The 72089-nt window shown below is 45.5% G+C and overlaps 1 protein-coding gene across 1 annotated transcript; it reads right to left on the bottom strand.

Moving 5' to 3' along the window:
- Positions 1-24393: 24393 nt before the first annotated feature.
- eif2ak3 (eukaryotic translation initiation factor 2-alpha kinase 3) lies at positions 24394-66971 on the bottom strand. Its single transcript, XM_007898037.2, is given in 18 exon segments — positions 24394-24893; positions 26801-26863; positions 27744-27845; positions 28309-28473; positions 30741-31494; positions 32682-32831; positions 33893-34015; positions 35077-35189; positions 35579-35802; positions 36549-36671; positions 36947-37069; positions 37871-38033; positions 38836-38930; positions 38933-39069; positions 39985-40121; positions 42251-42445; positions 52329-52458; positions 66662-66971. Coding segments are annotated over 18 exon segments (3195 nt in total). The 5' UTR covers positions 66883-66971; the 3' UTR covers positions 24394-24716.
- Positions 66972-72089: the final 5118 nt, after the last annotated feature.

Here is a 72089-nt window from a genome sequence, read left to right as displayed (position 1 = left end):
GAAAGTGTTAGGTGCAGGTTGGCAGGAGCCAAGGCTTGGGAACCCCAGAGTGTGCGTTGAGGTAAGTGCTGGAGTCTAACCAGCTAACACCACATAGATTGCCTTTGATATTGCTGTCCGTCAAGCTTTCCCGCTGCTTGTCCAGTCATGACCACCCTACCTGTTAGGGCTTTGGCTTATAGGTCAGCAAGAGCAAAGTGGGATGATTCCCTGTCCCCGTGGACTGGTCTGCCCTTCCGGGTCCTGCCGATGAGCCAGGCTGGGCTGGGCTGTCATCAGCAGTGCCCTGGAATACTGCGGCCCTCCTGGCTCAGGAACTGGACACAGAGGGCTGGTTCGAATCTGACATTTGTAGCACAAGTTTGTAGCCCATAGTCAACCAAAAATACAAGCCAAAAAGTAACCCAATATTATGTGTTGCCTACTCTGGGTAGCAGAGTGGACAATTTAGGTTAGTCCTTTTAAAACTGTAAGAAAAGGCCTTTAATGGAAGAAAAAAAATCCGTTTTGTAGGTTTAAATTAAAGATGACAAATATTAGGCTCCTGCTCAAAGCTGTTTTTCACGCCCAGTGTAACACTAGCCCGCCCAATTGGGCGTGAAAGCCGCCCAACCTGCTAACAGTGGTCGTGGTGAACCAGGTTACAGCTCATCTCAAAGCCTCTCTCTTTTCCCCCTCTCTCTCTCTCTGCCCCTGGATGGGGGCAAACAACACACACACACGTACACACCCAGTGAGTGATCCCTGAGGCGAGGCAAACAGCCTATTTTAATCATATTGTCAGGTTTTGTGGATTTCTCTCTGTATCTCTCTCCCCTCCACACACACTTCTCTCTCTGATGGGTCTCCACACAACGTGGACAGGTGGATGGGGACCTGTGTTGGAGCTTGTGGAAGCTTGTCACTGCTTGTAAACCGAGGTAGGTGTGTAAATGGGATATTTTTTCTTTCTTTGCTGATTTCTATTCTATTTTCTCTCCCTCTCCCCACCTTTTCTATGTTTTCCTTTACTTTTTCTGTCCAGTAATCTTTTGCAATCAACACAATAGATATTACTTATTTTGTAATTAGGAAGATGATCCTTATTACTGAAACTATAAATAATAATAATAATAATAATAATAATAATAATAATAATAAAGCTATAAAGCTTTCTTACTGCACTCTTTCTGGTACAGATCTCTTTCCATTTCAATGTCTCTCTTACTGACTCTCTATTTTCTCTGGTACAGATCTCTTTTTATTTATCCTCTCCATAGGTTTTTCTCACTCTCTCTCGCTCACTCTCTTTAGTTATCCATATCTCCACACTGTTGAAACACTTTAACAATCACAACTAAGAAAGAGAGAGAGATGAGATTTATTGTGTGTTTCTTTAATTCATTGATTGATCGATTCCCCGACCTGTACCCTTGTTCCTTGTTTATTTCCCCACAAAATACAATGTCAATATCTGACAAACATGATTGGTGAATTAATAAACAGAATTAAAATGATATTTTACTGAATTTAGCTAATTGGACTGGAGAGCTTAATTCATAAAATATTACATTAATTCTCAGACCTCTCTGAATTTCTTTCTCACCTTTCCCCCATCTCTCTTTCTCTCTCTCTTCATTTTTTTGAGCACACTTAATTTTTGTTGTATTGTGTTTGAGTGTAACTAACTCAGAAGTTAAATACTGTGAGAGTGAAAGTTGTCAGTTCCTGTGAAATTAAGTTGATGGGTTTGGATGGAAAGATAAGCATTTTGGGGGAACATGGATCTAGGTTTGGTGGAGGGGCTCAGAGCCACACACACAGGTTAGTCACAGTGATGGAATGAGTTGATGGCTCAGTTGAAAGGCAACTTATTCCATCACTGTAACTAACATGCCCGTGTTTGGCAGAGGGAGGAAGGGCACACATGAGCACACTCATGTTAGTTACAATGATGGAATAAGTTGATCGCCTTTTTGCCCCCACCCTCTGGAACTCCAACCCGAGCCCCTCTGCCTGGCCTCCTCCCTCGCCTCCTGCAATCATAATAGTAATAATCTTTGCATTTGATATAGCGCCTTATCACATTGAAATGTCTGAAAACGTTTCACAGAATATATTGTAAAGTGAATTGACTGTATATTTTGTGAGTGAAACTCTGCAGCCGATTGTGTACAACAGTGTCCCACAAACAGTCGTGGATCATAATCAAATTATTATTTTTAAAATTATTTTTTGAAGGGATTATTACCACCAGAAAATGATCTGCCAATCGACTAGAAACCGGGTTCCTAGTTACTGCTAGGTAAACAGAGGTATGTGGAGTAAGGAAATTTGCCTAAAGTTTCACCCTCCTGGGAATCAAACCCAGGTCTTCTTGTTTGCGAGGCGAGTGCTCTAATCACCAAGATACAGGACTCCACAAAGCCTGACGCAACACCTTCCTTTTTGACCATGCCCTTGGTCATCCTCCCAGCCCCACCCCATTGCCCTCCACCCCTCTCTGATCCTAACCCTCAGCTCTGGTGTAAACCTGTCACTGTCAAGTACCTTGTTACATCCTTCCAAGTGAAAGGTACTAAATAAATGCAATTTGTTGTGTGTGTGTGTGTGTGGCAAGATGAGCAAGTTAGTTGCAGTGATGAAATGAGTTGATGGCTTTGTTTGTGTAACTTAACAGAAATAAGATGAGTTGATTGTTTTGTAATAATAATAATAATAATAATAATCTTTGCATTTAATATAGTGCCTTATCACATCATTGAGGCATCACAGAATATACTGTAAAGCAAATTGACTGTATATTTTGTAATTGGAATGCTGCAAGGCGATGCTAGACTTCCTCGAATCCGAAGTCAAAGGAATCCGCTCAGCTGCCTCTGCCACTGCATCTGCTTCCCCCTCCCCATCTCCTCCTCCCACCCTGGCCCCTACCCACCCCTCCCTCCACACCTTCCTCTCTCATCACCACCATAATCCGTATACCATCTGCTCCCTCGACCCCATCCCTACCTCACCTCCTTACCTCCCAGCTCCACCTCCTTGCCCCCCTACACACTGACATTGTTAACCTCTCCCTGTACTCTGGTACTGTCCCACTCCTTTAAAAACTGCTGTCATCACCCCTATCCTTAAAAAAAAACCTCCCTGGACCCTTCTCTACTCCCTAATTACAGCCCCATCTCCAACCTCCCCTTCCTCTCCAAGGTCCTGGAACGAGTTATTGCTTCTCAGCTTTGCTCCTTCCTCTCCCGCCACTCCCTTCTCGAACCTCTCCAATCGGATTTTCATGCCGCCCACAGCACAGAAACCGCCCTGGTCAAAGTGACAAATGACATTCTGTCCATCTGCGACCAGGGCTCCCTCTGCCTCCTCGTCCTCCTTGACTTCTTTGCTGCTTTCGTCAACCACTCTATCTTCCTCCACCACCTCTCGTCTCACCTCAACCTCCACGGCGATGTCCTTGACTGGTTCAGATCGTACCTCTCACATTGCCTGCACTTCATCTCCTCTTGTGTGGCGTTCCTCAGGGCTCTGACCTTGGTCCCATCCTCTTCCATATCTATATGCTCCCTCTTGGTGACATCATCCGCAGACATGGGGTCAACTTCCACATGTATGCGAATGACACCCAACTCTATCTCTCTGCCTCCACCCTTGACTCCAGGACCACTGCTGTCCTGACAGAATGTCTGTCAGACATCAAGTCCTGGATGAGAGTGAACTTTCTTCAGTTGAACGTCAACAAGACCGAGGCTCTCCTGATTGGCTCCCGTCAGCGCCTCCACACCTCAGGTGCTGACAGCATCACCATCCATGGATGCACACTCCACCTCACTAAGCCAGTCCAGAACCTTGGCGTCTTGTTTGACCCTCAACTATCCTTTCTACCCCACATCTGCGCCATGACCCGCACTGCCTTTCCCCTCATCCACAACGTCGTCTGGCTCCACCACTGTCTCACCCTCACACACGCTTTCATTACATCGAGGCTCGACTATGCAAACTCCCCGCTTGTCGGCCTCCCCAACTCTTCCCTCCATAGGCTGCAGACCTCTGCGGCTCGTATCCTCTCCCGCAACAGGCTCCCCGACCCTATCACCCCCATCCTCGCCCGACTCCACTGGCTTCCCATCACACAAAGGATACAGTTCAAGGTCCTGGTTCTCACCTTCAAAGCCCTCCATGGTCTTGCTCCCCCCTCTCCGACCTCCTAAACTCTACCATCCTGTTTGCTCCCTCCACTCAGCGGGCTCCGGCCTGCTTCATGTCCTCTGCCTCGCTCGCCCCACTATTGGTGAGCGGGCCTTCTGCCACTCTGCCCCCACCCTCTGGAACTCCATCCCGCAGTCCCTCTGCCTCACCCCCTCCCTTGCCACCTTCAAGACCCTCCTCTTCGACCGTGCTTTCGATCTCCCTGCTTCCCCCCCGCCCTCCACCATCCCCCACCCCAAACCCCAGCTCAGGTCCGTAACTCTCTGTCCAGCGCCTTGGGATGTCCTCCCAACATGAAAGGCGCTATACAAATGTAATTTTTTTGCTGTTGTTGTTGCAGCTAATTGCACAGCAGTGTCTCACAAACAGTCCTGGATTCAGTGACTGAATTATTATTACTTTTTAAAAAAATGATAAGCCTTTGGTGTTTTATTCCTTCCCTCCCTCCCTCCCTCCCTCCTCCAACAACCCAGAAAAGCAACCTGCGATTATGATCAAAATGTGGATGGACAGCAACCTTTCTGACTCCCCCAACTGTTCCCTGGGAAGGAGCCTGGCTGGGAGCAAGGGGCATGGGAGTGAGGGCCAAATAACGACTCAGGGCATATTGGTGGGTGCTTTGCTGACCCTCATCGATCTGGTCACCTTCCTGGGCAACGCTGTGGTCTTTGTCTGCCCGGTTGTAGAGAAGAGACTCCGAACAGTCACCTACATGTTCATAATGTCTCTAGCTGCTGCTGATCTGCTAGTTGCCTGCCTGGTTATGCCCTTCAGGTAAGACAATTGATCTTAATCTTATTTATACATATATGTATATATGTTCACCCACAAAATATACAGTGGAATTCACCTTACAGTATATTCTGTGAAGCGCTTTTTAAGACGTCTCGAAGATGCAATATCAAATGCAAGGATTATTATTATTATATTATTATTATATAAGCATTACGTCACAAATCTCCGTCTTGCCCCTGTTTGCCCATCTTCCAATCACACCTCTTCAACTGTGCCTTCAGTCATCTCTTCTCTCTTTCCATCTTGGCATCAAGCCACACAGCTGTTAATCACTCCGAGATGCTACCGCTCAAAGAGTGCTATATAAATCTGAGTTGTATGTATTTATCACCCTTGTTTTTTTATTAAACAAAACACTGGCATGGAGCATGTGTGTCAGAAGCGGGTAAGCTATTGACTGAATCGGGCTGATAAAGAACATTACAGCACAGAAACAGGCCGTTCAGCCCAGCTAGTCCGTACAAGTGCTTTTTCCCCACCCTTCCAATCCCCTCCATTCATTTCTCCATTATATATATTGACAAAATGCTGTCATGGTAATACTTAAAGGCTAAAGGCAGACTTTTCTAAAAGGATTATTTCTAATCCCCTTTTAATTTATTCCCCTCCGTCCGCCTTTCATTCATCTCTATCTCTCCATCATTTTCTTCCTGTTATTTCCAGTTCAGGTTTTAGGTGTCAGCCTGAACCAGTGGTAGTGCGTTCTTCTTTGAGTCAGAAGGTTGTGGATTCAAGCCCCCACATCAGGGCCTTTGAGCTCACAGTCTGGCCTGATGCTGGAATGCAGTGTTAGGGGAGCACTGCGTGTTTGAATGAGATGTTAAAATGAAGACCCATTTGCCTGTTCAGGTGGATGTTAAAGATCCCACGGCACTATTCAAAAAGAGAAGTTTCTCTTTCCCGATATCCTGGTGAACAATCTCCCCCAATAAAATTGGTCACTCACTTTACAGGTATTTGTGAGACATTACTGTGAGCAAAACTGGCTGCTGCGTTCTACCCACAAAAGATACAGTCAATCCACTTGGTGTTGCATTCTGTAAAGTGCTTTGATACGACTCGATGGCATTATAAAGCGTTATATCAAATGATTAAATATAACTGCACCTCTGTGAAGTACTATGAGATGCTCTCCTTACATGGAAGGCCTCGTATAGGAGGTGCTTGTCATTGTTACTGTTATTGTGATTGGGGTTGTCATTGCTGTTATCATTGTTGCTCTTGTTGTGGTAGTTATTATTATTGTTGTTTTTATTGTTATTTCATTATTTTTGTTGTCGTTATTATTATTGTTATTATGGTTATTGTTATTCTAGTTGCTGTTGTATTGTTGTTATTATGGTTATTGTTATTCTAGTTGTTGCTATTGTTGTTATTTTATTTGTAGCTGTCGCTGTTATTGTTGATGGTTGATCTGTGCCCTGTAAGACCTTGCTCTCTGTCTCTCAGCATTATATATGAAGTGACGGGAGTCTGGCTGTTTGGCCGGCAATTCTGCAAGGTGTGGATCTCCTTTGATGTCATGTTCTGCACGGCCTCCATCGTCACCCTGTGCTTCATCAGTCTGGATCGTTACTGCTCGGTCGTCACCCCTCACTACTACTCAAAGAGGATGTCCCGCAGGAGGTAGGTGAGCAGGAGACCCCAGGCTGGTCTATGATCAACGTGGTCCCATTTGGGTTTGTGGTCAGCCGGGTGTCAGACTCAAGCGGGAATCCATTGCCAGTGTAAACTAACCAAACCATAACAGCGACTTGAATTTATGTGGAGTGGTTAGAGCACTTGCAAGCGAGAAGACCCAGGTTCGATCCCTGGACAACGCGAAAACTTAGGCTAGATTCCTTATTCCTTGCGCCTCTGTTTATCTAGCAGTAAGTAGGATCTCTGTTGTTCTATTGGTCGATCGCTTTCCGAAGAAAATAATCCCTTAAAAAAATATAAGAAACATCTAGGACTGTTTGTGAGACATTGCTGCGTTCTTTTGGTTGCCCCATTTCGCCCACAAAATATAGTCAATTCACTTTAGGGTAAATTTTGTGAAATGCTTTGAGACGTCTCAAAGACATGATAAGGCGCTATATCAAATACAAGAGTTATTATTTATATAGCACCCTTCACACAAAGCAGTGTCTCGGAGCGCTTAACAGTGACGGAGCCTGACAATGAGCTAGGGGGAGGAAGGAGGTGACTAAGAGTTCCAGCTCAGTGAGGAAAATTACCTGTAGCTGGAATTAACAAAGAATGTAACAGGGATTTCTGCAAAGCGTATTGTGTATTTGTAGGCAACAACAATAAAATTACATTTGTAAAGCACCTTTCACGTCAGGAGGACGTCCCAAGGCACTGGACAATCAGTGTGTCGGATCGGAGTTGGGGTCCGGGATTGGGGAGGGTGGAGGGCAGGTGGGAAGGAGGCTGACAAAGCCACGATCGTAGAGGAGGGTCCTAAGAGGGGTCTTGAAGGAGACAAGGGAGGCAATGAGGTGGAGGGACTGCGGGATAGAGTTCCAGAGGGTGGGGGCAGAGTGGCTGAAGGTCCACCCACCAATGGTGGGGAAGGCAAGGCGGGTGGGCGGACAGTTGGGGATGGGATCTGAGGGGAGTGGGGGAGGTAATGATGAAGCTTGTTGGACAGTACTATCGATTGCATTTTTAGACTTGAAGCAGGCCGGAGCCCACTGAGTGGAGGGAGCGAGCAGGATGGTAGGGGGTTAGGAGGTCACAGTGGTAGGGGGGAGCAAGACCATGGAGGGCTTTGAAGGTGAGGAACAGGATCTTGAACTGTATCCTCTGTGTGATGGGAAGCCAGTGGAGTCGGGCGACGATGGGGGTGATAGGGTCGCGGAGCCTGGTGTAGGAGAGGACACGGGCTGCAGGGTTCTGGGTAATCTACAGCTTATGGAGGGAGATAAATGCGGCAGCCAATATCCTGACAACAATTTGACCAATTTTCTTTTAATCTGGAGGATTGTTGGCCAGGACACCATGAGACACACGTGAGAGATCATTGACATCCACCCGAACAGGCAGATCTCGGTTTAACATCTCAAGAGCGGCACCTCTGACAATGCAGTGCTTCCCCCAGCACTGTGTCAGCCTAGACAGTAAGTTCAAAGTCCCTTTATAGACGCTGTATCAAATGTAAGGATTCCTTATAAGATTTTAAAAAAATACTTTCTGCTATTTTCATGTATTAGTAACCAGACCCTATGGATTGATTCTCAGGAGATTGGTGAGCATGTTACATCAGCTATCAACACACTGTATCTAGTGCCTGCTGTTTTCATTGACCAGCCCTCACCAGAGAGAGATTTGAGCTCACAGTTCAGGCTGACGTTCCAGTGTAGGTTTGCATTGTCGCAGATACATTCCTTTGGATGAGATGTAAAACAGCATTCGCCTACAAAACACATAGTCACTGCACTGTACAGTAAATAATAATAATAATCCTTGCATTTGATGTAGCGGCTTGTATGTCTCAAAGCGCTTTACAGGATATACTGTAAAGTGAATTGACTGTATATTTGTGGGCGAAACGTAGCAGCCAATTGCGCACAACAGTGTCCCACAAACAGTCGTGGATTGAAAATGACCAATTTATTATTGTTGTTTTTTGGAGGGATTATTATTAATAATAATAATAATAATCCTTGCATTTGATATAGCGCTTTTCACGTCGGGAGGACGTCCCAAAGCGCTTCACAGAACACACTGTAAAGTGAATTGACTGTATATTTGTGGGCGAACGCGGCAGCCAATTGCGCACAGCAATGTCCCACAAACAGTCGTAGATTGAAAATGACCAATTTATTATTGTTTTGTTTTTTGAAGGGATTATTATTAGGCTCTGTGTGGAGTAAGGAAACTTGCCCAAGGTTTCGCCCTCTGCCTGGAATTGAACTCAGGTCTCTCGCTTGCAAAGCGAGTGCTCTAACCACTGAGCTACAGGACTCCACGAGTTCTTCAATTCTTATTGTTATTTATTAATTTATTTTGAAGGGATTATTACCCCTGGAAAGTAATCTGCAAATCAAATAATAACTGGGATCCTATTTACTGCTAGGTAAACAGAGGCGTGTCGAGTAAAGAAACCTGCCTAACGTTTCGCGCTGCCTGGGATTCAAACCCGGGTCCACTCGCTTATGAGGCGAGTGCTCTAATCAATACCCTACAGGACTCTGAAGTCTTGTGAAGCACATTGAGACTCATCTTGATGTGAAAGGCACTGTATCAAATGCAAGGATTATTATTTTTTTCGTATAAAATCAATATCTGCCCATTCAGGTGAACATTAAAGATCTCATAACCATTTCTCCTTCTATCCTCTACGTAAATTGATCATTAAATTCTTTAACAAAAACAGAAGTTGCTGGGAACACTCAGCAGGTTAGGCAGCATCTGAGCGTTCCCAGCGACTTCAGTTTTTGTTTCAGATTTCCAGCATCTGCAGTATTTTGCGTTTTTTTGATTCATTTCTTTGTTTGTCAGAAATTACTGTGTGCAAATTGGTTGCTGTGTTTACCTATCAATTACACTTTAAGATGTCATGTACTTTAAGATGTAATGTTAAAGGTGTTCTATAAAATGCATAAAATATATACAGAACACATTACAATTTACTCTCTGTAATCCTCAATACATGTCCTATTATAATAATATAATCCTTGCATTTGATATAGCGCCTCATCATGTCATCAAGACATCTCAAGGCGCTTCACAGGATATATTGTAAAGTGGATTGACTGTATATTTTGTGGGCAAAATGCGGCAGCCAATTACACACAGCAGTGTCCCACAAACTATTGTGGATTGAGTGACCAATTTGGTTTTGAAGGGATTGTTACCCCCTGGAAAGTGATCCACCAATCGATTAACAACTGGGTTCCTACATACTGCTAGGTAAACAGAGGCATGTGGAGTAAGGAAATCTGCCTAAAGTTTGGCCTTGCTTGAGAACTTGCCCAACGTTTCGCCCTGTGCGGGAATCAAACCTGGTGACTCTCACTTTGCGAGAGTCTCACTACTCTACGGATCTATGGATCTAAAAGAGAAATTAGGAGGAGCTACTTCATTCAACAGAGACCAGTGAGGTTGTGGAACTCGCTGCCTGAAACAGTGGGCGAATTCAGAGTGTGTAGAAGTATTCAAGAGGAAGCTGGACCTTCACATGAGGGAGGGGGGAATAGAAGGGTGCGGGAGGGAGTAAGGCGTGGGCGAAGACTTCTGTGGAGTATAAACACCAACACGGACTGGTTGAGTCAAGTGGCTTGTTTTTTTTGCGGTACATTCTATACAAATTTTTTGAATATATCTTGGCCAACAATCCCCCAGATAAAATGAGTCATTCATTTCATGGGTATTTAAAGGACATTGCTGTGTGCAAATTGGATAAAGTATTCACATGCTTGCTACACTTGCTGTGAAGCATTTCGAATCATCCTCCCACAAGGAAGGAACCAGATCTTCAGAACAAAACAGTGGTCATTTTCTTCAAAGAGAGCATTTCTGAAGTGAATGACAAACTGTAGGGATGTAATGAGCAATTTTATCTGGGGGATTGTCAACCAGGGCAATTGATATAGCCCAAATGACATTGGGAGAACATCTCAAAGCATTTCACATGATATACTGGAAAGTGTAGTGACTATATATTCTGTAGGCGAACGAGGCAGCCAATTTGCTCCCAGAAAATGCTGACAAACAGCCCTGAAGTGAATGATCAGTTTTATTCGGGGGACTATTTGAAAAGAGAAGTTTCTCTCCCAGTGATGGCCAAGACACCAGGAGAATCTCCCTTCTCTCATCAAATAGTGCCATGGGATCTTTAACAGGCAGACGGGACCTCGGTTTAACGTTTCATATATAGGACGGGATCTACAACAATGTAGCGCACTTGGCTATCATTATTCTTTCTCTTTTTCATTTCTTTCCCTCTCTCTTTCTTTATTCTCTCACCCACTCTCTCTTTTCTTTCTCTCTTGCTATCTCCCTCATTTATCTGATTCACTCACTCTCTCACTCTTTTCTCTCGCTCAATCCATTCTTTCTCTTCTCTCCCTCTCTCTGACTCTTTCTTTTCTCTGTGACTGTCATCCACTCACTGTCTCACTCTTCTCTCTGTTCTTCCACACTTTACTGTCTCTCACTGTCTTTTTCTCTCTCTCTCTCTTTCTCTCCCTCTCCCACACTCTGTCACTTTCTTTCTCTCCCTCTATCTCACTCTCCATCCCTTGCTCTCTCTCTCTCTCTCTCTCAGATGCATCGGGATGACATTGACTATCTGGGTCTACTCCTCTCTCATCTCCTTCCTGCCGGTCATGAAGGGCTGGAATGAAATCCAGGGGCTGGAGCCAGACGCACGGAATGATTGCGTCTTTGTGACCAACCGCACGTTTGCCATCGTGGCCTCAGCGCTGGCCTTCTACCTGCCCTTCCTCATCATGTGCGGCACCTACTTCATCATCTACCGGGTCTCACGGCTCAAAGCTACCCGCGTGGTCTCCCAGGCCCTGGAGATCCACTACCATCCCAACAGGTGAGCATTTCTATGAAATAAAATAACAATAATAATTTTGGTCACTCAATCAACGACTGCTTGTGGGACACTGCTGTGCGCAATTGGCTGCCGAGTTTCACCCATAAAATATGCAGACAATTCACTTCGCAGTATATTCTGTGAAGCGCTTTGAGACGTTCTTAATGGCGACTGTCAAGCTTGAGGGGCGCTACATAAATGCAAATTGTTGTTATTGAGATGTCTCAACAACGTGAAAAAGCGCTACACACGGAATCCTGTAGCTCAGTGGTTAGTGCACTCACCTCGCAAGCGAGAGGACCCGGGTTTGATTCCCGGGCAGGGGAAACCTTAGGCAAGTTTCCTTACTCCACACGCCTCTGTTTAACTTCCAGTAAGTAGAAACCCGGTTGTTAGTCGATTAGCTGATCACTTTCCAGGGGTAATAATCCCTTAATAACAGGTGACCATTTCTATGAAATAAAATAACAAAATAAATGGGGTCATTCAATCTACAACTGTTCGTAGGACACTGCTGTGCGCAATTAGCTGCCGTGTTTCACCCACAAAATATAAAAGTCAGTTCACTCTACATATATTCTTTGAAGCGCTTTTGAGACGTCTCAACAACAACTTGCAGCGTAGTGTCCCAGAGCGCTTGACAGTGGCAGAGCATGACGTCGAGCCGGAGAAAGCTGACCATAGGCATGGTTGAAGAGGAAGGTCTTCAGGTGCAATCTGAAGATAATAGTAATAATAATCCTTGTATTTGATAAAGCAACTTATACGTCATTGAGATGTCTCAATTTATTATTTTGAGGAGAGGAATTTGTGAGGGATTACAGGGAAAGTGATCCGCCAATCGACTAACAACCGGGTTCCTATTTACTGCTAGGTGAACAAGTGTGTGGAGTAAGGAAACTTGCCTAAAGTTTTGCCCCGCCCAGGAATCGAACCCGGGTCCTCTCCTTGCGAGACGAGCGCGCTAACCACTAAACTACAGGACTCTGAGCAGAGAATATTAATATTAGATCAATACGCTCTCCATCGTGAATGATGTAAGAATGATAAGATGGAGAAGGAGAGGGCAAGGTGGAAGGTTAGAGGAAGAGAGTCAAAGAGTTGCACGGGGTAGTGGTTGAAAGCGCGGCCAATGACGTGATAAGTTGCTGTATCAAATGCGAGGATTATTGTTATTAACAGCAAACGACAAAAGAACCTACAGCTGGAGAACAAAGCCACGAGGACAATGACCATCATTATCTCCGCCTTCGTCCTGTGCTGGCTGCCTTACTTTGTCCTGAATGTCTGGCTGGCGGCCCCCGGCGGCCCCGAAGGAGCCGGCCCTGGGCTCCAGCTCCTCTTCAAGGTCATCACCTGGCTGGGCTACTGCAACTCCACCCTCAACCCGCTCCTCTACGCCTTCCTCAACCGGGATTTTCAGCGAGCCCTGGGCAAGGTAACCTACGATAAGCTGTTTATTTTGTAGTGAACAGTAGAACCAGAGGACGCAGCCTGTTATTGAAGGGAGTAAATTCAGAACAAATCTGCGGAAACACTATTTGAGCGAGCGAGTAGTAAATGTAAAGGCTACTTAGGGAGACGATGGAGGTAGCAAGTGTGGATTCGTTCAAGAATAAATGAGAGAGAATGCTGTTAGGAAATAATATTTCAGGATACAGTCTATAGTTTGGACATGACATGCCAGGGTGGTGGAAGGTGAACTGGATGGACCTTGGTCTTCTTTGTCCAATTCTCCTGTTGTTATGTTTAAGATGCTGTGCTGTCGGCGGTGTCGGGGCCGGGTGGACATCGGGGAGGACATGGTTTCCATCGTCACCTTCTCCCGCACGGCACAGGACCCACAGGGCAGGGCCAAGGCTGCCCTGGGCGTTGAGACTGACAACAAACAGTGACCTGTGCAGCTTCTCTACCACTGTGTGTGTTGGGACATCTTCCCAACATGAAGGACGCTATATAAGTGTAATCTTTTGTTTGTGTGCGTGTGTGGTGTGGGGGTGGGGGGAAGAATGGGATACGTACACGGCCTCCGACTCGCCCACAGGAGGTCCGCCAGAGGCCACCACTGGTCTGCACATACATGGGCATACACATGCGTGTGAGCATATTCACGTGTACACGGCACGCTCACATGTTCAGGGTGTCCACAAAATCCTGTTACCCCCATGTTTTTTTCTACAGTGCACTGATCAACAACTGAAACATGGAAGAATGATGATATTGTACTTAGAAGCACTTCATTGTATTCAGTACAGAGGTTTAATTATATTTAGACATCCCGAGGAGCGGTGTGAGTGAGCTGCGACGCTTCTCACACCTTGATGTATGTGAAAACACTTTTGTACTAAGTGGCCTCTGCTTTTCTCCTAACTCCGTCGGTATTTCAAAGGTAACTCAACCAAGTCAGAGTTACACACAAACAGGTATTTCCCGTTAACCCCAATGCCCAGTAACTGGAATGTCTAATCAGAGTCTGCAACGTCGCTTTGTGGGACACAGCTGTGCGCTATTGGCCCTCGAGTTTCGCCCACAAAATATACAGTCAATTCACTATACAATATATTCTGTGAAGCATTTTGAGACGTCTCAATGACCTGATAAGGTGCTATATCAAAATGCAAGGATTATTATTATTATTGTCCTTCTAACTCCGAGACACTAGTTGCTGTTGTTGCTGACATTTATTTTGTTTGAAGGATAATTGGCTTTCCATGTGCCTTATTGCATCATTCAAAATGTCACAAAGTGCTTCACATCATTTTTTTTTGTAAAATGTAGTGACTGTGTATTTTGAAGGCAAACGTGGGAGCCAGTTTGAGCACAGCAACATCCCTGAAGCAGCCGTGAACTGACCAATTTTTTAATCTGCCTTTTTTTTGGTCAGCCAGTTGTCTGACACATGCAGAAACCAATCACCATATAAAAGTATTGCTCCTGTGGGATGCGGTTGTTTCTCAAATAGGACATCTGTCCCTCAGCAGCCAAAAGGTTGACTCACCCTGGTCCAGGCAGACTAGTGCAATGTTAGAGAGAGAGGATGCATTATACTGTCTGTTAGATGAGATGTTAAACCAAAGTCCCGTCTGCTTGCTTAGGCAAACGATAAAGCTCCCGTGATATATAGGAGTCCTGTAGCTCAGTAATTAGAGCACTTGCAAGCGAGGGACCTGGCTTGATTCCTGGCAGAGAGACACCTTACTCCACAAGCCTGATAATAATCCCTCAAGAAACAAAACACGTAATAAAATAATAATGAATTGGTCACTTCAATCCACGACTGTTTGTGGGACACTGCGCAATTGGCTGCCGTGTTTCACCCACAAATATACAGTCAATTCACTTTACAGTACATTGTGTGAAGCGCTTTGAGACGTCTAGAAGACGTGAAAAGCACTATATCGAATGCAAGGATTATTATTAGATTGGAAAAGAAGGTTCTCTCTCTTGGTGTCCTGGCCAACAACATCCCCCCCGACATAGAACTGATCCTTCATTTAATTGAAGGCTCTTTGTAGGACATTGCTGCATGTAAATTGCATTCATGTATAAACTCACAGTCACTAGACTTTCCAGAAGCAAACAGACATTCTTAATGATATAGGTATTATATAAATTGTACAATGTGCACAAATTGGCTGAACATTTGCCTGCAAGTTCACAGTCACTGCAGTAAACGTTGTGAAGCACTATGAGATGTTTCAACTACGTGGAAAGGGGCCGTGTCAAATTCAAGGATTATGATTGTTATGAAATCAATGGTTATTAATGGTCCTAAAAGGCCACAGTGTGTGAAGGATCAGTGCTATATTGAGGTGGTCTCTGTAATCTTAATAACCAGCTCAGTTTATTATAATAAGCTTCTCTGTGTGAAACAGTCACTGTGTGTTGATTTCACAGCTAAATGGATTACGTCATCTGATTTTTTTAAAATTTCACAGCAACATGTTCAGCTTCAGCACATTGTCCAAATCATTCCTACTCGCTGTCCACATCAGGACTTTGAACTCGTAGTCAAGGCTGATGCTCCAGTGCAGCGCAGAAGGAGCGGTGGATTTCCAGAGGTAAGGTCCCGTTAAACCAAGGTCCCGTCTACCTGTTCCCAGGATCCTGGCTAACAATCCCCAAAATAAAATTGGCCTCTCGCCGATTTTGTGGCTGTTTGCGCAACATTGCTGGGTGCAACTGGCTGCCATGTTTCGTCCACAAAATAATCAAGTCACTTTACAGTAAATCCTGTGAAGCACTTTGAGACGTCTCGACAATGAGATAAGGTGCTACATCAAATGCAAGGATAAGTACCATCAATCTAATTATAATTTTAATGCTAATTTTAATTGTTCCTCAATCACCGGGCATTCAATTATCCTAACTGCATGAAAAAAATTAATGTTTGCTAAATATCTTAAACTGATGCCTTCCAGCTGCTGATCATCAGTGGCTGTGCCTGCAGCCTTTAGACTCCTTACCTCTGGAATTCTCCACCTCTTCCTCCTTTATCTACCTTAAAATCCCACCTCAAAACCTATCTCTTCAACTACACTTATGGTCAGCTTCCCTAAACCTTCTTAGTTCAGGTTCCAAACCCATCACTGTGAAACAACAACAAATTACATTGTACAGCGCCTTTCACGTCAGGAGGATGCCCCAAGGCGTTGAACGAGCAGGATTTGGGCACGAGCTAGGGTTGGAATCAGGAAGGGTGGAGAGCAGGGAGGGAAGGGGTAGGAGGGTGACCAAAGGCGCGGTCAAAGTGGAGGGTCTTGAGACGGGCTTGAAGGAGGCAAAGGAGGAGAAATTTACCCACAAGGGAGATTGTGAGGTGAAGGGACTGTGGAATTGAGTTCTAAAGGGTGGAGGCAGAGAGACTGAAGATCCGACTGCCCATGGTGGGCAGGCAGGACAGGGGACAACCGGCTTGCTATTTACTGCTAGGTAAACAGAGGCGTGTGGAGTACAGAAGCTTGACTAAGGTTTCGTCCCACCCGGGATCAGAACCCGTGTCCTCTCGCTTGCGAAGTGAGTGCTCTAACCATTACACTTGCAGGACATTAAAGGACTCCGCCACAGTAAATTGTTGTTGGTTAATGCACTATTTACCAGCACTCAGGGTGTTGTAACAGCATTGTTGATGCTGCGGGCAAAGAAGCCGATCAATGTGCACGGATGAGTCATCCTGACTGCAGTAATTCCAGGGGACTGAGCAATTTATTTACAGCTTGTAAAATTGACCTTCAGGTAACTCCAGTTACAACTATTGTCCCATTAGACTGAAAATCAGCCTCACTGTTACCTCTGTGGGCTGTCAACTACAAGCTAAAGCATAGTGTGAAGGTATTCTTTCCAGTGTTTCCCATGGTCCATACCCCTCTTCAATCTTCTGTATTCTTTACTTATTGTAGTTGTCAGGCTGACACTAATCAATCTCTGAGTTAGAAGGTTGTGGTTTGAAGTCCAACAGTCAGGACTTTGAGCAAAAAGACCAGGCTGACACTCCAGTGTTGGGGGAGTTCTGCATCGTTGAGATGTTAGAATCAAGCCAGCCGTCTGTGACGGTCTCTAGTCCAGTTTCTGAGCCAGGCTGGTCCGCAGTATTCCAGGGCACTGCTGATGACAGCCCAGGCTGGATCATTGGCAGGTCCTGGAAGGGCAGACCAGTCACTGAGGGCAGACAGTCATCCCACTCAGCTCCCGTTAACCCTGCAAGCCAAAGCCCTAACGGATACGATAGTCCTAGCTGGACAAGCAGCAGGAAGAGACCTAACCTTTTCTCATTGAACTACTTTGTTCTTTTGAGTTTTTGACAGTCAACTGTTAAAACCTTTGCTTTGTGAAATGAATAAGGGCATCTTTTGGCAGCAAAACGCTCACATAAGGAACAATTTGTTCTGAGCAATCAGTCTCAGGTCATCTCTTCACGGCAAGAGCTGTTGGCGACTTTTGCTGAAGGATGTGTCACAGACCCTTTTGTATTGGAGTCTTTTTCGGAAATTAAAATGTGGAGAAGCTTTCTTCCACCTCTGCCACATTGCCCGCCTCCAACCATACATTACCCCAAATGCAGCATAAACCCTCGTGCTTGCGTTTGTCACCTCCTGCGTGGATTACTCCAACACACTCCTCACCGGTCTCCCCAGCTCCACCATTCACAAGAACCAGCTCATTCAAAACTCTGCTGCCCATATACTGACCCGGACCAAACTCCGTACCCACGTCTTACCAGTTCTGGCCTGGCTCCACTGGCTCCCTATCACCGAACGGATAACTTCAAAATTCTCACTCAAATCCATTCACTCTCTGGCACCTCCCTACCTCTCCAACCTCCTCACTCCCCAATCCACCAACTGGCGCCTCCACTCGACTGGCACTGGACTCCTGCTCGTCCCTCGCACCCTCCACCCCACCATCAGAGGTTGTGCTTTCAGCCACTATGCCCCAAATTCTGGAACACTCTCCCTCAATCCCTCCGCCTTGTCCCTCTCTCCCCTCTTTCAAGGACTGCCTGAAAACTTTCTTCTTCGACCGTGCTTACAGCCACCTCCGCCCAGCTTGGAGTCTGTCTCCATCACTGTTAAGCGCTCTGAGACACTATTCTAAGTGGAGGATGCAAGTTGTTCTTGTAGACTGAAATATCAAAGTGTTCTTGCACAAACCTGCAAAAGCTTTGTTCACTTCAATCACTGCTGCAGTTCCAATAATAATCCTCACATATGATACACCTTTCATGTCAGGACATCTCAAAGCACTTCACAGGTTATACTGTAACTCAGTGACTAAGTATTTTCTAGATGACATGGCAGCCAATTGAGCCAGGCTGACACAAAATTAGTTTGGATGAAGAGGGCTCCTTTGATCCTTTTAGAATATCCACTCAATTGTCCTCCAAGCTAGTTATTAAACAGATCCTAGCATATTCTGTCCTCTAACACCTTTTACCCCAACAGTGACAGTTTCTGTTAATCCGTTCTACATATTGATTCCCCTCCTCTGTGTGAAAAGGAACTCAGGGAGAGAAGAACCATGGTGGTAGGTGGAGAACAGGAGGATGGGGAGGGGAATGGCAGAAAGAGGGGAACAACAGGAGAGGGAAATCACAACAACATCTTGTATTTATATTGCTGTCAAGTGCAGTAACTGTGGATTTTGTAGGCAAATGCAGCAGCCTGAACAGTTTCGCCCCCACAAAATACAGTCAATCCACTTTACAATATATTCTGTGAAGCTCCTTGAGACGTCTCAACGATTTGATAAGGCATTATATTAAATGCAAGGATTATTAATATTTTTATTATTAGCAATGTCTTACAATTAGCCATGAAGTGAATGACCAATTTTGTCTGGCAGATTGTCGGGCAAGACACCGAGAGAAACGTCCTTCTCTTTTCCCAATGGAGTCGTGAGACCTTTAATGTCAACCTAAACAGAGAAGACGGGCCCTTGGTTTACTTCTAACTCATAGAACGGCATCTCCAACATGAGGCTTGAACCCACCCAACTCGTGACTCAGAGCAGTTTTAACATCTTGTCCAAAAGATCATCAGACAATTACAGCACTCCTCCAGCCACTCCACACTCCCTCTACCCCCCCCCCCCCACACCCCAGTGCTGCACTGGAGTGGCAAGCCTAACAGCCTATAGTCTCAATAAAGAAATAATAATCCTTGCATTTGATATTGCTCCGCATCACATTGTTGAGAAGTCTCAAAGCGCTTCACAGAATATATTTTAAAGTGAATTGACTATATTTTATGGGCGAAACGCAGCAGCCAATCGCACACAGCAGTGTCTCACAAACAGTTGTGGATTGAGTAATCAAATTCTTTTTTTGGAAGGATTATTACCCCCGGAAAGCGATCCGCCAATCTAATAACAACCGGGTTCCTACTTACTGCTAGGTAAACAGAGGTGTGTGGAGTAAGGAAACTTAACTAAGGTTTTGCCCCTCTATCTCCTCCTTTATCCAGCAAAAGATCAGATGAAAATTACTCATCAGAACACATTCACTTTGCATTATTTTTTAATTGGCCAAACACTGCCCCTAAACAACCTTAAAAAAAGGACTGCAAGTAGCACTGGATAATTGGGAGCAGCTTCCAGGGCATTCCTTAGCAATTGATGTATCCATTGAATTATATTTATTTTCTTGTCAGTTTCGCTCTGGGACATGCTGTTCTTCTGAAAGCACGGGGACTGCAGGTCAGCTCGGGTTGTAAATAGACCTTGGATCCTTCCTAGTCTCTATGGCTCAGGACTTGCTCACTACACTGAGCTGCCTCGAAGGTGCAGTGTGTCAGCCTGGCTCATTGGTAGCATTTTCACCTATTGAATCAGAAGGTTGTGGGTTCATACCCGAGATCAGGACTTTGTACCCACATTACAGGTTGACACTACAGTGTAGTGCTTGGAAGTGCTGCATTGTGAGAGATATCGTCCTTCGGATGCAATGTTAAACTAAGGTCCTGTCTGTTCCTGTTCAAGTGGACCCTAAAAGATCCATGGCATTATACAAGAGAAGGGAGTTTCCATATTCTATAGCCATTCCCTATCCAAGCTGCAAATACACATCCCCTAAATATTGCAATAAGCAGCAAACCATTAGCTGTATATACACACGCCCTCAGAATGCCCAGGATTGTATTCCAGACGTCCCATAGCGTAGTGGTTAGTGGGCTCACCTCGCAAGCAAGAGGACACGGGTTCGATTCTCCAGGTGGCGCAAAACCTTAGTCAAGTTTCCTTATTCCAAACACCTGTTTACTTAGCAGTAAGTAGGAACCGGTTACTAGTCAATTGGCAGATCGCTTTCTGGGGGTAATAATTCCCCCCAAAAAAATTTGGGCACTCAATCCATGACTGTTTGTAGGACACTGCTGTGTGCAATTGGCTGCCACATTTGGCCACAAAATAGTCAATGTATATTCTATGAATCGCTTTGAGACAGCTCAACAGCGCAATAAGATGCTATATCAAATGCAAGGATTTGCAAGTACACATACATATACCCACACACAAACAGATTGCGACTGCCAATGTTACTCCCAGGAGCTTGTAAACTCACCTTCACTGATTCTCATTAACACATGGGAACTGGCTCCAATGACAGCCAGATTTAATGAAACCTTTGAACACAGCGATTCCTGCAAGTCAGTGTATTTTGGTTTAAATACACCTTCCCTCCCCACAGATGTGAGCAGCAGTAAATTAGACAATAGTATCCATAAGACGTTAGTGCCAATTCATGACCACAGGTGAACGAGGTGGAATAATGAATGAATTGATGCTCTGGCACTTGTCCCCCATATCTAACACACAGACATTTGTGGAATGAGTGAGAATCAAGGCTTCCCTTCCCCTCTGGAGATGCTGATACCTCTTGCTTGCAAGACAAGCACACTAACCACTACGCAACAAGACTCAACACCATAACCTACAAACATAGTCACTACACTTACAGGAAAACGCTGAAACACTTGGTACTCATATCAAAGGAAAGGATTATATTTGTAGTTTGCCAGAACAATTCAAATTGTTTTCTATTCCAGGTACTATATTGTCATTGAAATCACACGATTAGAATTCAATACTTTATTGAATCACTTAGACTTGTATGAAGTCACAATGTTACAATGCACCAATTATTTGTATGGAGTGCATTCCCAATACCACCAACCCTAGCAGATTGATAATAAAGAAACAAGAATACAGTATGACAAAGTTATCAAAGAATCTTTGCTGTCGGATTTTACGCAGAACCTGTTAGAATAAAATCAAATTGAATGAACTACATGAACCTGAATGAGCATAATTATTCAACATGCTAAATCTTGGGATTTAATTTAAGAAAGCTTTTTTCCAATGTAAACAGCAAAAACTTAATGTCCAGTGGCAGAGTTAAGAAGCAAGTATTAAAGTGATTTGCAATGAATGTCTTTTTTTATAGAGACTGTCTTATTGTGTCTGATGGTACTTATTTCCAACCGTTGATCACTCGTAGGGCAAGTGAGTTTCCAAACATGATTTTTAAGGCTGCTTTACACAGAGGCAGTGATCTGGCTCTTAAGACACACAAATAAAACATCTTAAAGTGACTCAGCCAAGCAGGGAAGAATGAGTACCAAGTAGTCCTTAGCACAGTCTCTCCCTGCTCTAGTCCCTTTTAAAAGGTGCTCAGCTCCTACCTTGCGGAAGATAGTTAAACTTAGCAAGTACACATCGACAACGTAGGTACTTTTGCAATTAAGCCAAGAGGGGAATAGCGCATCATGGCACTAATTCCACTTACTTTTTTTTAATATAAACATTGTCAAGCAACAAATGGCTTCTGTACAACATATATATACTACATTTCATTGGGATGGATCCATTCAGAATATTTTTTCTTTCATTTGTAAAGACTGGCATCGGAGAGCTATTTGAGTCATTGGATGAGGAGGTTGCTAATTTCAATCATCCAAGCAGATGATTGAAACTTTCAAACTGGAAATCCAATGGTCTCACCACCCCGCATTAACCCATTTATTCACATCACCTCCAAACAGTGACAATGCACTATCATAGCTTTCAGAGTTAGATGGGCATAAACAGCAGTGTCCCATAAACAGTCGTGGATTGAGTGGCCAATTTTTTTTTTAAAAAGAGATGATAACCCCCAGAAAGCGATCTGCCAATCGACTAACAACTGGGTTCCTACTTAATGCTCGGTAAACAGAAAAGTGTGGAGTAAGGAAACTTGCCCAAGGTTGCGCCTGCCTAGGATTTGAACCCGGGTCCTCTTGCTTGCAAGGCGAGCGTGCTAACCACTCCATTATTGGGCTCCACTTGAACGAAGGATACACCTGCCCATAGGACAGGAAGCTCAGTTTGAAGGTTCCTCTCAGCTGTTGCACCATGTCCTTCAGATGAGACATTAAAAACAAGGACCTGTCTGCCTGTTCAGGTGGATGTTAAAGATTCCATGACACTATTCAAAAGAAGGTCACTCACTCTATGGCTGTTTGTGGGACTTTGCTGAGTGCAAAATTGGTTACTGCGTTCACCCACAAAATACAGTCACTCCACTTCATAGTAAATCCTGTGAAGCGCTTTGGGACATACTACCGAGGTGAAAGTGGCTTATCAAATGGAAGGATTATTACTTAGAGTCCTTTAGCTTAGTGGTTAGAGAACTTGCCTTGCAAACAAGATGACCAGGATTCAATTCCCGGGCAGGGCAAAATGTTGGGAAAGTTTCCTTACTCCACACGTCTGTTTATCTAGCAGTAAGAAAGAACCCGATTGTTAGTCGATTGGTAGATCACTTTTCCGGGGTAATAATCCCTTAAAAAAAATTTGATCAATCAATCCACGACTGTTTGTTGGCCACTGCTGTGCGCAATTGGCTGCTGCATTTCACCCACAAAATATACAGTCAATTTATTTTACAGTTAATCTGCGAAGCACTTTGAGACGTCTCAAAGGCGTTATGAGCACTATATCAAATGCAAGGATTATAATTATCATCATCATTATGTCCGCTCGTTTTTATCCAGCAGTCAATTATGGACATGCAAAGAGAATAACAGCCTAAAGGGAGACATTGGTACTAACATGAATCTGGCTAATCTCAGCCCTCAAACCTAATAATAATAATTCTTGCATTTGATATAGCGGCTCATCACATCTTTGAGACGTCTCAAACCGCTTCACAGAATACAGTGTAAAGTGCTCTAACCCATAACCTACAGGACTCCACATATTTTGGAATTTTGACTGAATTTTAAAGGGTGAGCAACCAAACACAACCAAGTGGCTGTTTTAAATGTTGAATTCCAGTTGCAAGTAGGCCACATACTGCAAAACACTGGAAACAGGAATACTTAGTATTTGATGCACACCAGGTTTGACATCGAGGGGGCACAAAACTCCCCAACGATAATCAAAAGTTACAAGAGGACAAGGAAATAAAGTATATAGAGATGTTAAAAATTCAGCTTATTATGAATTTGAATCATTAAGTAGCATTCTTGCCTCAAGGCATTCTCAAATCAAGTAGGTAGATAACACAGTAAAATCCTGACAACTCAACCCAGGCTTAACTTGTCACAACCATTTAAGTCATCATGCTGTCAATATTCCAGCCACACTTATTGATGTATTTCTACATATGCCTAACTTGCCACTCCGGATAACTCATCACTGAGCCCCTTTCCTTTGGCATGATGAGTTATCAGGAGTTTACTGTATTTATTGCAACTTTGTGCGACTTATCGGTTTGTTGACAAATTGACAACGGAGCCACTAGAAGTTGCATGTCCAACTAACTCCCTTTTCCTCCAGTCTCTCCCCCGACTCAATCGAAAATGGTCGTGCCCAAAGCCGATTGCCGTTGGATTTGTTGGGCTGTGGGTCAGATCATAATCTGAAGAGAGTGACCATAAGGCAAGACTACTGTAATGTGAGGAAGAGAAGCAGACAATGTAAAAATTGGGATTTGCATGAAAGAGAAATGCTCTTCCCAACAGTGACATTGGTTCATAAGGGCACCCAGCATTCATAAATATGCAACCACACAAAATCAAACCATTGATACTTCCTATTTATAGAAAGTGCCTGTATTTCAATAGTGATAAGAAAATTCACTGTGAAACCTGGCACGCATTAAGGTCAGATGAATTACAGTATTAACAATATGTGCTCCTCTGACCCCTCACACTCTGGGATCCCCAAGCCTTGGCTCTTGCCAATCTGCGTTTAATACTTTACAGGAATTAGGTAAGCAGGATATGTCACTCCAGGGAGAGAGTGAGCATTCCAACAATCTATCTCTGGAATTTCCACATGTAGGTAGGATGCATGGAATTCTCAGTTTGCTTTGGATACTCTTAAGCCTGGTGATGGGTTTCCGTGCATGTCAAGACGCCCTGCTGACCAAAAAAAATGGCAATGGACACTGAACAAAAATGGAGATGATTTGGGAAGCTGAAAGCTGATTCCCAAATGTCAGTTTCTACAAAAATGTTCAGTTTGCAATTGGCAATTGATTACAAAATGCAAGTATTTCAGCAATGAAAATGTAATAGTGCGTCACTTGACCTTTTAACATCCGAGATGAGTCCGACACCGCTTTGTAAACATTTCCACAAACACTGTACAATGTCAGGCAAAAAGGAAGACTTCCAAAAATCAGGCAAGGTGAGGTTTTTTTAAAAATCTGCCATTAGCTAACTGACATTCGCAGCATTTTGACTCCGGAGGAGCTCAATGTTCGTGTCCTCTGCCTCAACACCGTCTTCTCGGGGAGATCGAGATTCTCAAAGATGGAACTCTCCACGATGTCCACAGCTTCAGGCCGTAGAGAAGGCTCGTGAGAGAGCATCTGCTGCACCATTTCACACTGCAGGAGATGGAAATAATTATCAACTTGTATATACAACGCCCTTCATAACATATAGGAGCAGGAGTAGGCCATTAGGTCCTTCGAGCCTGCCCCGCCATTCAATCATGGCCGATCTTCTGATCTACCTCCAGCTAATAACCTAACTTTACCTTATCCCCATATCCCTTAATCCCTTTTGCAATAAGTAATCTATCTATCTCAGTCTTGAATATGTTCAAGAACTGAGCGTCAACAGCCCTTTGGGGTAGTGCGTTCCATACATTCACCACCCTTTGAGTGAAGAAGTTCTTCCTCAACTCAGTGCGAAAGGGCTGCCTCTGATTTTAAGGTTGTGACCCCTGGTTTTAGTTTCTCCAACCAGGGGAAACAATCTCCCACTATCTACTCTATCATACCCTTTGATGATCTTATAGGTTTCTATAAGATCCCCTCTAATTCTTCTATGTTCTCGAGAATATAGGCCCAAATTGGTCAGCCTCTCCTCGTAACTCATCACCTGCATCCCTGGCACTAACCTAGTAAATCTACGCTGCACCCCTCCAAGGCAAGTACATCCTTTCTTAAATAAGGAGACCAAAACTGCACACAGTATTCCAGGTGTGGTCTCACCAGGGCCCTATACAGTTGCAGCAAGACTTCCCTACTCTTATACTCTAATCCTTTCATAATGAATGCTAACATACCGTTCGCCTTCCTAATTGCTGCTGCACCCGCAGACTAACTTTCTGTGATTGGTGTACAAGGACACCCAAGTCCCTCTGGACGCCAACACATTCCAATCTCTCCCCTTCTAAAAAATAACTTGCTCTACTGTTTTTGCTATCTAAGGTGGGTGACTTCGCACTTCCCTACATTATACTTCATCTGCCACCTACCTGCCCAATCACCTAACCTATCTATCTCTCGCTGCATTTTTTTAATGTCATCCTCTGTGTTGACACTTCCTCCTAGTTTTGTGTCATCCGCGAATTTAGATATATTAACTTCGATGTGCTCAATTGGATCGTTGATGTAGATGGTAAATAGCTGAGGCCCAAGGACTGATCCTTGTGGCACTCCACTAGTCACATCCTGCCAATCCGAAAAGAACCCGTTTATCCCTACTCTTTGTTTCCTACCCATACCACGCAGTGTCTTGGAGTGCTTAACAGTAAGGAAGCTTGACGCCGAGCCAGGGAGAGCGGGAGGTGACTATTGGCACAGTCAAAGAGGAAGGTTAGGGATGAAGACTAACAATGAATTGGGAATGTGGAGGGATTGAGGCAGAGAGTACAACAGACTTGGGTTGTAGTGGCTGAAAGCATAACCCCCGATGGCAGAAGGTGTGAAGGATGTGCTGGAGTCAACTGAGGAAAGGGGATAAGTAGAGGAATGAGGTATAAGCAGGTTGGAAAGGTAGGAAGGGAAGTGTCAAGGCATGAAGTGATTTGTACGAGTGTGAGGACAGTGTTGCGGGGCTGGGGGGTGGAGAAGAGAAAGTGGGAGGAGAGAGGAATATTTCACCTCCCACCGATCACCACTTAGGAATTTCAACATCTGCTCTACAGCATAGATTGTTCCCAAGTGTGGTAGCCGGGTGGGAAGAAGACAGACTCAGCTGTGACGCCCTCTATAGTTGAGTACCTGCCACATGTACTGCCTGGGCTCACAGTGGCAAACAATGGCCAGTTGAATGGGATACTGGAGGGCAACCAGAGCTTGTGGAACAGAACCCCAGATAAGAGAAGACCAGAACAGGAACAAACTGGACTAAAATATTTTTTTAAAGAGCAAGAGAAAACAGATGAGCACACATTTCATCACATGTACCATCTCCTTCATTCACCCAATGTAGCTTATTCTCTAAGCAACTTAGCATAACGCAATGAGGAGGAAATCACAAATTTGAGCATAAAACACCTCACCTCTTGAAGATACTGATCAAAAAATGAAATGGGGAATTTCTGTTCTCGCACTTCCATTAACGTCTGTGAAGAGAGTAATCACATAAATATTACATGCAGTTCCCCTGTCATAATACCCTTCGGTAGAATGGAAGTTCCCTTACAATGATATGGACCCCCAACATTTACTAACCACAAAATCCAAAATGCTTGCAAAAGTTGGCCTGGCTCACTACAAAATGCTGGCCAGCTTCCTGGGCACTACAGAATGGCCAAATTCTGGGTTTTCAGGTCCCCACCTGTGCACACTCAGTAAAGTCAGCAAGGACTGTCCCCGAAGTAAGCCTTTTTGGCTTAAAATGGCCGACTTCTAGGTCATCATTATCACTTCCTGTGCAAGCATGGTGACTCATTGACCCAATAGGGGCCATTTCTTCAGCACAGCAGAGTTTCTGCTTGAATGTGGAAATGCTGACCAGCAATCATGTCCAGTTAGAACGTTGGTTGGGATTTTACAGACACACAACTACCAAGTTATAATGGAGCTCTACAGTACCTCACGTTAATGGGAGGCCCCAAATGTACAGCAAGTCACTGAACCATGGGATCAAAGTTTAATCATCGTTTAGACAGGAGAAAAGAACCACGGAAATGTCAGGCCGGCTACCTCCTGAGGACCATGCAGATGATCTGCTGCTAAATACACATGTGGATAGTGGGCGAGTGGTGCACTGGGACATAGGAGTGACTCCTCACCTCCCTTACCCTCAAACAGCCCGCACATCTCGATTTATACATTAGAACAGTCCATTGGGTGACGGACTGGAGGGTTTTCAGGACCAGATGGGAGAATGTTGACCATACAGTACATCAGGAATACAAGTAGGTAATTTAGCTTCAGCTAACCAAGAGCTAAGACTGATCATATTTGTGATGTGTACTGCGCACCACTTTCAATCCTTACCTGCACTCTTTCCATTTGCGTGCTGAAGGGATTCAGCAGTTCAAATAGGATCAGTCCCAAAGAAAAGATGTCCACTTTGTGAGAATATGCATTTCCTGAGATCTGCAAGGCACAAACACAGTAGCACAGCTTTATAAAGGTCTGAATAATAATAATCCTTGCATTTGATATAGCGCCTTATCATGTCATTGAGAGGTCTCAAAACATTTCATGGAATATATTGTAAAGTGGATTGACTGTATTTTGTGGGTGAAATGCAGCAGCCAATTGCGCAAAGCAGTGTCTCGAAACAGTTGTGGATTGAGTGACCAATTTTTTTTTGAGGAATTCTTATCCGCCAATCGACTAACAACCGGGTTACTACTTACTGCTAGGTAAACGGAGGCGTGTGGAGTAAGGAAACCTGCCTAAGGTTTTACTCAGCCCAGGAATCGAACCTGGGTTCTTTCGCTTCCGAGGCGAGCGCACTGACAACTATGCCACGGGACTCCACTCGAGGAGTGTTTGTCTACAAACACTATGTAGCCTGAACAGACTTGAAGAGATTTTTGGAAACGTCATTCACCTGCTCTGGGCTCATGTACAGCTTGGTGCCCACTTGCCCTGTGTGCCGAGCATATACCGGCATTGGGGTAAGTACGCATCCCTCCTCCTCTTGGTCCATGGCAGTCACCAGTCCAAAATCACCAACTTTCACCACATTTTCCAACGTGAAGAAAATATTCGAAGGCTTTTAAGAAATTAAAATACAAGAGCGACATTTCAAAACATAAAATGCATTCAAAAAACAACAATCCTTACACAGCCTATAGTTACAAATAGGAGAGTTAGCAAATATACTTTAGTAAATGTTCAGTCAGCAAAGTTAAATTGTAATAAGCAAGGGGAGCGGGGAGAAGTATAGGACAGGTACATATAATAATACTTGCATTTGATATAGCGCTTTTCACATCTTTTAGACATCTCAAAGCGCTTCTCAGAATATACTGTAAAGTGATTTGACTGCGTATTTGTGTGCAAAACACGGCAGCCAAATACGCACAGCAGTATCCCACAAACAGTCGTGGATTGAGTGACCAAATTATTATTGGGTTTTTGGGGGAATATTATCAACAGAAAAGTAATCCGCCAATCGACTAACAATCGCGTTCTTACTTACTGCTCGGTAAACAGAGGCGTGTGGAGTAAGGAAACTTGCCCAACATTTCACCCTGTCAGAAAGAGAACCCAGGCCTCTCGCTTGCGAGGCAAGTGTTCTAACCAGTAAACTACAGGACTCCACACATCCTGCCTCTCTGGAAGCATTAGGCCACCAATAATAATAATAATAATCCTTGCATTTGATATAGCGCTTTTCACGTCTTCTAGACGTCCCAAAGCGCTTCAAAGAATATACTGTAAAGTGAATTGACTGTATATTTGTGGGCGAACGCGGCAGCCAATTGCGCACAGCAATGTCCCATTACAATGTCCCTTTACAATGCCATTGTATGCTACGCACTCCCAAGAATTTCACATTTGGTCACCTCCCTCCTATCCTGTGATCTCCCACCTGGCTTGGGCTCTACAGTACAACAAGAAGAAGTTACATTTGTATAGTGCCTTTTACGTTGGGAGGACATCCCAAGACACTGGACAGTCAGGAATTAGGACCCAAGATGGGGGTTGGGATCAGGAGGAGGGCAGGGAGGGCAAAGCGCAGAGAGTAGGGAGGGTGACCAAAAGGATGATTGGAGGGCAAGGAGGGGGGAGGGCAGGGAGGGTGACCAAAAGTGCAATCGAAGAGGAGGGTCTTAAGACAGGCATTGAAGAAGGCAAAGGTGGGTCCCAGCAGTGCAGATAATTAACCATCTGCTCGAGTACGTTTTTGGAAAAACAGAGATAACCAAGGAAAAGAAAAACTGGCATTTTCATAGCATTTGGCTGTTATTATTCTGTTTTAATAATAGTAATCCTTGCATTTGATATAGCGCCTTATCAGATCGTTGAGACATCTCAAAGCGCTTCACACAGTAAACTGCAGTGACTATATATTTTGTGGGTGAAACACGGCAGCAGTGTTCCACAAATAGTCGTGGATTGAGCAACCAATTTTTTTTTGGGGGGGGGGTGGGGGGAAGGGAGGGAGGATTATTACCCCCGGAAAGCGATCCACCAATTGATTAACAACCGGGTTCCTACTTACTGCTAGGTAAAGAGAGGCATGTGGAGTAAGGAAAATTGCCTAAGGTTGCCTAAGGTTTCGCCACAGCCAGGAATCTAACCCTCTTGCTTGCAAGGCGAGTGCTCTAACCAGTACTTTACAGGACTCCAAAGTTCCTGACAGAGTTTGTGATCTGAGGCTGAGTTTTAAGGTAGGTTTGTTGGAAGCGTTCTAGCTGCTAGATTGTCAGTGCTGTTTAACATTCAAAGTCATTCTCCCAAAGCAATACAGGTGAGATCCTCGCCCCAACTTGTCTGTCCATCTGAAATCTCAGTCAGGTACCATTGTTGGGGTACACAACTACTTTCAGACCTCATAACTGGGGACCTCACTCACATACCAGAATATAGTCACATACCAGGTATGTACTCATTATTGGGGTTCACAGACACACGTTTCATTAAATAATAACTTAACTGAAGTTGGGGAAAAATAACAGTAGCAACTTCCAGTCTCAAGTTATTAGGTCACAACAAATGGAAACAAATATGAAATAATTTGTTCATTTGTGAAAGTCAGACAGCGCAATAACACTGTACATGAAACATGAAAAGCAATTGGGGGAGATTATAAATATAAAGACTGGAAACACTCTGGGCATGTTGAAGCCCAGCAGAATAAGCTATTTTTAAAAAAAAACACAAAAGTTGGAAAATATTCTGTTAAAGGATGTAAGAGTGCAGTGACTGTATATTTTGTAAGCCTACGTGGCAGCCAATTTACATGCAGCACTGTGCCACGGACAGCCATGAAGTGAACGAACAATCTACATCTGGTTAAATCAACTCACATACCTTAAGGTCTCTGTGCATTAAACCTTTAGCATGCAGAAAATGTACCGCGTCAGCCATCTGTAAAAATATCCTCAGGCATTCAGTTCGGTCCCTGGCTTCCATCGTACACTGTGTGCTCATCCAATCCTTTAGCGTCTCTTTCCTGCAGAGCTGCATCTGTATATACAAGTAAACCTTGGGCGAGTTCAGTTTGTTCTTGTCCTCCAGTCCTTTACACAAGTCCAAATACAGGGAGGTAGGTCTGGGAGGAGATTGGGACAGAGTGTGGCCAGAGGACAGCCTGTTATCACTGGTGGTCCCGGTGTCAGAGGAGGAAGCCAATTGCCCACTGTCGCCTGCACCGTGGCTGGATGAGTTCGGGTTGAGATTGTGCTCTGAAGAACGGTCACAGCCAGAGTCTTCAAACACTATATCGAAGGACGAGGTCCTGTCCTCGTTCCTTAAGTTACTGCCAACCGACACACACAGCTCAAAGGAATGTGCCACGTCAGACCGGTCCTCGCTTCCACATTCAGATAGAAGACTGTCCTGGCCACACTGCAACTGCTCCATAGACTGACTCAGGTCCTTTGAAAACCGTAGACCCCCGCACGGCTCTCCCGAAGGTAACCGCTGACCGGCAGCAACAACAGGGGGAGTGAGCACATTCACTGAAGGTGTGAAGTGCCCAAAACAGTTTGTTAGCATTACAGGTTTGGGCCGGTTAGCAGAGGCAGCTTCCAGTGCATCTGGGGAACTGGCTGGCCATTCCGTGCTGGGGAAACAAAAGTAGAACACAACAAATAAAAGGCAAGCATTTCAGTGAAAACAATATTCACTATTAATAGTCTGCAGTGAAATGAACCATATTATTGGGGATGGGGAGCGAGCAGGAGAGTGGGATTGTACTAGATGGCTCAAGGACAATATGCAAGCAATTTGATGTCCATTTGAACAAACAGGCTGAATGTCGGTTCTGAAGAATGGAATCTGTCTGACCATACTATAATCCTTGCATTTAATATAGTCCCTTATCACAACAACAACAACAACAAGATTCCATTTATAGAGCGCCTTTCACGTCAGGAGGACTTCCCAAGGCGCTGTACAGTTGGGTCGGGACCCGAGCAAGGGGGAAATGGTCAGGGTGAGAGGAGGGAAGGGAGGGAGCGAGGAAGGGGTAGAGAGTCGAGAGATGTCTCAAGGTGCGTCACAGAATAAAGTGAATTGACTATATATTTTGCGGGCGAAACGCAGCAGCCAATTGCACACAGCAGTATCCCACAAACCATCCTGGATTGAAAACCGTACACCTGCTCAGAGCAACTTGGAATAGGGAATAAATGCTATCAGCCGGCAAAAGAGGAATGAATGTGGACTGCAGACATGATGGGCTGAATGGTCCCTTTCTGTGCTGTAACATTCCATGATTCTATTAGATATTAACAAGACAAGTTTATTACATTCTTCATTCCTACACAGCAGTGGATAGGAGTCAAAAATATTATTTCCCTTGCTCTCCATGCTTCTCAAAGCAACGCGGGACATGGCAATAAGCACCAACACTGACACGTCACCACCTAGCTACCTTCCACAGTTAAGAGCTAGTTACACATGAATATGGCGAAGATTTGAAGGGAGGTGTTTTATTGTAAACAGTTAGTTTCAAGTGAAAAGCAAAGAAAAAAGGTAACCTGACAGCTCTTTTTGGGTGGTGGTGGGTGTGGATTCCGGAAGGATACAAAATAATTACACCCTCAAAGCAACAAAATAGTCATCCCATGTATCCTAACTGCCCTCCAATGGATGTTATTAATATCACAGAAGCTCTACTTGATGGGCAAAGATTGCACTTCACCCTCATTCCTTCAGATGAGGTTGTTTACAAGTAGAAGGTGAGCTGAGACCAAAGATCAAGCAACTATTAGCTTCTCAAAGAAAAATAGCTGAAGACTGCTTTACCTTTCATCCTTCAGCAGCTTTTTATCCATCTCCTCCTGCCATCCTTCAGGCGGTGCCTCTATCCAAGCATTGAAATAGCGGACAATTCCAGGATGTTCCAGTTTGGCCAGAGCCTTAACCTCCCGCATCACCTTCTCACGGGCTTGCTCACTGCAATTTAACGCAAATTGTAGAGATACAGGAGACTGAACCATTGCAATATTCCCTTTTGTTGCTACCAGTAAAAATAAAGACACCGCTTTACTTCACGGGTTAAGATGCAACAGATTTTAGAACCTCTGAGCAGGAGACGAAAGTGATGGCAGAAAGACGTTACTTTGAAGTGCTTACAAACGACCTAAACTTTATTCTGGCTGTGGAGGAACTTCTAGAATATGTTGTGCTAACTCAGTCAGTCACATATACAAGTGTGGGCTAAACAGGTCCACAAGATACCTCTGCTGAACTCACCCTGTAGCATCCATGTTAGATAAGTTGGTTGATAAGCAGATAATGTAAGATGGTAGCTTGCGATAGGCTCAGTGAACATCGCAGCAAGCTGGGTCGAATTAACAGGGCCGTTTACGTCTTGATAAAGGAATATATTTAACCTCATCACCAAACTGTTAGAAAGTTTTCACATGCACGCAAGTTATAAGGACATGGAATGCTCTACCCAAATAAATGGTTGAAGCAGAATATAACAATCCTAATTATCACAAGGAGCCAGTTCTGAAATGTCGCAAATTTCATCCCTTAGTGTGTGTCAAATCAGGAGAAAGAAGCATCGTCAACACACAGTGCAATAAAACTAGTAAATTCGCAAATGTGAACAAACACTGGAAGGGATTTCATCGTGTCCTCTCATTTGATTTTCAATAACCATGGTATTGGAACACCTCAAAGCATTCTCCAAGATTTACTGTAAACTGTAGTGATGGATGTTTTAGGCTAATGCAACAGCCAATTGACACACAGCAGCAATGTGCCTGTATTGCAGCCTCCCTGGCTACTTTCAACGTACCACAACCCTTAAGAGATAACAAGCCAAGAAGCAAAACCAAACGTGTCTGTCAAGGTCTGCGACTTAACTGGGAATTGAAAACCTCCCACGGTACTCTTGCTCGATGCAAAGCAGCCACAACCACACTAATTATTCTAGCCAAGAGATGAGCACATTTGAAACAATTACAGCCGCTCTCTTTGTGCGAGTTAGTCAGTTAGTTGCTCACCGATTTGGGAGACGAATCCTCTTGATGGCATAATTACAGTCATCGACTTTGTTTCTTGCTTCAAAGACGACACCAAACCCTCCGCGACCGAGACACTGCACCAATTCAAAGTCTGTGAGGCATCTGAAGGACACAAGATATATTATGTATGACTGGGGCTATGCCTGTTGGAAACTAAGTATATGCTGCAAAAAGCAATGTAAATTGAGTTTCTATATTTCTTGATGCCTGCGAGCTTTAATGGTTGTCAAATGGAACTGCCCTGAAAAGGTTAATGTTTTAGAAGTCACAAGTAGAAAACTCTACAACTGATTTTAATGTTTAATGGTAGCAGTGAATCAGAATTTTTTTGAAAAGATTTCTGCATAGCAACCGTATAATATACTGACTATCTTAGTGGAGTCCTGTAGCTCAGTGGTTAGAGCACTCCCTTTGCAAGTGAGAGACCTGAGTTCAATTCCAGGCAGAGGGCGAAACCTTGGGCAGGTTTCCTTACTCCACACACCTAATAATAATCCCTCCAAAACCAAAAACAATAATAAATTGGTAATTTTCAATCTACGATTGTTTGTGGGACATTGCTGTGCGCAATTAGCTGCCGCGTTCGCCCATAAATATACAGTCAATTCACTTTACAGTATATTCTGTGAAGCGCTTTGGGACGTCCTCCCGACGTGAAAAGCGCTATATCAAATTCAAGGATTATTATTATTATTATCTTTACCTAGAAACACAGGCAGCATAGAAACCTAGACTCTGTTAGACATAATGAATGCATCTTATCAAGTAAAATTCCTTACGTTTGATATAGCGCCAATTACATCAACACATTTCAAAGTTCCGCATAAGTAATTGCTGTCAAGATAGTGACTGCTCCTGAAGGTTCACCCTCACCACCCCTCAGAACTAAAAGCAGCTCTACATTGTGGACTAGCTTGTGGAAACCAGCCTGGAAACCTAGAGGCACTTTCCACAAATTGATTCAAACAGGATCAATAATGAGCAACTTGAGAAGCACCTTGGGGTATCCTTCTGATGTAAATCACGCTATATAAATGTAGTTTGTTGTTGTTGAAAACAGCACCAGCTCCAGTCAATCGAGCCACATTCCACCTGCAGGAAGAATTTCCTGCATAACATGCAATATGGCATCACTAACAGAACTCAGTTTGCTTCCTCTTTACCTGGACACATAACCAGTTGACTTGGAGTCGATTCCCTGAATTTCCTTTAGCTCTTCAGTAGCTGTATCACTCTTGGAGTCAGTCTGACACTGCGTCTCTGACTCTTTCCTTTGCTGCAGAGGGAAGATAACATACTTAAGACAGTGCAAATAGTTTCAACCCTAATCTGCAAGCAATCTTTGGCACAATAAATGTAACTGCAGTGCAGGGCTTTATAAAAGTGGTAAGATATCAAAAGATTTTTAAAGTGGATTTACCAACATCGCCTCGATGTTCGGCAATAGTCAGATCACATTACACTCGGGTTTAGCAACACAAGGGTCCATTTATGATGCAAAGAAAATTACTCCACATTGTGCAAATGAAGCCCTAATCTGAAACCGGTTCAAACACTGGAATTCCACCTCTGAATTAAAAGGTGTGTGGGTTTATCATGGAGTGTCCTAAACGGTGAATTAAACAAACATTTTTAAATGGCTTAAAAATAAGATTAAAAACGTACCCGGACACATTCCCTTCCTGAAGTTGAGGCGTGAACAAGTTTGCGAACTATAAAGGTCGTTGCGACAACACAAAAAATAATGGTGCAGACAATTTCTCTCCACCAGTGCAGCAAAAGAGTGGGGTCCTTTTTGGTGGTGTTCTTTGAATCCGAACGGCGCAAGACTCTGCGAATGTCACACTGTTGTTTCTCCTTCCCATAGTAAGGCAAATAAAAGCCATTGTCTGAAAACAGGCACACACACAGGCATTAGTCAGGCCTACAGCAATGCCCCACAAACAGCCAGGAAGCGAATGACCAATTTAACCTAGAGGATTGTTGGCCAATTCAGAGAGAAAATTCTCTAACCTAACCCAAAACTTAGCAGAGGACACTACTGCGACAATATCTTCAATATCATAACAATAAAAATCCACTAATGTTCTTTTCTAAAGAGTCTATAGACTCTGCTTCAACTACTGTTTGTGGCAACTAATAATAATCCTTGCATTTGATATAGTCCTTTATCATGTCACTAAGATATCTCAAAGTGCTTCACAGAATATATTGTAAAGTGGATTGACTGTGTATTTTGTGGGTGAAACGCAGCAGCCAATTGTGCATAGCAATGTCCTACAAACAGTCGTGGACCAATTTGTTTTTTTGAGGGATTATTACCCCCAGAAAGTAACCTACCAATCGACTAACAATGGGTCCCTAGTTACTGTAGCTAAACAGTGGGGTGTGAAGTAAGGAAACTTGCCTAAGATTCACCCTGCCTGAAATTGAACCTGGATCTTCTCACTTGTGAGGTGAGCACACTAACCACTAAGACACAGAACTCCAGATTCTACATTCTCACAACCCGTCTAACGTTAAACTGTTTTAGAACAGATATTTTGGCAGGTTATCTTCCCTAGATCATGAAGCACTGGCTACAGGACATAGCTCGGCAGGAAGAGGTGATGGGGATATAGTGCGATGTGCTTACCATATGGATACTGCAGAATTGACAAGCCCCTACTGCTATACTCCTCATGAGAGAGTCTATCGTTGATCAGGCATTTATCGTGCTCATCAGAACTAACCAGTGCTGGAGTCCTGGATGGAGAATCTTGAAAGAAACAAATATTATAACGTTTTCCTTGTGAGTTTTAAGACAATTCAGCACTGTTTTCATGGCACTTTGAGCAGTGTGGTCCAACACTGTCACCTAGTGGAGGTTGTGGTACTTGCTTTCAGTTACATATCCTTCCACCGCATTGATACTAATAATTAATAACAACAACTTGCATTGATATAGCACCCCTCACACAGTTTATTTACTGACAAATAAAAGGTACGTTTTAAAAAGAAATGTTGGCAAACATTTCAATCTATTTAACTTACGGATGAGAGGATTCCATTTCAGTTTAGGCAAGTGGATAATGACGTGCTCTGCCCTCGTTTTGTCAAATGTTGGTAACTTTAAGGGGGTCGATGACTGCACATAGAGTTGTCCTTTATACATTCCTGGAATATTACAGAAGAGGAATTTCAAGTCAATTAATTCGACTATCAAAAGCAACCAGAACTTACTCTCAAATCTCAAAAATTCATCAACCGAGGAGAACCTAGAACCATAGAAATTTAAGGACTATTTAGCTGACTCTGTGCTGGCTCTTTTAAAGAATGTTTGAACTACTAGCAATGGATATTATAAAAAAATTGAGGCTCAAAAAAGGGTTACAATTGGCTTTCGTCAAGCAAGGTCACCTTGTTCTATTTCACTATATTGTATTTTATACATTATCTAAACCGTTTTCCTATATCCCAGAGAACAAAAACACAGATCCCAGGCCCTGAATCTACATCAACAGCAACTTGCTTCTCGCAGGATACCGTCTCCGCAGTGTCAGGGTTGGACACCGAGCAAGGGAAAAGGGGTTGAAGAGGTAAATTTTCAGGTGGGATTTCAAGACAGATAGACAGGGGTCAAACAGAGGGATTGAACAGGTTTATGGGGGGGTGGGGTGGTAGAGAAAGAAAGGGAAATGATCGGGAACACAGAGAAAGAAACAGTAATGTCCCCCACTTGCCAAAAAATTCTAATAGCATTAAAAGCGTAGAAGTACAACACAATTCAGAGCCTTTGAGGTAATGCAGAGCAGTTGGGGTACATGCAGCATGCCTGTGTTAGCTGAGTGAAGGTGGGGGCAGAAGAGTGGAGTACAAGTTGTACATCCTGGATTTCCCTCTATGCACCAAACTGTTTACAAGATGAAGCCAATTCTCAGCCTCACCGTTAACAGTTTGAATGTGGGTTTCTCTTACCGAGGTACACACTGGACTCCGCGGCGCTCCGTGCTGCCTCCACAAGGTCCTCCTCATCATCTTGTCCACCTTGGCTGTCTGTGCTGTAACTGGCATCAAATAACCTGATCGGACTCACTTCTCCATCCTCAACTAACCAAGCTGATGCAACTGGAGTATAGAACTAGGCAGGTTTATTTGGGTGGTGGGGGGTGTAGAGAAAGAGGAATCCAAGGAAACAAAGAGAAACAAAACAGTAATTCCAGACATTTGTCAAAAAATTCTGACAGCATTAAAAACCTAGACGTGTTCATCTACAACCCAATAAATAATAATGCTTACATTTGATTTAGCACCTTATCACGTTGCTAAAATGTCTTAAAGAGCTTCACAGAATATGCTGTAAAATGAATTGACTATATTTTGTGGAATAAAGAAACTTGCCCTGCCCGGGATTCAAACCCGGGTCCTTTCGCTTGTGAAGCGAGTGCTCAATCAAATACTCTACAGAACTCAAAGTAGCAATCAGCATTTTACAAGATAGAAACAGGAAGCCATTAGGTCATTAAGTTCAGCCACATGTTTTCTAAAGGTGGGTGGGAGGGGAGGGGGAGAAGATCAGGGATTTTTCTGAAATCATCTTTTAATCCCATTTTGTCACTTTTGGAACATGCAGCCCTCTCCCTGAATACCCTTATTTGAAGGATATAGATCTGTCTCTGAGCAAAATACCAATATTATAAAAGAAAAAGGGATTGCAGGTTTGTGTGTTATTTTTACACAAATAATATTTTTTTTAATCCAAAGAAATCTATTTATGTAAAAATTATATACATGTACATACATACATATAAATTTGTGTATTAACATATTTTTAATATACAGTCAATTCATTCATTTTATGGTATATTCTGTAAAGTACTTTGAGACATCTCAAAGACATAAAGCGCTATATCAAATGCAAGGATTATTATTATTATTTTTACCTGATGCTCCCACTCCAGTTGCCCTCCATCTTGATTGTTAAAAGCCATCACTTTCCAGTCAGTGACAGAGACTTTTATAACCATGCCGTTAATCACGCATCCTGGGCCTCTTCAGGCATAATCTTCACTTCTTCCTTCTTGCTGCCGGGCTTAGAATCGCTCTCTATGTAGTTAACATTGGACATGACATCACGGACAAACTTGAGCTCGTAGTGCCCCACACTAAAATTCCACCTGAAGGAAATGCAAAGTTATTTCAGTTATTTTTTTTACTTGGCTTTTTTAAAAAAAAGAACAATTTATTCCGTGTGGCATTATTCTGCATTTCACCCACAACATACACAGTCATTTCACTTTATGGTATATTCTGTGAAGCGCTTTGAGATGTCTCAACAATGTGGTAAGGCACTATATCAAACGCAAGGAATAATATTATTATTATTTTACAACACAGGGACTTTTGTACAGCAAAAAAATACAAGCTACGGAATTTACCACCAAGCTGTGTGGGGGGGGGAGGCTGGGGGGAATGGGACCAAACACAATGGCAATGATGGGATGAATGGCCTCCTTCTGTCCTCCGACAATTGCATCAATTACATTCAGTATGTGAGGCCCGTACCGTGCATACCTCACTGTACATACAGGGTGTTCACAAAGTCCTGTTACCCTCCTGTGTTTTTCTTACAATTAATTTTTATTTCCTGCTGCAGATGAAGTCGAGTGTAACAATGTCTGACACTAGTAACTGCCTTCTCACTCCATCACGTTACAGAAGATGTCGCACTGAACATGGCGACGGATTATTATCTGCCATGAAAATGATGGGGCTTAGACACACTGATCCTCTGGACGTCTAAATACAGTTAAACACTTATACTGAATACAATGAATTGCTTCTAAATACAATTATCATCATTCTTCCACGTTTCAGACATTGGTCAGTGCCCTGTAGAAAATAAACATGGGGGTAACAGGACTTTGTGAACACCCTAAACTTTGAAGTAGTGCACTATGCACAGACTTGGTAGAAAACCTGATCAAACCGAGCAGTCCACATCCAATAACTGCAGTTCCCAGCTCCTACAACAGTCAACTTCGCTCTTTAATTTGAAAAAAACCCAGAAACCATAACCCAAAATGCCTTACTTCTCAGCCCCAGATCGTGGTCCCACGGCTCGGACGGTTTTCTGTGTGCGCTGCAAGAGCAGCAGGTCTGAGCTGTGTTCAGCTGCCTCCTCTTTACCCCAACGGCGACACCCCGCAGCAGAGCAAACATACTGTAGCTGCCAGGACACAAGGGTGGATGTCGTTAATGCAAGCTACAGGGAGCAATGCGAGTCAGATGCTGCGTGTGAACTGAATTCACACACGCATTTATAAAACACAATAACATCCAATTTATATACCTTGCTTCATGTCGGAAAACACGGCAAATTGCTCTGCAATGGATGGGTTTAATGTTGAGCAAGGGGGAAAGCAGGGATAGAGGGGTAAGGAAAGTAGGAGGTGACCACAGGTGGAGTTGGAAGAGATAATAATAATAATAATCCTTGCATTTGATATAGTGCTTTTCACGTCGGGAGGACGTCCCAAAGCGCTTCACAGAACACACTGTAAAGTGAATTGACTGTATATTTGTGGGCGAACGCGGCAGTTAATTGCGCACAGCAATGTCCCACAAACAGTCGTAGATTGAAAATGACCAATTTATTATTGTTTTTGGTTTTGGAGGGATTATTATTAGGCTCTGTGTGGAGTAAGGAAACTTGCCCAAGGTTTCGCCCTCTGCCTGGAATTGAACTCAGGTCTCTCACTTCCAAAGCGAGTGCTCTAACCACTGAGCTACAGGACTCCACTCCAGATAGATTTTATGGTGCAATTTTAAGACCAGGGATAGGGGGGGGGGGGGAGGGGAGGGGAGAAACAGGTGGGTATAGGGAGGGATTTTCAGAGGGATGAAGTAGCTGAAGGTTCAACTCCTGTAAGAAGCACTGGCAGAAATGGCCAAAGATCATTATCCAGCACACATTTCAACATAAAGAGCACAGCACCTCAGCTCATGAGGTGTTAAACTGTCTGTCTAGTTCCTCTGGCAAGAGAATTGAAGACCAGAGGCCACAGTTTTAAACTTGAGGCTAAACCTGTTCAAAAGTGAAATAAGGAAGCTTTTTTTCCACACAGTGGGTGGTGTGAGTGTGGAATTCACTCCCCCAGAAGACAGCGGAAGCAGAGTTACATGAAGAATGTAAAAGACAAATAGATATTATGCTCGATAGACAGGGGTATCAACAACAACAAAGAATATGGAGAGAGGACAGAGAGATGCAATTGAGTTGAGGATTAGCCATGATCCTGTTACATTGGTGGACAGGGTTGATGGTCCGAATTGCAAACTCCTGTTTCAATGTAACATTGTCCGTCACAACCACTCCTCTCAAGCTGCTGAGACTCTCATCCAAACTTCATGACACCAAATTCTGCTCAGCGCATTCCCCGGCTCTTCCCTACGTGGGCTGTGTACTGTTTGGAACTCTGCACCCAGTATCCTTTCCTGAGGCTATCCCCAGAGCATTGACTTCAAGATCCTCATTCTCATGTTCAAATCCCTCCACTGTCTCACCCCAACCTACCTCTGCAACTTCCTCCCTTCCCAGCCATCCTTCACCCAACGAACACTGGCCTGCTTCATGTCCCCCGCCCTTACTGAGCAGGCTTTCAGCCATTCTGCTCCTGGAATATTCCAGTCCCTTTGACTGCCTCCATTGATCAAGGCCCATCTTAAAACATCTTTGACCACAGTTTCGGTCATCTTTCGCCTCCCCACCCCTTTTAGCTCCCATCCCCAGCTGGGATGCCCCGCCACCAGTGTCAAATGATCAAAGTGGTCCTCCCGGAGTTAAAGAGGAGATTCTGTCCTACACAGTCAACAACTCAATCAAAATGTTTGCTAATTTTCATAGAGGTTTGAAAGGCTCTTTGAGACATCTTCCAGATGTGAAAGACATTATATAAATGTAAATTCTATTGTATTGCTCACCAGCTTCAGGAAGGACCCATCAATCAATACAAGATTGAGAATTCAGAGGATTAACATTTTTCAGTCTTAGCCTGAAAAGCTCTTATTTTTAAAAAAAACTGCAAAATTCTGGAATGTCCTCGAATTCAGCTTTAATGTGGAAGCCTGTGTTTATTTTTTTTCATTAAAAAGTGCAGGGAAAACTCGCTTCCAAATGAAGATTTCCCAAATCCCACATGAATTTTAAATTAAGATATGCTCTCAAGGCTAAGACTGTGAAGAATTTCATGCCGCAGGCTCATCGTGTAATTAGGTCATCAATTGTTCAGCCTATCGAGTGACTGGAATCGATAGTCACCTGGAGATCAGGCAGGAGGGAGAGAGAAACTTGCCAACCTTTCCGGTGTATGCATTTAACCCATAGCTCGTCCGCGACTTCCCACCGACCAAGACCACATCATCACCAATTCTATAGGAAGATTCCAGCAGAGACTCCACAGTGAAGGGCACAGCCTCCATGCTCTCCTGGTCTCGGTCCCATTGAAAGAGATCACCGTCCAGAGACGGAATTATTACTTTGTTCCCAAATACCTGCAAACAGAAGAAGCAGTCACACAAGGAGCAGCTGAATATGCACATGTAACATGTGAAAGAAAATCATGCAAACGGAAGAGATGAACGTCACCATGAGCTGTAATTAGCCCCGTTATACAACAACCTGCTTTTATATAGCGCCCTTCACACGGGTAGCGTCTCTGTGCGCTTAACATGCTGTAGTTTGACACCGATCCGGGAAGAAAGGGGAAAGGGAGAAAGACTGTGGCCACGGTCAGAGAGGAAAGTCTTCAGGTGTGATCTGAACATTGGCAAAGAGGGGCCAAAATGGAGGTTTGGGGAGTAGTGACTGAAAGCACAGCCGCCAATTGTGGATTGGCGAGGGGCGTCAAGGGAGGCGCAGGAGGCTAAAGCTAGCTGAGCGAAGGGAGCAGATAGAGTGGGGTGTGAGCAATTGGATCCATAAAATCAATGTTATAGCAAAGCTTAATGATATATTTGACTAAGCACATCAGATGGTTCACTGTGTATGCACACAGCTGCTCAGTTCCTGAGCTAAGAGTAAAAAAATGTTGACTTCTGGGTCCTCAAGTCACTACCAACATCACTTGATGTACAAAGCAGGAAAGTGCTGGTGTCAGCGGCTCGATGACCCGGAATAATAATCCTTGCATTTGATATAGCGCTTTTCACGTCGGGAGGACGTCCCAAAGCGCTTCACAGAATATACTGTAAAGTGAATTGACTGTATATTTGTGGGCAAACGCGACAGCCAATTGCGTACAGCAATGTCCCACAAACAGTCGTGGACTGAAAATGACCAATTTATTATTGTTTTGCTTTTGGAGGGATTATTATTAGGCTCTGTGTGGAGTAAGGAAACTTGCCCAAGGTTTCGCCCTCTGCCTGGAATTGAACTCTCGTTTGCAAAGCGAGTGCTCTAACCACTGAGCCACAGGACTCCACATTATGACGGAAGTCAGCCATTATGGTGCAGAAGACAAGTGGGCAAACTGAGAGCACGAGCAATGAATAGGGTCCACAGTGCAACCACATTATAACTGAAATTCCGCTATAAAGAGGTGCAATAGCATAAATGCAATAACAATAATAATAATCCTTGCATTTGATGTAGCGTCTTATCGTGTCTTTAAGACATTTCAAAGCACTTCACGGAATATATTATAAACTGAATTGACTGTATTTGGTGGATAAAACGTAGTAATGTGAGCAAGATTGAAAGAATTACTAGTTTGTTATTAAACTTCAATCTAGTATGTAGAATTTAGCAACACACGTGGCTTGAACTAAAAGGTACGGTATAACAGGCATCAATTTACTCTCTTTGGAAGTCTATGTAGTCCTATCTAGCGACATGTTCTTTGAAAGTAAAACTGGAGCCTGCACCATGACCTTCGCTAGCACCAACGTAGCTCAGTTGTTACAGCCTGGCAAGCAATTGCCGATGGCGAAATGTTAAGCAAGTGTCCTTACTTCACATGCCTCTATTTACCTAGTAGTAAGTAGAAACCCGGTTGTTAGTCGATTGGCGGATTGCTTTTCCGGGGATAATAATCCCTTCAAAGTAAGTAAAAACATTAATTTGGTCACTCAATCCGTGATTGCTTATCGGGCACTGCTGTGAGCAATTGGCTGTGGTGTTTTGCCCACAAAATACAGAATCGATCCACTTTGCAGTATATTCTGTGAAGCGCTTTGAGGTGTCTCAAAGACGTGCTAAGTCGTTATATCAAATGGAAGAATTATTATAATGTTTGGTCTGTAAATTATACAACAGAATATTCAGTGATTTTCCCGCTCACTTTCAGGACATTGTGTAGAAGTGGGCTTGTTCTCTAACTACTCAGTGCCATCTAGAAACCAGGCTACATTGAAAGCATCACGTGATCTTTCAGATGCAGATATGGTCTCTGTAAAGTCTCCAGCAGCACAGTATCCGTATGAGCTCTTGCCAACATACACAAACTGTGAACTAACAAACTGCACTTATTTTGCGCGTTTTATGTCAGGAGGACACTACTGTAGCCTTGAGCGATAAATGCCTGTCGTATCTAGAGACGTGTCCTTTGAAAGTAAAACTGGAGCCTGCCCCATGAACTCAGAATTTTGATGGCACCAATGTAGCTTAGTGATTACAGCACTCGCCACGCATTGTGATAAGTTACTCAGTAAACTAATAAAAAGCCAACTGATAAGAAAATAGGACTTACAGACCTCTCACTCCTGTAATCAATTGTATACATGGACAATAAAACACTTTATTAACCTATCAAAATAAAATTGGTTAAAAGTTGAGAAAATGTTCAGAAACATACACTTAGCTTCCTGAATCATTTCGTCACAAAATATATTTAGCCGCCCACCCATACCCACACACAATCTACAAATGTCATATTATTAGAGCAATAATAAGTGTTAAATAGTAACACAGGCCATTTAGCCTGCACTGGCGTTTTCCTCTACATACTCCTAATACACTGTGCAGCTCACCCTCTTTTCATATTCTGCTTTATGGTCTCTATTCAGTGGAATCAGAAGTCACATTTGAGAGACGACAAATATTATAGAATCTTTTTAAAAAAACTTCTTAATTATCTACTGCTGTGGGATCTACACACAGGCCCACATGTAAGGCGGAGATTTACTGTACGTACATTTAGTATAATGCCCTTCATTGTCAAGAAGACATCCCAAAGCACTTCACAGGATATACTGCACAGTGACTGTACTTTTTGGGTGAACATAGCAGCCAATGTGCACACAGCCATGAAGTGTGCGAACAATTTTATTTGGGAGATTGTTGGCCAGGACACCAGGAGAAACTCCCTTCTCTTTTCGAGTAGTATCATAGGAACTTTAATGTCTCCTGAACAGGCAGACTTGGTTAAATGCCACATCCGATAGATGGCACCTCCAAAAATGCAGCACAACCCCAGCACTGCATTGGAGCAAAAAGGGATAATAATTTATCTTTTATTCCAAGCAAATTCTTACAGGTTTTACAACAGGTGGGAGGCAATCTGCAGACAATAGTAGCAACTTGCATTTATATACAACAACAAGATTACATTTGTATAGCGCCTTTCACGTCGGGAGGACGTCCCAAGGCGCCGGACAGAGTACAGCATTTCAGACCCGAGCTGGGGTTGAAAAGGTCTGTGAACAGTTGGTTGGCCCTTCTTTGGGTCAGGAATCGCGCAGAAAACTTGTGGCTTAAAGAAGAAAAACATACCAACTTTTCCAATTTATTTTTTTTAAAAAGTTGACTGAAATAAATGAAATCCGACTTGCACATGGTTTATCCAATTCTGGGGACATCACAAAAATGAGTCAAAGTAAGCGAGATCAAGTCTACAAGACTGTTGAGTCATAGCTGTATCAAAACACATTTTGGCCTTTGGGCTGCCACAGGCGTCTCTACAAGTTTAACCATTCCCACTACGCATTAGTCATTTAATGGAAGATTTTTAAGACCTTGGAGATTGAAATAGAAGATGTCCTAATATGTTTTTTTTAAAAATCCAAGACCTCGGGCAGGTTTTAACAAATGGAGTAAATGCACAACTCCCACAAGTAAAATGTGGAGGCACCGACTACTCAATTTGCATCTTGACACACTCCCTCTCCAAACTTCACCTCCACTGATTCAAATACACACAGAAAAGAACTGACGGAAGGCACAATCACAGAGGAAAGTCTTCAGATGTGATTTGAAGATAGACAATGAGGAGGCACGACTGAGGGATACAGGCAAGGAGTTCAAGAGATTCGGGGCTTAGTGGCTGAAAACACAGCCATTAATTGTGAAGTGGAAGGGACGAAGGACATGCAGCGGACTTGTGCCAGTCGCACGCTGTACTCATAATCAGTGCAAACCACAATGAAAACAGCCTCTCAGCACCCGCGATGCATCTTAAGAGGAAAACGATAACTCAAACCCCAATCCTTCTTCCCTTCATTTACCAGATGGCATCTGCACTGCAGTAGCATGCCAATTGGCCAGACTGCAGCAAATTACTTCACAGTGGGCAGTGAGCACGTGCAGCAGTCCCACATTAATACCATCTATGTTACACTGAATGCTGTGAGATGAACAAAGTGGTTTCTAATATGGTGGTTGCAAAACACAAGCTGACGCTTTGTTTGAATTTCCAGATTAAAAGGCAAACGGGATCCGTGTCCAAACCGATATTGTCTATTAAATTGTTTCTGAGTAATCCATAACCTGTCCCCTATTCACTGCAGGTGGTGATGCTGAAGGTGCTGTGCTCAAGGAAATGACATCACCTCCTCCCTCCGAAGAGCATTACCTCACCGGCTAATCTCGTAGTATGACTCATGCTGCACTGAAGGCATTCTTACCTCTTCAAAGTGACACTGCATTCAAACAGCAATATCCCCTCAAAGTACAGCACTTACTGTTTCACAAAAGGCCCCAGGGCAGCAGTGGGTAAACAGGTGCACAAAGAGCGCAGTTCATGCTGCTTTTCTGTTATCGCATCCCACGGGGTCTTCTCACTGCGTAACACAGCAGACCCGACTCCAGCAAGTGTCTACAAGCCTGGGTTGCCTCCGAGGGCAAAATTGCCTTTTTCAAGCAAACTTGCAATTCAAAGGTGTTAGCCTGGCTCAATGGGTAGCACCCTCACCTTTGAGTCAGAAGGTTCAAGTCCCACATTCAAGTCCCACATTTGGACTTCAAGCGCTCTGGGACGCTAATCTGTGTGAGGGGCGCTGTATAAATGCAAGTTGCTGTTTTTGTTCTTTGAGCTCATAATCTAGTCTGATGCTCCTATGAAGATATTAAACTGAGATCTGATCTGCTTGTTCAGGTGGACGGTAAAGATTCCACGACACTATTCAAAAAGAAAGGAGATTCTCCTCCTGTCCTGACCAACAATCGTCCGGGTAAAATTATCAATTACACCATGGGTGGTGGACATTGCTATGTGTAAATTTCCTGCCACCTTCACCAAGAAACAGTCACTACACCTTACAGAAACTTTGTAAAGTGCTTTGAGATGTTTAACATTTTAGGCACCATATTATATATGAGGATCATTACTATATTATGAAAGTGGCATACAAACATAGTGTTAAGATAAGGGTTTCACTGTAGACTAGTCAACACCAGATTGTCTCTGGCAGCAACAGAACAAAAAGATATAGGTGCCACGTGTACTCGTGGATAAATGTTGCAGTAGAACAAAGAACAGGGCTGAGGAAGTGAGCAGTTACACACATAAAAGTCTGAAATTGCCAACTGCGGTATTATGCACTTGTAGGTTACAATACAATTTACATAGCGCCTTTCGCATCGAGAGGATGTCCTAAGGCGCTGAAAGCACATGTCCAACCTTTTGGGAGCCATGCATGCCAGGAAGGTTAGACACGCAGATGAGGGTGGTCTTAAGATCATCGTCGTTAAATTTAAAGTTTGTGTGGAAATTTGCAAGATATTTGCAACTGGGAATATCAGTCTCTTTCACAGTTCTTTTTGGTGTACTGCAGAAAAATGACTTGCAAGCTAAATCTAAATTTAAATTAAGTTTCAAAAATTCCATACGAGTTTAAATTTGAGAACTTCGGGACCCTGAGGTTCTTCAACGGGATTGCCGATTGTAAAACAAAATGAAGTCAGCATTAAAGTCTCAACAGTTAAATCCGTTGGACCAAGGAAGCAGCGATGAGGGCTGAACTTGAGCACACAGCACCATGGGGCAGAATGTTGTATTCTCCACTCGCTTCCTGATCTGAGCTATGCCAGCCACAAACTTCTGCTCATGGCTTGAGTTAACCATATACCCTGCCAAAGAGAGCATTAGAAAAGAACAGTTTTCCCTTTCAGCATCGGGCAAGACCCGGTCAGACCAAAACTCGAGGGTAAACATTAAACACCAAATGCTGAGTAGTTAATCTTCACTACTGAACTGCTTGTTTGTTACACTGAGAAAAGACCACTTTTATAGCATCTTGTCTATAAAAGATGTCTCAAAACATATATCAAAATCTCTCAAAGCATATATGAGTAATTATGGTCGAGTGCAGAGACTTTTTGTGACAAACTCAGTCAAATGTGTGCATAGCAAGCTCTCCCAGAGGGTCACAAGGGGAATGAACGGTTTATCTAGAGGATCATTGGCCAGAGATGTGTGGTGTCAGCCATAGCTCAATTGGTAGCACTCCCACCTCTGAGTCAGAAGGTTATGGGATCAGCCCACAATAGAGGTTTGAACTCGGGTCAGGCCGACGCTGAATGAATGCACTGACACAGTGCTCGGGTGGGAGGGCTGCACTGTCCAAGGTATTGTTCTTCAAATGAGACATTAAACCGAAGCCCCATCTGGGTACTCAGGTGGATGTTAAAAATCCCATGGCACAACTCAAAGGAAGTTGGGAATCTCTCCCTGTGTACTGGACAACAATCCCCTAAATAAAATTGATCATTCACTTCATGGCTGTTTGCAGGATATCACTGTGCGGAAATTGGTTGCTGCGTTCATCTACAAATACATGGTCACAACACGACAGTAAAATCCTGTGAGGTGCTTTGAGACAGTGAAGAAACAATAAGGCACTTTATCAAATGTAAGAATTAAATAAAATATTCTGGGTCTTTGACAACAGAAGAAAGGCAGATGGTAACCCACATCAATGTCTCAATCAGCAGACAACATCTTCAGTAACACAGGGCTCCCTGAGCACTGCCTTGGAGTATGAGGGCTCAAGACCCAACATGAACCCATAACCTCCTAGCCTGGGAACAAGTGGTTTACCAAGGCAAGCTCGCATTTGTCTCCTAAGAACTGCCTTTACAACTACATAAGCCTGTAAATGTAACAAGGCTGCCAAGAAAACACTGGTTGCATTCAACTTGCAGTATTGCCAACAGAAAACATTGCTTCAAACAAAGAAGAATCCAAATTAATACCTCACCCTTCCCTTCTTTCCTCCACACACCCTCACCAACCACCTTAATAGTTGTTGTAAGACTATGTTTTGGTCAAACAGGTGTCTGGCACAATTGGAAACCCATCACACCACACAGAGCATCCAAAAAAGGCTAAGAGTTCCTTTGAAATTTCCTGTGTCTGGAATGAAATACATGCTCTTCCTCCGGAGGGACACACACTGCTTAACTAATTCCGGAGAGTATTAGGCACAGGTTGGCACAAGCCTACATTTCGGGGACCAAGAGGGTGCACATCCTGTTGGAATATAGCCAGCTAAAAATACACAGCTTGTCACTGAAACCACTGTTTAGCAAGCTTGCTGCTGCTTGTCCAGCTCAGATTATCCTATCCATTAGGGCTTTGGCTTGCTGGAACTAGGTGGGACGAATCCCTGTTTCCAGTGACCAATATTAAGATGTGGTGTAGGAGGTTATAGATCAGTCTTCGCTTTCTTGGAGGCAAGGTCTATACTAAGCATTGGTAAATATAATAATAATCCTTGCATTTGATATAGCGCCTTTGCGACGTCTCAAAGCGCTTCACAGAATATACTGTAAAGTGAATTGCCTGTTTATTTTGTGGGCGAAACACGACAGACAATTGCGCACAGCAGTGTCCCACAAACAGTCATGGATTGAAGTGACCAATTCATTATTTTTTTGAAGGAATTACTACTCCCAGAAAAGTGATCCTCCAATCGACTAAGCAACCGGGTTCCTACTTACTGCTAGGTAAACAAAGACATGTGGAGTAAGGAAATTTGCCCAAAGTTTCGACTGTTGCCTCTCACTTGCGAGGCGAGATCTCTAACCACTGAGCGACAGAACTACACTCCATGTAAAGGTTTGTTTGTAGCCACAGCCATAAACTAAAAGAGCCGTACCCAAACAGGAAAGATTAAATGCCAGATAAAGTGGTTGGTTTTCAATTCCACTTGCTGGTTAAGCTGTTTGTTTTCCCCTAATCTGATACCATAAAAAACATGTGAATGCTTACGCCACAATCACACCACATATTTGGCATCAATGCAACATTCATTTCTGCACCACTTCAATAATAGTTTTGTGTAACTGCTGAGATTGGCAAGCGTGATCAACACACCGCCAGCACATCCACCACAAAATCCCTTTGTTCAGTTAGAGTGGACTTCCCCCATCATTTCTTTTCTAAACATTTCATTGGCAGAAACAAATATATACATAGTTAACACCCCTACATACGGAGAGTGGTTGTGACCTGATAGCTCAAATAGCAACACGCCGAGAAAGCACTTAAGATATTGATGTATTCAACTAACAGCAGTAAAACAGGGCAAAAATTGCTTCATTATTTGAACCGTGAAGTGACCTGAATGTTCCAAATGGGAATGGATTTATTTTACTCATTAACAGAAGGCATCTCATTTAAAGTAGGGAAAATAGTTCAGTGTTAAGACATTGGTGGTGACCAGATGATGCAAAAGTTTGTGATATTTTAGAAGGTGGAAAGTTGATCCATGGGGTGAAGTGACTTCTCTGCTATAATTTCTACAACTGTGCAACAGACAGCGCCCGTTGCTTATCCAGCTAGGACCACCCTAGCCGTTAGGGCTTTGCCTTGCAGTGTTAACTGGAGCTGAGTGGGAAGAATCCCTGCCCCCAGTGACTGGTCTGCCCTTCCAACCCCTGCTGTTGAGTGAGGCTGGCTGTGTCATCACCAGCAGTGCCCTGGAATACTGCGGACCCACCTGGTTCAGGAACCAGACTAGAGACAGCCACAGAGGGTTGGCTCGATTCAGACATTACATTGACAAACACGTCACCTCGGAGTCTGTTCATGCTCCAAGGAGACCACGCTTAACCACCCCCACGCCCCAAACCAAGAAGGGTAGTCACTAGTTGGTCATTCAACATCCAATAAGCACGGATCTGAGCCCTCACTAGGTGGATGGTAGGTAGCAAGAACTCCCTGCGAGCTTGTCGTGGGCAACACATCTCAGCATGATATGTGTGAGAGCATTGCTACCATGTTCCTGTCCACAGCCCACCTTCCCTATAGCCTCCTGGCTCTTGAATTTGAGCTAGCACATTGCATCAATTCAAAACGCTGTTACGTAGCTGTTAATCTACACCAGCAAAGCCCTCGGAAAATACAATAAGACACGTGAATGGTTTATGTATTGTTGGCCATGTTACTGCTCTTTTTCAAACGGTGTCATATGATCTTCAACACAATTATACAGGAAGACAGGATCTTGGAATATGTACATGCTGCACAATGAAAGCAAGCCTTGTCATGCAGTGCTTGATTATCAGTTGAAGACATCTGTACTACAGCCAGTGCAAGGACAGCACACAAAAGCCACATAGCACCCAGTCCCCATCTTGGACGTTAGACAAAATTTCATACACTCTCATGGGCACAAACTATTTTAACTTCTCATGGGCACAATAAACAAGGCCTCGAGGTAAAAACCGGCTGGACAAAATGTCCAGGAATGTCCAAAAATAAACTAGAGAACTTAAATTAAGTCAAATCAATGGACTTTTTCCTCCGATATATTCTGGAATTTTGACAAGTTTGGTGCAGTTTTAAGACAGTGGTAACTTCTGCATGGACTCATTGACAACCCATCGGTTCAGATATTGCACCTCCTCCATTTAAAATTGGCAGCGTGTCTTCTCCAAAACTTCAGTGCAGACCAAAGCAAATTCGAGCGACTGGTCCATTAGCTGCAGCACTAACCAGTACACCATCGGAGTAGATAAAACAGTCAAAGAAAAATATTAAACAATACGACAAAAGAGCAGTGAACAGGACCAAAGTGAGTCCAGTTGATGAGCCAGCCCAGCTTAGGAGGGTGAATGGCTCTATGAGTCCTGTAACTCAAACACTCTCTAAGCTACTGTACAATCCACAATACAAGTAATGCCATGGATTGAACGTAAACAACATTAGTCTCTTACCTCAGGCTTGCTGAGGCTAGAGGAAACCAGGGAGCCTGTGCCCATATCCAGCTCCCACCGTTTGCTTCCGTGATCCTCCGGATCGAGTGCAGCAATATGTCCGTCCAACGTGCTGATAATTATCAATGACCTGCGAATGAAGAGACCCACAGTGATATTATGCGATGCAGAAAACAAACTCCTCCCAGCAAATACAGACATCTTATGAGAAGGTGACTCTACAAAGCATTCTTTTCAGAGAGAGAGAGAGAGGGGGTGGGGTAGAGAGGATGCGAACGGGGAGGGGAGAGAGGGTGCGAACGGGGGGGAGGGAGAGGAGTTAGAGGGTGCAAATGAGGGGTGGGGAAAGAGGGTGCGAATGAGGGGGGGGGAGAGGGGGTGCCAACGAGGGGGAGGGGGAGGAGAAAGAGGGTGTGAACGGGGGCGGGGCGGGAAGAGGGGGCGAACGAGGAGGGGCGGGAAGAGGGTGCGAACGAGGAGGGGGAGAGGGGGAGTGAACGAGGGGGAGCGAACGAGGGAGGGAGCGAACGAGGGAGGGAGAGAGAGTGAGGGAGAGAGAGAGGAAGAGAGAGAGAGAATGAGGAAGAGAGAGTGAGGGAGAGAGAGAGAGAGAGAATGAGGGAGGGAGGGAGAGAGAGAATGAGGGAGGGAGAGAGAGAGAATGAGGGAATAGGGAGAGAGAGAGAATGAGGGAGGGAGAGAGGGAGAATGATGGAGGGAGAGAGAGAGAATGAGGGAGAGAGGGAGAATGAGGGAGAGAGAATGAGGGGGAGAGAGAGAGAATGAGGGAGGGAGGGAGGGAGGGAGAGAGGGAGAGAATGAGGGAGGGAGGGAGGGAGAGAATGAGGGAGGGAGAGAGAGAATGAGGGAGGGAGAGAGAGAATGAGGGAGGGAGAGAGAGAGAGAATGAGGGAGAGAATGAGGGGGAGAGAGGGAGAATGAGGGAGAGAATTAGGGGGAGAGAGAGAATGAGGGAGAGAGAGAGAATGAGGGAGAGAGAGAATGAGGGAGAGAGAATGAGGGAGAGAGAATGAGGGAGAGAGAGAATGAGGGAGAGAGAGAGAATGTGGGAGAGATGAGGGGAGAGAGAGAATGTGGGAGAGATGAGGGGAGAGAGAGAATGTGGGAGAGAGAGAGACAGGGGGAGAGAGAGAATGAGGGAGAGAGAGGGAGAGAGAATGAGGGAGAGAGAGAGAGAATGAGGGAGAGAATGAGGGGGAGAGAGAGAATGAGGGAGAGAGAGAATGAGGGAGAGAGAGGGAGAATGAGGGAGAGAGAGGGAGAATGAGGGAGAGAATGAGGGGGAGAGAGAGAATGAGGGAGAGAGAATGAGGGGGAGAGAATGAGGGGGAGAGAGAGAGAATGAGGGAGGGAGGGAGGGAGAGAATGAGGGAGAGAGAGGAAGAATGAGGGAGAGAATGAGGGGGAGAGAGAGAATGAGGGAGAGAGAGAATGAGGGAGAGAGAGGGAGAATGAGGGAGAGAGAGGGAGAATGAGGGGGAGAGAGAGAGAGAATGAGGGAGAGAGAGGGAGAATGAGGGAGAGAGAATGAGGGAGAGAGAGAGAGAATGAGGGAGAGAGAGAATGAGTGAGAGAATGAGGAGAGGGAGGGTAAGTGAGGGCAGGATTTTGTGGTTCACTGTCAGGAGAGACTATCGTGAACCTCCCTCGGCCGCCGCGGGGGGAAACGAGGACGGACACAGAGCGCTTCTCTTTCCCCAGTGAAAAACCTCTCTGCATCCTTCCAACCCCACCCTCCTACCCACTGCAAATCCCCAACTAAACCATTTCCTTTGCTGAGGAAACAAGCTCCCACCCACCCACTCACCCATCTGCCCCATCATCGCCATTTTGTTCTCTGGAATTCCATTCCTGGCGTCCCTCAGACTCATTCCCCCCCCACTCCTCTCTTCCAAGGCAAATCAAGACCTAACTCTTTGACTGCACTTTCAGTCATCTTTTCCCCTCCACCTCCCTCAGCTTACACCCCAGCTCAGGTGGCCATGCAACAGTGTCAAGTGCTGTTTAAATGGTATGTTTCTGGAAGAGAAACACAAAAATATTGCTTAGGCCGCCCGCTGGCGTTTCTCAAACAGGGCATCAGGCCCTCAGCAGCCAAAGGGTTCAGACTGATGCTCCGAGCCTATTATAGTGCTAACTTGCCAACTGGAGCAATCCACTGTGATCCCAACAACCACCTACAACTACTTGAACCAGTCGCTGAAGAACTTTAGATGCAAAATAACTTTACGTGCCATCGACCTCAAACAAAACCACCCGATATGCTTTGATTCAGGATATGTTATGATTTACTGGTTGAAACAGGAAGTTGTGCTTGCAGAAACATTCTCTTCATTTCTAATTAATTGTAGCTCATAAAGGGATTTGTATTTTGTTTATACACAAGGCACTACACTATATAGATGCAAGATATCCATAAATAGTTACTACACTTGCCAGGAATTCTCTGTGAAGTACTTCAAGATGTTTTGAAGTTAATATTCAAAATGCAAGCTTATTCTTTGTTGCATTATAATTTGGGGAGATGTGGTCCATCAGATGTGAGGGTTTATTCTCTATGTTTTAATTTAATGCTAGAAATGTTTAAACAATAATTTTGTGCACTGCGTCCCATGAAACTCACATTGAAACTGTTTGACGATAAAGGGGTCTTTTTTTTTTACTGCCCCAAAGGCCAAGTTATTTCAAAACGAAGTTTAAAATAGATTAGAACGTGCATTATGATATGATTTTATTTTTCCATTTTTCAAGGCTTCAATGTTTCTGAGGTAACCAATAAAGGAAACATTTTCAAAGTAGATTAGGAAAATGGGTCACTGTCCAATCTAATACTTTGGGATAAATATAATGCTGTCAAGTGTTGCGAACAAATGGATATCATGTAGTGCCCCACTGGTCATAGAAAGCTGCCAGGGATCGCTAGACAATACATGCCTGCACTCAACTCAATTACCTCTGTGTATTGCCGCACAATTTTGAAGAAGTTTCCCTCAGAAGCTTCATGTAAATGGATTAAAAAAAAATCAGGAGGGTGGATTGTACTTCAGCTGAGGAACTCAGTCATATCACGGTTCTCCTAAACTCCTCCTTTAGGTACAATACAGTGGAGAGTTGTGTTGCCACGATACTGCTGGTGAGGCAGAATCCATAAATTATTTTAAAAGCAAATTCAATAGATGTTTGAGGAGGATAAATATTAAAAAGTAAGAAGAGCAAGCAGGGTTACATACACTCAGGGAAAAAAGACATGACAGTGACTTGATCAGTCAAATGGCCCATTTCTGTGCTGTAATTAACTGTCTTTCTTTGTAGTACTTCTGAGTTTACCTAAGGAGTTTTTTTTAAAAAACACTACTGATTGAGGGCAGCTTTCTACAGATGATAGAAAGCCTCAGAGTTGAACAAACAAAACAATAGAAAGATAACGTTGAACAAAGTCGAGTTTACACTTGCTGAATTAAAAAATAAAATAAAATTCCTATTAAGACTTGGGTGACGAGGTCATTTTATTGGCAACGTATGTTTAAAATCAAATAGTTTAGGGACTTCTGTATCTTATTTCTCAATGGAAACAATCAAAAATATATCTCCCTTCCACTCACACTATTTTCATACTGACAAAGGGGCCAGTCAAGCAGATATCATACTCTCTGCTGCAATTGTTATTATTCTGAAAGGGGCAAAAAAGAAAATTTCTAGCAATGTCCAATCTCATTTGAACAACAACAAGATTACATTTGTATAGTGCCTTTCACGTCGGAAGGATGTCCCAAGGCGCTGGACAGTGTACAGCATTTCAGACCCGAGCTGGGGTCATGGGGGTGGAAGGGAAGGGGGGGTGACCAATGGTATAGTCGAAGAGGAGGGTCTTGAGGCAAGACTTGAAGGAGGCTAAGGAGGGGCCGAGGCGGAGTGACTGGGGGATGGAATTCCAGAGGTTGGGGGCAGTGGCTGAAGGCTCTCCCGCCAATGGTGGGGCGGGTGGGTCGGGGACGTGGAGCAGGCCGGAGCCGGCTGAGCGGAGGAAACGGGCGGGTTGGTAGGGGGTTAGGAGGTCGCAGAGGTAGGGTGATAAGCATAGCGTTTGCATAGTCGAACCTGGTGGTGATGAAGGCATGAACAAGAGTTTCAGCGGCCTGAGGGGTGAGGTAGTGGCGGAGTCGGGTGATGTTACGGAAGTGAGGGAAGTCAGAGCGGGTCATGGCTTGAATGTGGGGAGAAAAGACAGTTGAGGGTCGAACAAGACACCTGGGTTCCTGACTGGCGGTGAGTTGTAGTGTGCAACTATGGAGGTTGATACTGCCAGTGTTTGAAACGTAAACACTAAACTGTTTGATTAAATAATTTGTCAATTTTATTCATGCCTAGTTTGAAAATAGCTTCCCATTTCCTCACAATCAATCTTTATTCCCCCTCTCTTCTCAAACACACAAATGTTTTACAATAACAACTTGCATTTATATAGCGTCCTTCACGCTGGATAGCATCCCGGAGAGCTTAACAATGGTGGAGTCTGACCCCACTGTTTTAGTAAGTCAAATGTCCAGATTCTCCTTTCATATATCCTTTTTATTTTGTTCACTGAATTCAGATAACGCCTCTAAAGCCCTGGTTCTTTGAAGCAAACTTTCTTTTGCTCAATGGAAGAAAATGTCAATAAACCTTTCACAGCTCCAAAATGTTCAGGTATCAGTTGCTCATTTTTAACATTTTTATCTTTCGCACTGCAGACGCAAAATGCATTTGTGAGTATAGAGATGCATTGTGAGAGGACCATCCTTCTCATGAGCCATTATACTGAGGTCCCATCTGCTTATTTTGAGGGATATTAAAGATCCCAAGACAGAATACTAACTGAAAAGAGAAGCAAGTTTCTCCAGGTGCACCAACAATCCCCCATATAAAATTGGTCATTCACTTTATGGCTGCTTGTGGGACATTTGACAGTAAACCAAGGTCCCACCTGACTATTCAGGTGGATATAAATGATCTCATGGTTGTTTGTGGGACATTGCAAACTGGCTGCCTATTCTCTTACACTTTACAGTAAAATCTTTGAAGCAGTTTGAGACATTTCTACGATGTGATAAGGTGCTATATTAAATACAACGATTATTATTTGAGTTACTGGACATTTACTCCCTAATAAAAAAGATGAAAAACTATTACTTCTGCATTGTATTACATTCTATGTATCATTATATTTGTCTTAATTATAAAACATACAGAGTTCTTGTTGCAAACCCACCATCAAATTTAACTCACAGTGCACAGTTGAAAATGTATCCCCAACGGAGGCAAGCTTTCAGCACAAACTGTGGAGTGAAGTTTCACCCGATTGCATCACTGGAGTCATGTTAAACTTTCTACCTGGCAAAGTCCTGCAACCAACTCTGACCAAGTTATCTAAACAGCAGTGATCGTGGGAACAGTTTTATATATCATTTAAAAACCTACTTTTACTGATTTTAATGTTAACCCTTCGCACATATTCTAAGCTTGTTTAAAATAGTAGATTCAAATCAATATTACAGAGTTGCTGTGATGTGGGAAACATCACCATATGTAGACACTGCAACCACAAAGAATTTTCAGTACGGAAACAGGTCACTCAGCCCAACCAGTCCGTGCTGTGTTTATACTCAATACAAGTCTTCACCCACACCTTACCCCCTCCCATACCCTCCTATTCTCCTCTCCCTCATGTGAGGGTCTAGCTTTCTCTTGAAAGCATCTGCACTCTCTGATTCGACCACTGATTCAGGCAGCGAGTTTCACAATCTCACTACCCTCTGGGTGAATAATAATCCCTCCAAAACCAAAAAAACCAATAATAAATTGGTCATTTTCAATCTTCGACTGTTTGTGGGACATTGCTGTGCGCAATTGGCTGCCGCGTTCGCCCACAAATATACAGTCAATTCACTTTACAGTCTGTTCTGTGAAGCGCTTTGGGACGTGTAGAAGACGTGAAAAGCGCTATATCAAATGCAAGGATTATTATTATTATTATTGAAGTAGCTCCTGCTAAATTCTTTTTTAGATCTCCTGAGTCGCTATCTTATATTTGTGGCCCTGGTTACAGACTGCCCAACCAGACTATTTATGTTAAACTTATCAAACCCTTTTATAATTTTAAATACTACACATTACATAGTCTCTTAGCCTGCCACCCCCCACACACAAATGCCTCTTCTCTAACTCAAAAAAGGCCTAACATTTTACTATTTGCTTTATGGCAACTAAAGTAGCATCCGATAACAAAACTTCAAAACATATCAAAATACTTCAGTTTCTCCTGTAAAGAACAATAACAACATTTATATAGTATCTGTGGTGTACCCTAGGGCTTCAACCTTGGCCCCCTCCTCTTCCTCATCTACATGTTCCCTCTTTGGTGATGTCATCTGTGGAGTCCTGTAGCTCAGTGGTTAGAGCACTCGCTTTGCAAGTGAGAGACCTGAGTTCAATTCCAGGCAGAGGGCGAAACCTTGGGCAAGTTTCCTTACTCCACACAGAGCCTAATAATAATCCCTCCAAAACCCAAAACAATAATAAATTGGTCATTTTCAATCTACGACTGTTTGTGGGACATTGCTGTGCGCAATTGGCTGCCGCATTCGCCCACAAATATACAGTCAATTCACTTTACAGTGTGTTCTGTGAAGCGCTTTGGGACGTCCTCCCGACGTGAAAAGTGCTATTATCAAATGCAAGTATTATTATTATCTGCAGACATGGTATAAACTTCCACAGGTGTGCAGATGTCACACAAATCTACTTCTCTACCTGCGACTCCAGGTCCGCCGATGTTCTATCAGCTTGTCTGGCTGACATCGGGGCTCGGATGAGAGCAAATTTCTTGCAACTATATGTCAACTTGACAGAAATCATATTCCTTGGCTCCCATCAACGACTTCTGTGGCTCTGACGCCCTCAATCTCCCCGGTCTATCCTCAGACTTGCCAAAAAGCTATCTTCTTTCCCCACATTTGGCCCCGAACCAGGGCCGCCTTCCTCCACCTCTGCCACATTGCGTGCCTCTGACCGTACCTTACGCCAGATGCAGCTGAAAAACTAGTCCATGAATTTGTCACCTCCCGACTTGACTTTTCAGATGCCCTCTTTGCTGGTCTCTCCAGTTCCACATCCAAAGATCCAGCTGATCCAAAACTCCGCCACCAGCATATCACCTGTACCCCCATCACACCAGTTCAAGCCAGGCTCCACTGACTATCTATCGCCGAACGGATCGATTTCAAGATCCTCAAGCTTGTTTGCAAATCCCATCATGCCCTTGCACCTCCCTACCTCTCCTACCCCTGAACCCTCCATTCCACCATTCGTGGCCACGGTTTCAGCCACTATGCCCCAAAACTCTGGAACTCTTCCTATATCCCTCGGCTTTGTCCTTCCTTCCCCAACTTTAGATCGCGCCTCAAGACCTTCCTCTTCGACTGTGCCTACGGCCACCTCCCCCCAGATCGGCATCGTGCTCCGCCACTACCAGGAGCTCTGGGATGATATACTGCATAAGGGGCGCTATATGCAAGTTCTTGTTGTATAGTTTTTTTTTGGCGAATACAGCAGCCGATTTGCACAGAGCCATGAAGTGAATCACTAAGTTTATTTAGGGACCAGGACACAGGGAGAAGGCTCCTTTCTCTTTGAATACTGACCAGACACACCTTAACAGGCAGATGAGAACACGGTTTAACACCTCTTTGAAGGACAGCACGTTTGATAAAGAAGCGTCCACCTCCAGTACTGCAATCCTAGACTTGAGTCTCGACATGGGGCTTCAACCCACAAACCCAGGGACATGAATGTTACCAATTGAGTTAGGGTGACACCTGAATGAATGAAGATGAACCAGAGGTCTTATAACCCATGATGAACGGACCAGAATTGTATGAAAACATGCCAGTGCATCTCAGCTTCTGTAAATTAATCTCTCATTCATTTTTCTGATCAACTCCCACCCCCAGCTCGGTGTCAAGCCATGACTGTTCAGCATCTTGCGACTCCCTCCTGACAAGAAAGGAGCTATATAAATGTAAATTTGTATTGTAAGAGTTTCATCATACTGTGTAAGAAATCTTCCTACGTACTGACAACGCCCTCCAGCAAACAGGATGAATATTCATAGCCACAGTGCAATGAAGTGCACCTACCCATCTCTCTATGTTGCACATCCAATTTTCTGGTTATAGACAACATTGTAGCTTCGCCTGCTATCCCACTCTAACTCACAATTGTGACTGCACCAAAAATACAAAAATACTACTGGTCTCAGTATTACTTTCCAATTTAAAAGATTGTTAATAAAAAAATCACACTATTATATGGACTGTGAATATGTATTTAACATGTTTGACCTACAAAAATGCCTTTGCATGAGGTTTACACGAACTAATGTTATGAAGACTCTGGGTCAAAATCCTGGAACTCTTTGCCTAACATCATTATTATTATTATTAATAATTATCATGGAAGCATAAGGATGCAACAGTTTGAAGAGAAGGAAACTAAGAATGGGCATTAAATACTGGCCTTACCCACATACCACCAATAAAGACAAACATGCACCAAAGATATAGAAAAATGGAAATCTTAAGAAATTGATTAATAAATAATTCTTATACATCACGCATCGCCATTCACATCATGAGGAAAAATCTCAAAGCACTTCACAGGTTGTAAAGTGTAGTGACTGTGTATCATGCAGGCAAATGCAGCAATCAATTGGAAAAAGCACTGTCCTGCAAACAGGAATGAAAGGAATGATCAATTTTAGCTGTGCGGGGGGTGTTGGCCATTGGGATAAACTCCTTTCTCTTTTCAAATAGTCCCATGGGAATTTTGTTAACATCCACCTGAACAGGCAGACAGGACCACAGTTTAACATTCTTATCCGAAGGATGGCTCCTCTAGCATTGAATGGTATCTGAATAAGAAATTCAGGTCAGCATTTTAGACTTATGCTGTTGATTGAGTGACAAAATTATTATTATAATCAACAGTTGTTGATTTTTTTTTGAAGGGATTTTATCACCACCAGAAAAGCGTTCCGCCAATCGACTAACAACCGGGTTCCTCCTCACTGCTATGTAAACAGATGCGTGTGGAGTAAGGAAACTTGACTAGGGTTTCACCCTGGCCACGAATCGAACTCAGGTCCTTTCACTTGTGAAGCGAGGGCTCTAACCAATATGCTACAGGATTGGATAAAGTTACTGTAAAAACAACATGCAAATTACTGAATAAGATGGAGAGGGGGAGAATCAACCACAACATGCCCTCTGTTCCTTTCCAACATCTATATTTAATGCCCAATAAGTATTTGTGACCAAGTGTAAACAAGAGTTCAGTACTTTCTCCTTTACATACTGTACAAAAGCTAACCTGTTGCTGACAGTGCAGCATGCCAAGGAATATCCAGTTATTTAAGGGTTGCATTGCTGAAGAATGGAAGATATCCTCCCACTGTCTCGACTAAGGTGCAGAATGAAAATTACTGTACAATATTTATTCTAACGCTCAAAAACCAGCACAGAAACGATGGGTGAAATAGCCTTCTTACATCCTGGAAACGTTGATTCTATGAACTACTGAATCCCGACCAACATGATCTAAATTAAACTAAATTAAACAAAACAAGTTTGGATCGGGTGAAGATGCAGGATCTCACCCTCGACATCAACCTACTTTCTTCGATCGGATGCTGGCGTTTGGACGTACTAGCCGTTTCGTTGTTTCTTTCGGATTTAAAACTAAGTTTGTGAAACACTTTGAGATGTGATCCCAATGCGAAAGCGGTTGGACAAGTTGGCAAGTTTTTTTTGTGCTTGAACAATTTCCGCCGAGATAGGTTAATGCAGCGCAGTCTCTGAGCAACAAGCTCTCTCCTTCCTCCCTTTACAAACCACCCCACACGCTGCTGTAAACCAAACAAGCTCATGTCCGGGTGTGAGGGAGGGCCATCCACCCACACACAGACAACAACAACAACAACAAGATTGCATTTATAGAGCGCCTTTCACGTCGGGAGGACATCCCAAGGCGCTGCACAGTTGGGTCAGGAGGACCCGAGCAGGGGGGAAATGGTCAGGGTGAGGGGAGGAAGGGAGGGGGGGGGAGGGGGGGGAGGGAAGGGAGGGAGCGAGGAGGGGGAAATGGTCAGGGTGAGGGGAGGGAGGGAGGGGGGGGGGGGGGGGGAGGGGGGCGAGGAGGGGGAAATGGTCAGGGTGAGGGGGGGAAGGGAGGGGGCGAGGAGGGGGAAATGGTCAGGGTGAGGGAGGGAAGGGGGGGGCGAGGAGGGGGGAAATGGTCAGGGTGAGGGGGGGAAGGGAGGGGGCGAGGAGGGGGGAAATGGTCAGGGTGAGGGGGGGAAGGGAGGGGCGAGGAGGGGGAAATGGTCAGGGTGAGGGGGGAAGGGAGGGGCGAGGAGGGGGGAAATGGTCAGGGTGAGGGGGGGGGGAGGGGCGAGGAGGGGGGAAATGGTCAGGGTGAGGGGAGGGAAGGGGGGCGAGGAGGGGGGAAATGGTCAGGGTGAGGGGAGGGAAGGGAGGCGAGGAGGGGGGAAATGGTCAGGGTGAGGGAGGGAAGGGAGGGGCGAGGAGGGGGGAAATGGTCAGGGTGAGGGGGGAAGGGAGGGAGCGAGGAGGGGGGAAATGGTCAGGGTGAGGGGGGGGGAGGGGGAGGGGGGGGATGGTCAGGGGGGGGGAAGGAGGGGAGGGGGGAAATGGTCAGGGTGAGGGGAGGGAAGGAGGGGCGAGGAGGGGGGAAATGGTCAGGGTGAGGGAGGGAAGGAGCGAGGAGGGGGAAATGGTCAGGGTGAGGGGGGAAGGGAGGGGCGAGGAGGGGGGAAATGGTCAGGGTGAGGGGGGGGGGGGGCGAGGAGGGGGGAAATGGTCAGGGTGAGGGAGGGAGGAGCGAGGAGGGGGAAATGGTCAGGGTGAGGGGAGGGAAGGGAGGGGCGAGGAGGGGGGAATGGTCAGGGTGAGGGAGGGAAGGGAGGGGGCGAGGAGGGGGGAAATGGTCAGGGTGAGGGAGGGAAGGAGCGAGGAGGGGGGAAATGGTCAGGGTGAGGGGGAAGGAGCGAGGAGGGGGGAAATGGTCAGGGTGAGGGAGGGAAGGAGCGAGGAGGGGGAAATGGTCAGGGTGAGGGGAGGGAAGGGAGGGGGCGAGGAGGGGGGAAATGGTCAGGGTGAGGGGAGGGAAGGGAGGGGGCGAGGAGGGGGGAAATGGTCAGGGTGAGGGGAGGGAAGGGAGGGGGCGAGGAGGGGGGAAATGGTCAGGGTGAGGGAGGGAAGGGAGGGGGCGAGGAGGGGGGAAATGGTCAGGGTGAGGGAGGGAAGGAGCGAGGAGGGGGGAAATGGTCAGGGTGAGGGGAGGGAAGGGAGGGAGCGAGGAGGGGGGAAATGGTCAGGGTGAGGGAGGGAAGGGAGGGGCGAGGAGGGGGGAAATGGTCAGGGTGAGGGAGGGAAGGAGCGAGGAGGGGGAAATGGTCAGGGTGAGGGGAGGGAAGGGAGGGGGCGAGGAGGGGGGAAATGGTCAGGGTGAGGGAGGAAGGGAGGGGGCGAGGAGGGGGGAAATGGTCAGGGTGAGGGAGGGAAGGAGCGAGGAGGGGGAAATGGTCAGGGTGAGGGGAGGGAAGGGAGGAGGAGGGGGGAAATGGTCAGGGTGAGGGAGGGAAGGAGCGAGGAGGGGGGAAATGGTCAGGGTGAGGGGAGGGAAGGAGCGAGGAGGGGGGAAATGGTCAGGGTGAGGGGAGGGAAGGGAGGGGGCGAGGAGGGGGAAATGGTCAGGGTGAGGGGAGGGAAGGGAGGGGGCGAGGAGGGGGGAAATGGTCAGGGTGAGGGGAGGGAAGGGGCGAGGAGGGGGGAAATGGTCAGGGTGAGGGGAGGGAAGGGGGGCGAGGAGGGGAATGGTCAGGGGAGGGGAGGGAGGAGGGGGGAAATGGTCAGGGTGAGGGGGGGAAGGGAGGGAGCGAGGAGGGGGAAATGGTCAGGGTGAGGGGAGGGAAGGGAGGGGGCGAGGAGGGGGGAAATGGTCAGGGTGAGGGGGGGGCGAGGAGGGGCGAGGAGGGGGAAATGGTCAGGGTGAGGGGAGGGAGCGAGGAGGGGGCGAGGAGGGGGAAATGGTCAGGGTGAGGGAGGGAAGGGAGGGGGCGAGGAGGGGGGAAATGGTCAGGGTGAGGGGAGGGAAGGGAGGGGGCGAGGAGGGGGGAGAGAGTCCAGAGACACAGTGACTGAACCGCAGACGCTGACACTGGATTTCCAGCGCTTTCTATTTTGTTGGCCCTCTTTTCAGAAGTTTCGGGACACAACTTCAAGACAAAACTTTTGTCGACGTGTGTGGCAAAGTGTTGGCTTGGAGAGCCTTTGCTTTTCGGTGCTTTCCCTTCCCACACACACACACAGACAGACACACACACACGATTTTAACACCGTTTCCTTTTGCAGATCGAACATATATAAACAGGAAAGTTTTTTTTGACACACTTTGCACAGACCGATTGGCTGCAGCCCGGGGGGAGGGGAGGGAGGGGAGGGGTTCACTCTGGGCAGGAAACTCGCATTTTCTCCTCAAAATCTCATGACGAGTTAATTCACGTTTCTATTTTGCAGATCCTGATCGTTGTCCTGTTCTGGTTGACGAGGTCTCCAGGACAGAACGCTTTTTCTTTCCCCCACATCGTTTGTGTACTTTTATTTTTGAGGGTCGGGAGAAGGGGGGAGAGGGTCGGGAGGAGGGGGAGAGGGTCGGGAGGAGGGGAGAGGGTCGGGAGGAGGGGGGGAGGGTCGGGAGAGGGGGGAGGTGAGGGGGAGAGGGTCGGGAGGAGGGGGAGAGGGTCGGGAGGGAGGGGGAGAGGGTCGGGAGGTGAGGGGGAGAGGGTCGGGAGGTAGGGGGAGAGGGTCGGGAGGGAGAGGGTCGGGAGAGAGGGGAGAGGGTCGGGAGGAGGGGGAGAGGGTCGGGAGGAGGGGAGAGGGTCGGGAGGAGGGGAGAGGGTCGGGAGGAGGGGGAGAGGGTCGGAGGAGGGGGAGAGGGTCGGGAGGAGGGGGAGAGGGTCGGGAGGAGGGGGAGAGGGTCGGGAGGAGGGGGAGAGGGTCGGGAGGAGGGGGGAGAGGGTCGGGAGGAGGGGGAGAGGGTCGGGAGGAGGGGGAGAGGGTCGGGAGGAGGGGGAGAGGGTCGGGAGGAGGGGAGAGGGTCGGGAGGAGGGGGAGAGGGTCGGGAGGAGGGGAGAGGGTCGGGAGGAAGGGGGAGAGGGTCGGGAGGAGGGGGGAGAGGGTCGGGAGGAGGGGGAGAGGGTCGGGGAGGGGGAGAGGGTCGGGAGGAGGGGGAGAGGAGGGTCGGAGGAGGGGGGAGAGGGTCGGGGAGGAGGGGGGAGAGGGTCGGGAGGAGGGGGGAGAGGGTCGGGAGGAGGGGGGAGAGGGTCGGGAGGAGGGGGAGGGTCGGGAGGAGGGGGGAGAGGGTCGGGAGGAGGGGGAGAGGGTCGGGAGGAGGGGGGAGGAGGGGTCGGGAGGAGGGGGGAGAGGGTCGGGAGGAGGGGGAGAGGGTCGGGAGGAGGGGGGAGAGGGTCGGGAGGAGGGGGGAGAGGGTCGGGAGGAGGGGGGAGAGGGTCGGGAGGAGGGGGGAGAGGGTCGGGAGGAGGGGGGGAGAGGGTCGGGAGGAGGGGGGAGAGGGTCGGGAGGAGGGGGGAGAGGGTCGGGAGGAGGGGGGAGAGAAGGAAGTACAGCGGAGGAGGAAAGAGTGTGGATGTGGAGTGAGGGTGTACGTGGAGAGAGTGCGGGGAGGGAAGCAACAGCACAGACACACACACAGAGAGGGGGAGAGTACAGAGAGGGGAGAGTACAGAGAGGGGGAGAGTACAGAGAGGGGGAGAGTACAGAGAGGGGAGAGTACAGAGAGGGGAGAGTACAGAGAGGGGAAGAGAGGGGGAAAAGTAAGAGAGAGGAGAGAGGGAAGAGAGAGAGGGGGAAAAGTAAGAGAGAGGGGGAAGAGAGGGGGAAGAGGACAGCGAGAGGGGGAAGAGAGGGGGGAGAGGAGAGAGAGAGGGAAGAGTAAGAGAGAGAGGAGAGAGAGAGGGGGGAAAGTAAGAGGGAGAGGGGAGCGAGGAGAGAGGGGGAAGAGTACAGCGAGAGGGAGGAGAGAGGGGGAGAGAGAGAGGGAAAAGTAAGAGGGAGAGAGAGAGAGGGTGAAGAGTACAGAGGGAGGAGAGAGAGGGAGAGAGAGGGAAGAGTAAGAGAGAGGGAAGAGAGAGAGGGAGAGCGGGATGGAGGGATGGAGGGAGGTGGAGGGTCGGGTACCTGCGCTTCTCCTCCTCACTCCCGTCGCTCTCCTCCGCCTCGTCCTCCACGGTCACCTCGGCTGCCGCGGGCTCGCGGGGCCAGAGGGACGGCTCCTCCTCCTCCTCCTCGGCGGTGTGGGAGCCGCGGGCCGCCCCCGCGGGGCAGTGGGTGGTCAGAGCCTGGCAGAGGAGCAGCAGCAGCAGCGGCAGACGCGTCCCGAAGCGGCCCCGGGTTTCCATGAGCGGATCATGAGGAGCGGGAGCCGCCGCCGGGACTCGGGATGGGACATGAAGCTCTGCCCCGCGCACAGCCGGTGTTTTGGTTTTTTTTCCCCCCTCCGTTGGACCCATCCGTGAGCGCGAGGGCGGGATCAGCCCACCCGCCCGCCTCCGATTGGTCCGCTAGCGCCGACCTCCACTTCCCATTGGTCCGTGTCCGCACGCTCAAACGGACTCGGACCAATGGAAGCGTTTGCTTTCCCGTCAATCGCCGCCTGCTACCCGGACCCCGCCTCTCCAGTGCTGCCGCTTCCCATTGGTCCGCGTGACCTTCCGTTAACCCGACCCGACCAATCACAGAGAGGACAGGCTGTGCCTGCGGTTGGTCTAGCCCCGCCCCTCCCCTCCGTGTTCTGATTGGTCTATCCGTGCGACACTCAATTGACGCGCGAGGGAATCTGCCGTGTCTCATTAGCTGAGATCCCCGTCAGTCACCTGTCGCCGCCTATTGCCCGGCCGGCGGGGGAGCGGAGTGGGCGGGTTTGGTTTGTAGTCCCCGCCCCCCTGGCTGGTGACTGATGTCAGCTCAGGGAACATGGCCGCTGTCCTGTCACCAGGAAATCCCCGGCTACGGCGGCCCACAGCACTCACACCCGCGATTTTCAAAACTAAATTGGATCACGCGCCTCGTCACATCTCCGAGACGCCGCAACGCGCTGCGCAGGATAGACTGCAAAGTGTAGTGACTGTATTTTCTGGGTGAAACGCGGCAGCCAATTGCGCCCAGCGGTGTCCCGCGCACAGGCGTGGGCCGAATGGCCTCTTTCTGCGCTGTGCGATTCTACGATTCTACGGATTGAGGGACCAAATTATTTTTTTTTTGAAGGAACTATTACCCCCGGAAAAACGATCCCCCAACCGGACCCCTCCTCACCGCTGGGAAACCGGAGGCGTGTGGAGTAAGGAAACTTGACCGACATTTCGCCGCGACGGGAATCAGACCCAGGTCCCATTCTTTGCTGACATAGTAGAGTCAGCGTTCTCACTGTCAAACAAAAACAGGAGTCTCTGGGAACGCTCAGCAGGTCAGGCGGCATCGATGGAGAAAGGAAAGTGAGTCCCATGTTTCATGATCCTTCGTCAGGACGGTCCTGAAACGTTGACTCACTTTCCTTTCTGCATCGATGCCGCCTGATCTGCTGAGCGTTCCCAGAGACTCCTGCTTTTGTTTCAGATTTCCAGTATCTGCAGTATTGGGGGTTTTGTTTACTCTTAATGTTAATCCTTGCATTTGATATAGCACCTTACCATGTCAAAACACCTCAAAGATTACTGTGAGGTGTATTTTGTAGGTGAATGCTGCCGCCAATTTGTATACAACAGCAACACAACAACAAGATTCCATTTATAGAGCGCCTTTCACGTCAGGAGGACGTCCAAGGCGCTGCACAGTGAATGGGCCAATTTACCTGAGGGGTTGTCGGCCAAAACACCAGGAGGAACTCACCTCTCTTTCCAAATTGTGCTGCATCCCGACATGGGGCTTGAACCGACAACCTTCTGATTCAGATGCGGGAGTGCTACCAACTGTCCCAGGCTGGCACACAACTTGCATTTAGGGTAACGTCTCAAAGGCCATTGCAGCGCTCCCCAGCACTGCACTGTCGAGTCAGCCCAACCTGTGAGCTCGAAGACTCCAACAGGCGGCTTGAAGCCTTCTTACTCAGAGGCGAGGCTTCCGATTGACCTCGGTTGTTAACAGCAATTATTATCAACCGCCTCCTTTTTACAATTCTTATTGCTTAATTTATAATTGGTATTAAAATTCAAACCTTATTGGTCCATTTTACATCTATCCCTATTTTTAACAAATTACCTCAGCCGGGTCTGGTGTGAACGTGATCCGCCATATACTTGATCCCACCCATAATCCATTTAAAGAGACAAACAGCTTCATGTTAGAGGTCACCATGTGTTCAGAGGATTTGTTCTAGTTTATACAACCCCATGATTTGTGGAGTCCTGCAGCGCCGTAGTTAGGGCACTCACTTTGAAAGTGAGAGACCTGAGTTCATTTCCAGGCAGGTCAGGGCGAAACCTTGGACAAGTTTCCTTACTCCACACAGAGCCTAATAATAATCCCTCCAAAACCAAAAACAATAATTAAATTGGTCATTTTCAATCTACGACTGTTTGTGGGACATTGCTGTGCGCAATTGGCTGCCGCGTTCGCCCACAAATGTACAGTCAATTCACTTTACAGTGTGTTCTGTGAAGCGCTTTGGGACGTCCTCCCGACATGAAAAGCGCTATATCAAATGCAAGGATTATTATTATTATTATTATAAGCAAGAAGACCTGGGTTGGATTCCTGGGCGAGGCAAAACTTTAGGCAGGTTTCCTTTCGCCATATACCTCTGTTTACCTAGCAACAACAACAAATTGCATTTGTATAGCATCTTTCACGTTTGCCAATAAGTAGTAACCCTGTTGTTAGTTGATTGGAGTTGTTAGGAAATGCACAAGCCAATTTTGTGTCCAATGATATCCCACAAACAGCCATCGAGTGAATGACCAATTTTTATTTGGGGGATTGTTGGCCAAGACACCAGGAGAAATTCTCTTCATTTTTCAGATAGTATCATGGGATCTTTAACGTCCACCTGAACAGGCAGACAGGACATTTATAACATCTCATCTTAAAGATGGCACCTCTGACAATGCAGCCCTCCCCCCACATTAATAAAAATAATCCTTGCATTTGATACAGCGCCTTGTCACGTCTTCGAGATGTCTCAAACTGCTTCACAGAATCTACTGTAAAGTGAATTGACTGTATATTTTGTGGGCGAAACATGGCAGCCAATTGCGCGCAAGTGTCCCACAAACAGTCAATGATTGGAGAGTACTTATTCCAGAGAGTATCAGGCACAGGCGGGGTGGTGAGAGAAGAGGCTTGGGGTGCCCCATGTCCACCGGTGACTGAGTGGCCCGGCACAAGCCGAGGAGTACATATTGCACCAATTCCCTCACAAATGGCCTTGGCCCTCTCTCTCAACCCCCGGGCAACAGCCACCACTTCTGGGGTCACTTTATCCATCGCAAAACTTCTCAGAGTTCAGGTTGGGTAGCCTCAGAAACTCTCACATCCCATTGCCCCTTTTACATTTCTGATGTGGTCAGTGTGGAGTTCAACAGCAGTGTGGTCTGGATTCGGTATAACTGTGCCAGTATCAGCTTCCTGTGCTGCCCTGGCTCAGCCGCTCCTTCCAACACATCGACCCCATCACCATCCTCTCTAAACATTTCCTCCGCACCCACAGCCCAGGAACCCCAAAGTCCTGAGATGAGACTTGAACACACAACCTTTGACTTCCAGTCAAGCATGCCACCAACTGAGTCAAACTGGCATCACAATGCAGGTAGGTGGGATTAGGGGAGGTGGTAGTATATAATGCCATGGTTACTCAATCCATGACTGATTGCTGTGCACAATTGGCTGCTGGGTTTCCGCCACAAAATATACGATCAGTCCATTTGATAGTGTATTCTGTGAAGTTCTTTGAGACGTCTCAACAACGTGATAAGGCACTAAATCAATTGCAATTATTATTTATTGTTCTGGCATAGAACAGGCTGCATGGCTGAATGGTCTGGTCTTTTCCTTTCTATTCTACACGTGTCATCAAACACTTCAAAACCCATGAGATGCAATAAAAAAGTTACTTATTTCTTTTATTTCTAGGACAAACCAATGGAACTAATCCAACAATATTACACTAGTCACCTCTGCCTTAATCCCTCCACCTTGACCCTATCTTTATAATCTCACTTTAAGATCTACCTCTTCAACTGCGCCTATGGTCACCTCCCCCTCTTCCTTCCTTTCGTCCCATTGTGTAGTACTCCAAGATGCTGACCTGGGTGAAGGGTGCTATTTAAATGCAACTTGTTGCTGTTTCTATCACCTCCACTCTGGAAATTTCTCCTGGTGCCTGGCCAACAATCCTCCAGATACATCATTCACTTCATGGTAGTCCATTCAATACCACCATCCCTCGCCTTATCCCCATACCCCTTCAAGCCTCTATCCTTCACATACCTGTTTAATTCCCTCTTAAAACCCACAATGGACCACTGTACTTGGCAAAGCGTTTCAAATTGTCTGCCACTAAACCCTACAAAACACACAGTCACTGCATTTGACAGCAATTACTGTCAAATTACTGTAAAAAAACAGGCTCGAGGGGCAGAATGGCCTACTCCTGCTCCTACGCCAAATTCTTGGGGACGTTTCAGCGTTACGGATCATATCACAAGCAATAACTGTCTATAAATAATTTCCTCTGTATCCTGAGTCATCCTTTCAGCAAATCTCTCCTGATCTAAATCTTGCCCCCAATGAAGATTAGCCAGGATTTGACAGACGGTGTGTAGCAGAGATTAACCTGAGATTATTGGGTTCTTGTGTCGTTAACAGGTAATCAAGGCTGCAAGTATCAGCACTATTTTATACAACACTTCCCTGTCATGAATCAGCATCTGGATGTCAAATTGGCTCAGTTGATAGCGCTCTTGCCTCTGAGTCAGAAGGTTTTGGCCCAAATTAGGATGTTGAGTTTACTGTCTCGGTTGGCACTCCAATGCAGAAGGAGGCTTTATTGTCAGAGATGACGTCTTTCTGATGAGATGTTAATTGAGGTCCTGTCTGTGTCTGGACCTCACTGACCAGCCATAAGAATATTAATATTATTATTGACTGGCTGCATGGTTAGTGCTGAGCAGCCCTGAGGCAGGGACCCGTAGCAGAGTGGGTAGAGCACTCACCTCGAAAGTGAGAAAATCTGGATTCAATTCCTAGGCAGGGCGAAACGTTAGCCAAGTTTCCTTATTCCACATGCCTCTGTTTACCTAACAGCAAGTAGGAACCCAGTTATTTGCGGATCACTTTCCGGATAATAATCCCTCCAAAAAACTCAATTCACAACTGTTTGTGGGACACTGCTGTGGGCAATTGGCTGCCGCATTTTGCTCACAAAATACACTTTATAATACTGTATATAGTGTGAAGCGCTTTTAGACAGTCTCGACAACGTAATACAGCACTATGCCAAACGCAAGGATTAATATTATTATCATCACTGATCAGCCCTGACGTTATCCTGGACCAGCAAAGGAGGTTGAGAAATAACAACAACCTGCTCTGGCCTGCTACAGGTCTCCCTCCT

Source organism: Callorhinchus milii, unplaced genomic scaffold, assembly GCF_018977255.1.
Source record: "Callorhinchus milii isolate IMCB2004 unplaced genomic scaffold, IMCB_Cmil_1.0 Scaffold1, whole genome shotgun sequence".
Classification (NCBI taxonomy): Eukaryota; Metazoa; Chordata; class Chondrichthyes; order Chimaeriformes; family Callorhinchidae; genus Callorhinchus; species Callorhinchus milii.
This window is presented reverse-complemented; position numbering and strand designations above follow the sequence as displayed.